At 40.7% G+C, this 66,471-nt stretch overlaps 2 protein-coding genes across 3 annotated transcripts; both read right to left on the reverse strand.

Annotated features, from left to right (window-relative positions):
• Window positions 1-3,367: 3,367 nt before the first annotated feature.
• On the reverse strand, window positions 3,368-27,862 carry LOC133221134 (gamma-aminobutyric acid receptor subunit rho-2). The gene is made up of 9 exons (XM_061369799.1): window positions 27,255-27,862; window positions 23,974-24,080; window positions 16,856-16,923; window positions 14,300-14,523; window positions 11,843-11,925; window positions 10,151-10,291; window positions 9,755-9,907; window positions 8,095-8,291; window positions 3,368-4,480 (listed from the first exon to the last, which is right to left on the reverse strand). The coding sequence occupies exons 1-9, from the start codon at window positions 27,611-27,613 to the stop codon at window positions 4,172-4,174; spliced, it is 1,641 nt and encodes a 546-aa protein (XP_061225783.1). The 5' UTR covers window positions 27,614-27,862; the 3' UTR covers window positions 3,368-4,171.
• Window positions 27,863-29,280: 1,418 nt separating this feature from the next.
• On the reverse strand, window positions 29,281-55,704 carry UBE2J1 (ubiquitin conjugating enzyme E2 J1). Of its 2 annotated transcripts, XM_061369804.1 has the most exons (8): window positions 55,507-55,702; window positions 46,578-46,651; window positions 44,803-44,934; window positions 44,075-44,159; window positions 42,518-42,623; window positions 39,944-40,073; window positions 35,913-36,044; window positions 29,281-30,507 (listed from the first exon to the last, which is right to left on the reverse strand). In XM_061369804.1, exons 1-8 carry the CDS (start codon window positions 55,535-55,537, stop codon window positions 30,238-30,240), a joined length of 960 nt encoding a protein of 319 aa, XP_061225788.1. In that variant the 5' UTR covers window positions 55,538-55,702; the 3' UTR covers window positions 29,281-30,237. The 2 variants fall into 2 exon arrangements, with proteins under 2 accessions (XP_061225788.1, XP_061225789.1); XM_061369805.1 differs by lacking the exon at window positions 35,913-36,044 and having other exon boundaries at window positions 55,507-55,704.
• Between the last annotated feature and the right edge of the window lie 10,767 nt (window positions 55,705-66,471).

Raw genomic sequence — 66,471 nt, forward strand, 5'->3', positions numbered from 1 at the left:
AGGAATTATATGACAAGTTCTCATTTATAGTCAAATGGAGATTGAAATATATACCTGCCGTTTGGGATCTTGAAAATGTGCCCTTAAATGTAATTATTAACATTTCTTCAGTTGTGGGCTGCAGATTGCACAAAAGGTTTCTGAAGCTTATAGCTGTTATTAACAGCTCCATTTCCTCAAGGAGCCTTGCATACTTCAAAGTACTTGTATGCTTCCACTACATTTCTTCCACCTTTTGAGATGCTTTTTATTTCAAATCTATTACAAATGAGGTGTTTATTCAAATCATTTTTCCCTGGGCATTAGCTTGTAGGTAACAGGTCTTCAAACAGAATTAAAACACCATTTTTGAGTTCACACCATGAAATGGAGCCTTCTCCACCCTTTCCATCTGTTATTTTATTACCAGGTTTGATTACAGCCATCAGCACAGTGGATCGTACCCACTGTACAGTAAGTTTAGCATCAGCCTTTCTTGCAAACTTTTCAACACTTCCTTTTCAGAAGGAAAATGAACGTGAGAGAACCCGTAATTTTTGCCAATACCTCCTTTCTTGGCTTTTGGCTAGCAGTGAGAGCCTTCTTTTCCTTACTTCAACATCGTAAGTGTTCTGGGCACAATAAATAGTAATTTGTGTACAATACATTACAATTTCATATATGTACAGTATTTAATATAGGTATATGTGCCAGTGTCTTACTTGGTTATATGCTACCCGCACATATATTACACATGTATGTATATATCTCTATATAGAGTTACTTTCTTTCAAAGACATGATTTGGTTAGAAACAGAAGTACAATGGAGCCAGATGCAGAATGAGCAGGGCTGACATTTTCTCTCTTTATAATTGGAGCAGGTTATTCAGGGCAGTATTCACCAGTGAGCTTTACTCAGAACCCTTGTGCACTTCTGAAAATCCTGTCCTTCAGTAGGTTATTTGTCCAGATGCTTCAAGCTTCACAGAACTGGGCTGTATCCATCAAACAGTGCTCAGAGCCTAGCTTCAGGCACCATTTCTCAAAACATTGGTTGGATCTTGCAACTAGAAGTTAGGCAGTGCTCATAGAGTCTCTTGGAATCCAGGGAAGATGAAAGGTGAAATACATTCTCACCACTATACTTCAAATATTTGTCCTAGCTTCATGCTTAACCACTCTTTTAATAAGCAGAAAACCACAATTCATACGCTGCCTGAAGGAGATGCTTTGGTTTTATTCTTATCTATACTTTCCATCTGTTGTTTTAATGAATAATAAGCTTAAGTGGTGCCTAAGAGAGAGAATATTCTTTTCTCTTTAATAAAAAAATACCTTCCTTGATGGTTTTATAGGCTGTATTTTTGTGTCTGGAAGACACAGACATCAATTTCTGTCAGTTACGCACACATGCATATAAAGTAACAGTAAGGTAGCCTCTCCAAAAGATGTTTATTAGGTAGCATTTAAACGACAGGCAGCACTAGTAACGAGATAATAGGATGTAAAGGACTGTCTTTGTCACTGCATAACTTCTAAGGGAACAGGAGATGTAAAAAACCAAACTGCAAAGTAAACACTAGGATATCTCTTTTTTGTATGCCAGGATGCATTATTTGACAGTGCTCACTTATTGGCTGTTGGGCTACATTTATCTCTAGTTTAATTATGATGTGGGGGAGATACATAGTTTTTTCCAGCTGGACTGATTCAGAGGACACATTGAAGAACTTATTGGTAACTACAAGAAAAACCTTTGAATTCCCACTGGGTGTTCTGCTCAGAAATCATGACTGTGCCACACACACGCTAGTCAAGCAAATTAAGCCCCTCAGCACCTCATGAGGTAGGTAAACATCATTGCTCCCCACTTTCCAGATGGTGGAGAAGAGGCACTGAGAAGTTAAATGGCACGTGCCATGGGTAATGCAGAAACACTGGCAAAACTGCGGACACATGAACCCAGTTTCTCATTCCCCACACCAGCAACTTCACGGTGCAGTTCTACTGCCTTCCCCCAGCCAAGGTCCCTTCCCTGCCCCATCCTACTGCAGCATTGCTTCATTTTATACTGCTAATGCTGAAGAACATACACTGGTTATGTTCAGGCTTTAACCTCTCAAAAGGGAAGTGCTCTGTTTCTTTAGTATTTTTTGTGTGTGTCTTTACTATAGTGATCTCCATCTCTTGATGTGAGAAGTATCCAGGTTTCAGGTAGAAGAAGAATGATGTGTGGTAAATGGACTGGCCTTGTTGATGGCTCAAAAGGACAGAAGTGGCAGTCTGGAATACAGGGCAATGCTTACTTTCAGATGCTGCTCTTCCATGGCTCCTCTTCTTGCCAGCATATTCAGATCTGTATTTTCTTACTTTTATAACCAGACAGACCTCCATTCATGTCAGTTATTATCATGGCCGGTTAAAGGCAACACAGTTGTTAATTTCAGTTTCTCTCATCAATTTTGTTTCCAGTATATCAGTGCAACCACCAGTGTGACTTCAGCAGCAATATTTGAGGCACAAGGGAAAACCTGGTTATTGGTGACAGCCTGGAGCTGACGCCCTCTACCGTCTTCTACATCCATTGAGATACAGAATGTAAGAACCCTTCTATGGTAAGCAGAAAATTCCACATGCCAATAGTCACGGGTTTATTAGTATTTTCATTTGCTTTTCCTTTATTCATGTGATTTATCTGAATCTTCATGGCCCAATCTCAGTCAAATGTACAATTTATCACTGAGTCAGCTTCTAATCTCAGTCCTGGGTCTTCAGGATCTGCCCACCCTTCTGAGTTTCAGCTTGATAACCAAATATTTTGGTTAACATAATCTCTATCACAGCCAAAATGTCACGGTGTTTTCTAAAAACAAGGAGCACACAGACCTGGACATCCTTGTATGTTGCTATCATGTTTCTACATTTGGGTTTTGCTGTCAGTGTTGTCAGCAAAAGAAAGCGAGATACAACAGGAAGAAAAATGGAATGCCAACTACAGAAGATCATTACAATGCTCTCCAGCAGCTTCAAAGCACTTACATCGACGTTGGACCTCACAGTGTTATTCTTGGCCATTTAATCTCTGACATGCCTGTGTTCCTCCAGAGAGAGGTTCTGGCAGACAATTCTTTCTTTATCCAAAATACCCGAACAGAAGGACAGTGTGTTGGTTGGGAGAGGCATATTGGGATATACAGTTTCTCTGTGGGCTGCACTTTCCTCACAAGGATGAGGAAAACTCTTGAAAGCCACCAGTGCTGCCCTCAAAACTGTCTTCAGCTACTGGAAAGAGAAAATCATGGTCCCAGGGATACTGCCTGTTCACCTTGTGCTGACTGTACATGCTTCCAGCTCATTTTAGAGGGCAGCTCTAAAGAGAGACAGCTTCCTGTCTCATTTTAGAGGGCAGATGCTACATACCACATGCTGTGCTCAAGTTATATAGAGAACACCTGTGTAAACCTCCCTGTTTTCATTACCCATGTACCCTAGGAGCCGTCTTCTGTGAATCTGCAGCCTTCTTTGCTCTGCATCATCATCACTCATTACTTCCAATCCAGAATAAACATGACCACGAACTCAAACATACCACCTGCACCGTGTAACCAACCCAGCTGATCCTGGCTAGAAGACTGTCTTAATGGTATTGATTGAGATCCTATCCGGAGAAAGCAGAGTTTGGTCCCTGAAAGGAGGTCTTTAAAAAAAAAAACAATGCCAAAGAAAAATAAAAAAGCAGAGATTTGGAAAGGAAAGGCCACATTTAGGTTCCTTATAGGAGATGCACTCTCCAGACCTTCCCTTGCAAGTTGCATTTGTCTAACCTGTGACAGCCCATGTGAGCACTGTCTCTGGTTGTCCATTGCACAGCAGGCACCACCAGTGTGGCCGTCCCCAAAAGAACATAGAGCACCTTTGGGGTGAATGGTGAGCACATATGTTCAAGTATGAGAAATTACACTTGTCATAAAGCGAACAGGAGCTGGGGTGTGGGCTAGAAAGTAACCAGCACAACAGGTTCCTCCGTGATGTCTGTGCATGGAGTTGCCTGCTGGAGGATGTGTCCTCCCCTTTACCCTCCAAAGAAGCAATAAAATAATCAGTTTTCTGGCTTTTCATCCAGATTAGGCTGAAAAAGAACTAACAAAAGAGAGTTCTGTAAATGCCTTCTGCTTCACTCATTGCAGTGACTTAGCTAAAGACAGACCAATATATCAAATTGAAAAATATATAAGTGCCTGGAAATATTAATCTTGAGTATTTATCAATTGCATGAGTGTTCTGGATGATGCGCAAGCCCACATGGCCCTTCAGGCCTCTCTTCCTTGATGAATTAGATTCATTGCTCATAGTTAAGTGCACAACCATCTTTTCTTGTTTTTCTTCCTCTGGGACCATCTGGTTTCTTGTATATCCTGCCAGGCTGTTGGCATCAGATTCACTGTAGTTTCCATCCAGCATCATAGTTTTTGCATGAGGTATTCCACATGTACATGGAAACTAGAAACATAAACAAGAAATATAGTTGAACTTTGAAAGAACACTTTAGCAACACAAATGATGCCTTTTTATTAACAGACAGCTTGTAAACAGTTGAGCTTGAAATTTTAGTTCAGATACTCTAAGTTTCTCTTTAAACATAAAAGTCACTTGGGTTTTTTTGCTTCTGTTCTGAAAGGAAGAGACGTGGCTTAGCTACACTGCTTGGACAAGAATCTTCACAACACATTAGAAAATGCTTTAGGAGATATAAAAACTAGCCAGGCTTTTTTTTAGCTAGCTCTCTTCAGCCTTGCTGGCTTGAGATGCCTTATTTTGCAGTCTTTGTGTTTATAAACATTCAAGGACAAAATGCATATTTATCCATGGAAATGGCTTATCTAGTACATGTTAGGGGGGGAAAAGGGACAAGTTCTAGTTTTGCAGATACGTGTTTTCTCTGTAAGTCTGATTTTAAACCAAGGAAAGGACCAAATTAAAAGCCTAATGTAAAATCCCTGTCCTGTTGAAGCTAATGTCAAAACTTGCACTGAGTTCAGCAGCACCAGCATGCGTTCTAGAAATTGAAAAAACCCCAGTGAATACAGGTAGAATTTTGAATAGCAAATTCTGTCTTCTACTGATTAAAATCTGCAGGTTTTCCATCCCAGCAATATGGACTATATATTTGTATTAAATGAAAATGGATTCCAAAACCTCCTTCCTGATGGGAGTTTCTGTCTCTGATTCCCCAGAGGCTGCTTTCCTTACCAAAAATTACTTTGTCCTCAATTCTCTTCTCCACCAACTTTGGTGTGTGGGTTTCCCAAGGACTTGTTTTTAAGTTCAGCTAAACTAATTAAACATGTATACACAGAAACGTATATATCCTGGATATACAGATACAGATACAGAAAGTATTTATGCGTGAATACTTAATATTTGGGATGGCACTGAAAAACTCTGCACTCAAGGGTTTTTCTTCAAAGTATTTAACCACCAGAAGAGTTTACTGAAAACCTGGAAATCAACTTAATAATTGGTTTCTGTGTTCTAGTCAAAACAAAATGATATGGTATCAGCAGATTGTGTGCAGGAAAACATTACAAGTTTGCAGCCCATTTGCTCTACTTGTCAGACCCATCAGTCCAGGAATTTCTTGGAGCACTCCGTGGGAACAGCTGAACACCCGTTGGGTTCCAAGACGTATTTTTTAATAAGCAGGTGTACCTCAAATAATACCAAACCAGAACCACAAAAACAACACAGGGAAGAATTACATCAGGCTCTTTATCATCAAATGATGACAATGATGACAGGTCCAGGAGATGGTAGGTGGGTGGGTGGAAGGGAAAGCTGTTAACAGCAATAAGCTCATTGCTGTAGGACCCAACACAGAAAGAAACTCTGCAGATTTCCTCTTAACCCTCAGGTCAAATTACTGTTCCTGTGGCTTCACGTACATGTGGTAACAGTCACCCTTATGGACAAGGGAGCCTAACATACCGGAAGCCCACCTCCACAGAGTCTTAAATCACCCTCATCTTCACATAGGTGTATACATGTAGAAGTATGCTACATAATTTCACCCTGCAGCAATTTCAGTCTATGTCTACACTAATAAGTTAAGCACTGCCAAAGAGCCTCCCTGGGCATGGGAACTCAGCTGACAATCCTATCAGAGTGTCAGAATTGTGCCTGTCCTGAATGTCCAGGAACCAAAAGATTCCCGTGTACAATCTGGAATAAGCACAGACCACAGACTATTTGCCACAGACAATTCACAGCAAGCTCTCTGATATAGACCGAAAGAAGGGTTAGTTTTAGATACTAAGGTTTTAGTTTAAATACTCCTTGGTCCCAGGCACATTTAATTTCTTAACGTAGACATACACAGAGCTTTTCTCTCAGCAGCCTAACATATTCATATTAAGATTTGTGGGGTCTTTGATAGGTGAGCAGCATTGCCTGACAAGATCTACATTTACAGTGAGATATGTCTCGTTTCTTCAAGAGCACTCACCTACATTTTGCTTCAGTCTTTTCAAATAATGCTGCTTATTATCTCTGTTCCCACTACCATCACTGAGGATTAATATTGTCACCCGCTGAAGACTGGATAGAATACTGTATCTTGTGTAGTAAAAACTCATTTTCTGAATACAGAATTCAGTGCCCAAGACTCAATAAAGGGCAGATTTGTGATAAAAATAACACCACTGGATATGGGAAAACATTCCTGAAAACTCTGCAGAAGAGTAACACACTCTCGCAGTTCATCCCAACACAGTTAAAGACGAAGGAGAGGGAGGGTGGCCTATAAAAATAATACAGGTTTATTCTAGGCAAGTCAAACTTAGAAAGGAAGATTTCTGTTATTTCCTGTGTACTGTCAAAACACCATCTTCTTTGGACATGGGAAGTCTGAGCAGGGAGACCACTGCTTACAAGTAAGACACACTTGGCTTCAACTGCTTACATAGGGCATTTCCACCTTGTGCTGCAGAGAACTGCTGGGCCCTGGATGAGGACTAGGATGGGGGGGAATAGACAATCAAGCTACCCAGGACCTGTTCAGGTAGCTTTCCAGAACCACAGTTGTTGAGAAGGCCTTGGAGAGGCCTTAAATGTATTCCAATCACTTTTTAAAGTTTATCTAACTAAATTTTTGCTGAGATGTCAGCTAGGAAAGGTATTGGGCTGATAGGTTGCCTATTCTGTACTTCACCAAAGTCATAGGAAGAAGTGCAAGGGCAAGAGGAATTGCAAAGCCAACAGAGCAGTCCAAAGAGGGAAATGTCAAATCATATTAAAGTGGATGTCTGCATTGGCATTTATGAAAGGCTGATACCAGGAGTCAAAAGCAGTAGGTGACTAATGTTACCTTTGAACTAATGTGGGGTGTTCCTAATTGGAAGAAAGAAGCTGTAAAACATGGTGATGTTCCGGGTCTGTGGGGACATAAAAAATTTGGTCCCAAGCCCTAATGTTAATGCTCAGAAAGTGATGGTGCTTAATTACAAGGAAGTGGGGCTCACAGATCTGTAGGATAATTCAGGCTGGAAAGGACCTCAGGTGATCTCTAGTCCTGTCTCCTGCTTACAGCAGAGCCAGGCTGCTCAGGGCTGCTTGTCAGGTCTTGGAAAACTCCAAGAAGGCAGGACGAGACCAACCATAGCACATTAAAAAGTACAAGCGTAAACTCGGTTGAGTGATGTTTGTGTTTGGTAAAATGGGGTGCAATTCCACTATTACATCCATTGGATTCAGTTTCCAGACTAGAGCTGATGGTAGAGGGAGGAAATTAATTTGCTGTGAATAACAGCTCTAGCTTAAAAATACAGGAATTGTGTCAGCTGCAGTGAAGGGTCAGATTTGATGCTTTCCTCGGCTGTCATCCACACACAGCTCCACACTGCAGTCTTCCCAGTTCAGATCACACCCTTCTCTGAACTTTCTATGAAGACCTATGAGACCACCTCCGTTTTTTCTGATGTTAGCAGTTCAGTTTGAGGTGAAGTGGCCTAAGATCCAATTATATACACACTGATGTCGGTGTTTCCCATTTGTAGATACAAATATAAACACCAGACCAACTGTAAGAAAAAAAAAGTGTGAACAAAAACTCTTCTCACCCTGTCCCGCAGTTTCCTCTCCTTCCGCTCCTGCACCGTAGTCAGGTAATTCACAGCTGCGTATTCCAGCACCGAGAGGAAGACAAACACAAAACTGACCCACAGGTAAATGTCCACTGCTTTGATGTAGGAAACACGAGGCATGGAGGCATTCACCCCAGTGATGATCGTGGACATGGTCAGCACAGTGGTTATCCCTGGAAAGAACAAACAGAAATTAATATTATGGACTGCTGCAGCCCATAAGGCTTTTGTTTCAAGAAAAACATTCTCTAAGAGATGTTAGATATGAAACAAATTTGTTCTGCCGGTTCAGAACTGTTTCACTGCTTTCACTTCTGTGTGCAATGATTGGGTTTAGTTTTGAGGAGCAACAGAGCAGCCATAATTTTGCTAGGAGCTACCTTTAACTCCCTCACTAACATCTTGGGTTTTAGCACAGTGCTTAGGGTCAGGTCTGCTAAGACCAGTGGTGAGGACTCCTGTTTGCTATCTGTACCAATCTGTGTTACAGGCACTGCTAGAAAGCAACCTAGTGTTTTCTGATCACAGCTAAAGAGGACTTGGTCTAAATCACTGATCTGAAAAGGAAAGTGCAGTAATGATGAAATGTTTTGCATGAAACCATGGAAAAGCAAAGCATTATGTTTTTACCTCTAGGAATATTTGTCTACAGTTCAAGCTGTGGGAATCAAAGTTTTGAACAGCTATGGGATTATGCATCCAGATGAGCCTTGGGTGAGGTGGTTTAGTGTGAGTATCTCTGCCCAGGGCAGGGGGGTTGGAACCAGATGATCTTAAGGTCCTTTCTAACCCTAACTATTCTATGATTCTATGTGTCCATGTGTATGTGTTTATTAACATATGTATTTATGCTTATGTACATGTATTTATGCTTATATACATATGTATATGTACATGCATTTATACTTATATACATATTTATGTGTGTGAAGATGTATATACATACACATGTGTATGTGTGTATACATTTAGGCAAATAAAGTCCTGCAAAATAGTATATACTTCGGCTTGCTATGGAGAAAAAAAATTTACAAGTTCCAAAAGACACTTAAATAGAGAAAACAGAGCCAAAAAGCAACCATACCTACTGCAGCCACTTCAGAAGTGAGCACTGTAAACTCAGCTACTGTTGTTGCCCTTGCATCAGGATCTAAGTTATTGATTTTTAATAATATCCACTGAACACATTTCTCTCAGTGGAGCAGACTCCCCACTGCCTCTTCTCATGTGCTTGCTGCAGCGCATAGCTCTCTAAGAGAGCCAAATTTGTGGGCTAAAATACTGTGTTTGCACTTTGAGTATTGGAAGCCTTACATATTAACATTCAGAGATCTTTCCTATTACATTTTTGCCTTTCTCTAACCTATGCATGCAGTGATAAACAAATCAGCTCTTTTATGCTCAGCTGATAGAATTTCCTCCAATCCTGATGTAAGCAAAGCTCCTTCTGATGGGCTTTAGTAGTCTAGATATATCCGGAGAGGCAGATTGGTGTTATATTATATTAACTATCAGATAATGCAAACATATGCTTGCCCAACATCCTTAACCATCAAAATGAACAGTTTCCTTTCCTGCCAAAGCTGCCACATTCAAAGACTTTCACGCAGTCATGTCTTGTTGCAGTTGTTCTCACCCAAAGAGACTCTGGCAGGAACTGCTCGTCGGTCGATCCAGAAGGACACCCAGGACAACATGACCATGAGGGTGGCGGGGAAGTAGGTTTGGAGCAAGAAGAAGAAGATGTGTCGGCGTAAAGTGAAGTTTATATAGAGGCGATTGTACCACCCTTTGAGACAATAGAAAAGCCAGAATTAGTGAGAACAGCCTGGCTGGTAGGCACATAAAGGAAAGATCTTTCCATTGATCTGTTATTTCTAAGGGGTAGTAAAAAGAGAAATTGATCTTTCAAAACACGTATTGTACAGACCATGAAGACTGCATTTCAGTGACATACAATTCCAAGAACTCTCTAGAAGTAGTCAATACAGCATTAGGCTTAGCAATAGCATTAAACAGAAAAAAGCAATACCTGTGCTACTGTAGAAAGCCAGTCTTGATGTAGTGTGGAATTTTTGTATTAGAAACTGAGACAAAGAAATCTTTTCATCAGTTTTCAGAGATTCATTCCCATTTTTCCAATACAGCATCAGATCTTCATCAGTGTAAGCATCTTAGGCAAAGAAGAAACATGATCTGATGTGACTTTAGCTTGGAGGGGGGGAACAAAAGTTACTAGATTCAGTCAAAATTAACAAACACGAACACAGAGAATGGATTCAGAGCAGCCATGAGGAGAAGGCCTTGGATGTGTTGGTGGACAAAAAGCTCAACATGACCAGCAGTGTGTGCTTGCAGCCTAGAAATCCAACCACATGATGGGCTGCATTTGATTTACTGAGGTGAGTAACTCCAGAGAGGATGCCTTCAACAAATGGCAGGGAGGTTGGAACTACATGATCTTCAGGTCCTTTCCAACCCTAACTATTCCATGAAAAGATGTGTGACCAGCAGGTTAACGGAGGTGATTCTCCCCCTCTGCTCTGCTCTTGTGCTCAGATCTGGAGCCCTCAAAACAAGAAGGACATGGACCTGTTGGAGTGAGTCCAGAGGGGGGCCATGAAGATGGTCAGAGAGCTGGAGCACCTCTCCTATGGAGACAGGCTGAGAGAGTTAGGCTTGTTCAGCCTGGGGAGGAGCAGGCTCCAGGGAGACCTTAGAGCAGCTTCTAGTGCCTAAAGGGGCCTACAAGAAAGTTGGACTTTTTACAAGGGCATGTAGTGACAGGGCAAAGGAGAATGACTTTGAACTGACAGAGAGCAGGTTTAGATTAGATATGAGGAAGAAATTCTTCACTATGAGAGTGGTGAGGCACAGGCACAGGTTGCCCAGAGAAGCTGTGGCTGCCCCATCCCTGGCAGTGTTCAAGGCCAGGTTGAATGGAGCTTTGAGTAACCTGGTCTAGTGGAAGGTGTCCCTGGCCATGGCAGGGGGATTGGAACCAGATGACCTTTAAGGTCCCTTCCAACCCAAACCATTCTGTGATTCTGTGCAGAACAAAAGGGCAAGAGGACTGTTTGTAGAGGAAAATTTCAGTGAAATAGCTGGGAGGACCTCAAAACAACCTGATGTTGGTCTTGGCACACGCTGGAGAAAGTTTACAGAACAGCCACAAAAATCTCACCGCTTACATCACTTTCTCCACAGAACAATTCCTTGTCAAAGAAGCTGAGCCCAGGTCACAGTGTTTGCAGTATCAGAATTTTACCATACATAAAGCACATTGGTGATGAAGTTTAGAGGAAAAGCAATGATCATTACAACCACCTGTGACATTTATCTCACTTTCAAGTGTCATTGTGTTACTTGAAAACATCACCTTTCCAGCAGAAACAATGAACAGAGCAAAACTTCTCCCCCAGATTTCCCATCAGGAAGTTGCTGAGAACCAGTATATGTTGAACATTTCTGTTGGTGGGTTTGGAGGTTTTCTTTTAAAAAGTGCCATCTACTAAAATTAATGAAGGATGATTTCGTTGCAAATTCACCTGCCTTGCAGCATAAGGGCTAGATATACAACACAGTAAGTCAATAGGAAGACTGTTAGTAACCCTGATGAACTACTTTTTCAAGCTCTAAAATAGACTGCATTCTGAAATGTGTCATTTGTGTTCGTGCAGCCACCCATGGAGTACATTTAGCTAGAAACACAGGTACCACGTACAGCTTTCCAGCTCCAGAGAACACGTCTGAGAGTCCAAGGGGAAGCGGCTGAAGTCCATGTTGCACATTGCTGTCACTGTGATCCTAGAAGTTAAAAATGAGAGAAGTTGGTTTCCATGAGGAGCAATAAGGGAGAATGTTATCATAAAAAAAATAAAAAATCATTCTGCAGCTTTAAGGCCAGTAATTATGTATAATGTTAGCATAAAACCCCCAGGAAAATGCCCACCAATTCTCCAAGACCAAGCAAGTTGTATTATACAAAGAAACTCCAAAGGAAGCTGTAATTTCAATGTCTATCAAGGAACTAAAGCACTATCTCGGGTATTAAAGTAATACTAATGTCAGTACAGATATTTCCATTGTATTTCATATCCAGCTATTTCCCTACAGGGCAACAACATAAAAATAACATCACCATTTACATTCAAAGGGTTTTTTTATGACCACTTTGATTAAAGTTTCCTGATTTCCGCCATTGCTCAGTTCCCTCTGTAGTCACCCCAACGATGACACAAGCCTGAGGAACACGACCATCCTCACTGCACGCCACAAAATTCCTCCACTACGTACATTATTAAGGCAAAGGCAGTTTCTTTCAGTCCTTGAGCAAATTCTTCTAATCTGGGGGGTGTATTCCTGGGGCAAGGAGTTAAAATGGGTGCAGGTGCCTTTCAAAAGGTGAGATATTTTTTGCCTCTGTTAAATTCACGTCTTAGCTAAAGAGCTGCAGTGTTATTTGCTCCAGTTTGTAAATCACTCCAGTCGTGCACAACATTACATAAGTTTTCCAGTGGGTCAGTGAACTTGCTCTTGTGGACAGATTTGCAGTGGAGCTCCTGATTTAGTAGAGGCAAATCAGCTGTGAGTCATCATTTCAGAGCCCGACATATGTTGGCTGGGACCATTTTTTAGATTCACTGCAGACGTTGATAAAGAAGCTTTCTTTTTTGCACCTTTTTCTGTTCCAGGAATTGTGATCCAAACCCTACTCTGACCCTGCACGCTCATCCCCCCCAGAAGCACACGCTGTTCATTTTGACTATAAAACTACAACAAAATTTTGCCAGATGAATATATCTTAAAGAAGCTCCATCCCTGGCAGTGTTCAAGGCCAGGTTGGACGAGGCCTTGGGTAATATGATTTAGAGCGAGGTGTCTCTGCCCATGGCAGGGGGGTTGGAACTTGATGATCTTAAGGTCCTTTCCAACCCTAACTATTCTATGATTCTATGGTTCTGTGATATGCACAAGAAGGAATTCTGGAGCAATGACCTCTCCCAGTTGTGTAGCATTTCAGCATCATATAACTCAGCCTCATTACAATGTGCTATTTTATTTCCTCAGGGTCACCTAAACTGTGGCATAAGCTGTGGGCATTAACAACTTGTTAGTCAAGGACAGCACAGAAACTCAACTCATCAACAAGATATTCCTCAATTAAAGTAGAGCCAAGGCACAAATGAGGAATTAAAAGTCCCTCAGCCCAGTGCCATCCCCATGAAGAGGTCTCAAGACAGCTGAGGGCATTTTCAGAACCACTGAATACCCATGCTTGGTCAGCTGGATCAGGCTCTGAGTGTCCTAACACACCACCAGGCCCAAATAGCATGCAGATTCTCATTCTGCTTGGATTTTATGTATCAAATTATCCACTTAACTCTTGCGCAGCCAGCTGTGGTTAACTTACATCTTTGAAACTGGAGACTGGCCCACTTCTGGGGTTATATATACACACACTTTATTAATCACAGGTATATTGCTAGCGGTGATTTTGTGGTAGTTTACTTGCTAGTGGTGATCTTTGTGGTATTTTTGGTAATCTGTGATAAGGTAGAGAAGTTCAGGGGATTAACTTCATGTCCTTGTGTATTACAGAGTCCTGCAAGCCCACAGTCACAATCTGTATACACCCGCAGGCCAGGTAACCCTTCAGGTCACGACAGATGTGCCTCAGGATTCTTCCAGCACACGGATCTGCTAGAAAACCAGGGATTGTAGGGTGTCTTTAACAGTCATTTCAGTTTCAGTAAATGTAAACCTTTACATCAACGTGCAAACGCCAAAAAAATAGAAAGGAAAAGGAAAAAAAAAAAGCTTCTAAACAGGAAGCAAAATAAGATAATTATAGAGGTCACCATCTGGTATATCATCAGCTTCCAGTTTAATCACACACTGACCCCGGGACAAACATTCCTGCTCGACTAAGCTCTCCTCTGACTGCAAACAGCTGGGGGGAATGCTTTCCCTGCGAGGAGATTATCCTGTAACTGCCCACAGCATGGTTTCTCGCAGCTTCCCGTGGAGCATTTTGCACTGGACATGCTGGAAACAGGGATTTGCATCAGCAGTGGGAGTAACAGGGCTGGCAGTAGCAGTCCTGGTGATCACCGAAGTCATGCTGGAGCAGAACTGACAATGAAGCCCCAGGGGATGCTCAGGAGGGCTGCACCGTTACCTCATGCTGTAGAGGACATGACCGTCAGGGAACACACGCAGCATGATGTTGTCTGTGGTGGTATCATGGATGAAGGACCTTTTGGAATGCACAAAGAAGACGTCAGGGACCCAGATCTTCTTCACCAGCCTGCCATCGAAGGTCATGCTCTTGTTGGTGGTGCTGGGAAATGAGAGACGCTCATCCTTCCAGTAGTGCCTTAAGTACAGAGTCATAGTGAAATCCTTCGCAAGAAAGGAAGAGAACCAAAGGGAGGTCTGTCAGTGTTGCTCTTTCCATCTAGGAAACACCAAAAGAAAGCTCACTCCTACCAGGTAGATGAAATCCCTCCCCTCTAAACTTCGGTTTGTTCCCTGGTCTTTGTGGATAGATTTTCCTGACAAAATAATTTCAGCTAAAACAAAACATAACCAACCAATGGATGTATTACAGTGCCCAGTAATGTTCAGTCCCAAAAGGAGTATAAATAAGCCCCAAGAGAAGCAGTCCCCTGAGGAAACAATTCTTCAGTCCTGGCAAAATCATCTTGAAGGACTATGTTATCAATAGCATGCTCAGAATTAGCTCAATGGTCAGGCTAAACAGTATGCAATTTACCCCCGAAGGAACTCAACTGTTGCAAAGAGCAACTAAATGAGGGAACTGTTTTTCCTATGATACAAATGTATAAATAAATCTCCTTTTTAAGCTCACTGAGGGAGGAGGAGCTCCAGTCACACAAAGGAAAACATCTGTTAGTTGATCCCAACCTGGCAGCTGCTTGCTTGCAGAGCTGAATCTACTCTCTCATGCTGAGAGGTCAAATACACTTGTTTTCTTTATAGTCCCAATTAAGTGAGCGGTTATGGGAGCCACAGCTGCCAAGTCCAGGCAGGCAGCAATCCCAAGGGCTGGGATCTCTTCCTAAACACACAACAACTGCTTTCTGAAACCACCACCTGATTTTGTTTTGTCAGTGACAAACCTTTGGTTAAGCTGACTCTCTATTTCAAAGGGCTGCCTGGCAACAGTCTTGTGTTGCCAATAGGTTTTCATGGATTTGTCAAAGAAGTTTATTGTCAGCCCTCAGTTTGCTGCCCTGCAAGGGGCAGAGCAGGCCAGACACCTCCCCCTCTGACCATGGCAGAAGGAAAGTAAAATATAATCCTAATAATAAAAGGAAAAAAGAGAGAGGGGAATAAAACCCCAGAAAGATGAATGATGCACAATACAATCGCCCACCACCCAGTGACCGGTACCCAGTACCCAGCACCCAGCCTGACTCGAGCAATGATCAGCCCCTTCTGGGTAACTGCCCCCAGTTCATACATTGGCCATGACACGCTGGGGTACGGAATACCCCTTTGGCTAATTTGGGTCAGGTGTCCTGCCTCTGCTTCCTCCCGGCTTCCTGTGCCCCTCCTCACTGGCAGAGCATGAGACTGAGAAGTCCTTGGTCAGAGTAAGCATTACTGAGCCACAACTGAAACATGGGTGTGCTACCAGCATTGTTCTCAGACTAAAGCCAGAACACAGCACTGCACCAGCTACTAGGAAGAAAATTAACTTTATCCCAGCCAAAACCAGGCCAGCCAGGCAGCTGAAATGCCTCTGGGCAGCTCCATCATCAGAGCACAGTGGGACAAGAACCAATGTGGCATCAGTCAGACATCCCTTAGGAAGCAAGCTTTATAACAAACTGAGGGAATGGCAGTACCTGCTGAAGGCACAGCAAATGAGCATATACAGGTGCCCAGGCACTACTTGGCATGCATCCCCCCACATCCTCTCTTTCAGTATCCAGGCAGGCAAGCTTCCTTGCTTTAATCAAGATGTTCACCACAGTAATAACTCTCATCTAAAGCTCTTCCTTTAGGTCTTCATGTCTTGTGTAGACTAGTCCCTTCCCTTGCTGAGAACACTTTGAAACCTGTTGAGAGTTAGCAACTTCATATGTTTCTTCCTCCTTTTTATTTAATAAAGAAACAAAGATATTAAATCACAACTGAACTTGGTGCAAATTTCCTGCACAGCATCATTGGTGACTGAAAGCCTGCTCCCACACACCAAATTCCACTGTGGCAGAGGCAGTTCAGGCACTCACGCACCCTGGTGAGGTTACTCCCAGCGATGAAGAAGGAGCAGCTCCTCCTCATTGATGTTGCCAGCTTAATCTTCTAGTGTGCCTCCCAGAGCTCTGCATTTTAACCAAATGGACTCAACTGTTCCCTAAGGAAGAAAACTCTTGCAGTGAGCGTGGCTTGTGTGAACTTCACCATGTCCCTTCAAACCTTCTGAGGCAGCCGCTTGGATTTTTGGTTGTGATAGATCCTTCATAGCACTGATTATTCTCCCAGTTAAGGTCCCTTTTTCTATCATACTTTTGATCCTCACCTGAAGATACAGATGAGCCTTTGTGCACCTGGTGTTATCAAGTATTTGGCTCTATCACCCTCTCTGAATTTGCCAAATGCTGCCATTATTTTCACCCAACCAATAGTCTGACACGCACAGATTTCAAGTGGGAGGGACTTTTCATGACTAGAAATAACTGAGACTGAAAAGAGGATTACGCACCATGTCAACCTCAGAAATACTGTCCAAGCTCTCAACTTGCACATCCACCCCAACAGGAATTGCAGGGCCTGTAGAAGAATGAGATTTAGATATGTAAATAGCTGCTCTTTTATGTAATCTGTCTTTAACCAGCACTATGAGGTGGCATGGCAAACGTTTCTGAACTTACATTATTCATTTCTGTCCATGATTCTTCATGTGGGGGCTGGAGGAAGAGTCAGTGAGTAAACACGTAAGGCCCCTTTGAAACACTGCATTATCTTCCCCTTGGCATTTGCTGCAACACTGACGCTCTGCCCAGCTAATCCAGAGCCTGGATGAAATGTTTGCATATGTTTATAAAAACTGAGCCATCCCACCATAAACCTGAGGCCTTTATGAACAAATTTAGCCCAAGAACAGGCGACTGAGAAGAATAAACTGCAAGCAATGAGCTCTTCCTTGGGGGTTTCTCATTTCCTATCAACAAGGCAAGTTACATTAATCCTTGAAGAGCCCACCACCATTTTGATCCATATGCCCTCACTGATATTATTACTTTTACAAAGCTTTGAAATTAGCAACTAGAGAATTCACAAAGATTAAATAAGCATAAAATGACTTGTAATAAATACACACTCCTTTATTACTAGAAACCCTGTATCAAAATTTCATTGTAGACTGCTGCTCAGCACCACCAATTCCAATTTAAATGACTGTTGCCCCCAGCAATGAAGCCAGAACATGGCTAACCCAGCACTCTTAGATGGCTTTCAGAGACCATATAGCAGCCCTCAAGTACACGAAGGGGTCTACAGGAAAGCTGGTGAGGGGCTTTTTACGAAGCCAAGTGGTGACAGCACAAGGAGAAATGGCTTTAAACTGACAGAGGGGAGATTGAGATTAGATATTAGGAAGAAATTCTTCCCTGTGAGGGTGCTGGGGCACTGGCACAGGCTGCCCAGAGAAGCTGTGGCTGCCCCATCCCTGGCAGTGTTCAAGGCCAGGTTGGATGGGGCTTGGAGCAACCTGGTCTGGTGGGAGGTGTCCCTGCCATGGCAGGGGGGCTGGATCTGGATGATCTTTAAGGTCCCTTCCAACCCAAACCATTCTGTGATTCTGTGATTCACTGACTCCTAGATGCTTACAAACACTTATGTATCACATTCAGACACACAGTTCTGCACTTCATGCTTGAAAAAATGCCAGCAAATGTTTGCTCATTCCTATTGGCATCTTGGTGGTGTCTGTCCAAGCTGCAGAGTGTTTGTGAGAAGACTGACTTGGGGAGAAATTCCAATTAATCAGCACTCCAGTGTTTCTCAAGAGCCCAGAGACTTTGGTAAGGTTTTTCACTCCCATTACATGAGCCTATCTTGCTTTCTTTCAGGGGCTGATTTATTACAAGGAATCACTGGAGGCCAAGGAAATTCTCACCCTGGCAGCGTTCAGTTTCCCTTCCTCCAGGTATTCCCTGAAACTCACAAAGCCCCAGTCTGCACCCACTGACGAAATGCAGAACAGGTTGTTACAACCATGTCTAGCAGCAAGGCTGAGAAGTGCTGAAGATTGCTTCCTTCTTACACACAGGGTTTCACAACCCAGGTGTGCTCGTTCAGCAGGTGAGAACAGTCTTCAGACCCCTCCCCAGGTTACACAGAGAATGACTCTGAGCAGAGGGTGAAGCTGCACAGAGGAGCAGACTGAGGTTACTGTGGGACCTGCTGTAAGACTGTTCAGCTCACTGACCCACCAAAAATTAACCCAGCCACAACAAGCAGCAGCAATTGGGCTGTTTACTTCCAAGACAGTGACTTGAATCAGCCCAGGTGGCCTGTCAGGTGGCCAAGTATGGCCATCAGGGCCAGAGGAGACAGGTGGGGAGGGGGTGGCTGGTCAGAGAGCCCTCTGCCTTTGACGGCACCAGCTCAGCTCCTGGGACCGTAACTGCCTGGGGCTCTAGGTGCTTTGCCAAATTCCCCATCAAATTCCACCAGGGATGAGCAAACAAAAACCTCTTTATTGACAGGGAGCAGAGGATGAGGAAGGTTCAAATGGGAAGGGAAACAAACAGCTGAGATAGTATGTGACACACTAATAGGTAGCCTAGATTATATCATTAAATGTAAAAAAGCCCTCATCAGCTACCTTTTCCTTATCATAAACAATATTTTATCAATATTAATTCTTTCCTCAGAGAGAGGAAATAGAGAAGGATCAGCTTGAAGAATTACAAGCAGCGAAAGACCTGAATACTGGACCACTGGAGAACTCTCAAAGCTCAGTGTCTTCTCTAGGATGTTCATTGCTGGGTGGGAAGGTATATGGATCCTTGTGAAAGCTGTGGAGAAGAGGAAGCAGTGCTGCTTTGCTCAAAGACTGGAGCCCAGCAGAGCTTTTCAGCTCATACTTCAAGGTCTCTGAAAAGTGTCAGGCAAATTCATGCGATTATTCAAATTAAATTTGAGCTCAAGTATTTATAGATCAAGGTCTAGAAAAAAACCTATATAACCTTCAAAGGAAGCATTTCTTCCAGAAAACACGTCAACATCCATTATCTCCATCACTGTCACAGCCATATCTTGCAGAACACACATCCTAATTCATCAGGACTCATACAACCAGAAAGCAAACCCCGCACTCCTAAAGAACTTCATAAAAGTCACAGAATTCCACTTGCAGCATGGAGATGAACCCACCAATAAGCTATTTCCCTTGCATCTCAGCACAGTGGCAGCTTATAAGCAAGCAAAAAACACTTGCACAGTCATTAATAAAATTGACGATACAGAAGCTGGAAATAGAAAAGAGGAGACTTTCCTTCTGAAGGAGATACTCATACTTGCAGGTTGAGAGAGGATTTAAGTGACCTGAAGCACAGTCTGGGGCTGATGGGAGCGCTTGTGCTTTCTGTTTTATTGGGCAGTATGCATTAGCCCCTCAATTTCTGCATAAGATTTACCTGTGACATGATGCAGCACCCTTGCATCTTCTTGCTGTAAACTGCATCACCTGCCCAAACTGCATCAGTAAATTCTTGCTTATCAGTGTCCTTGCCTCAATATTTTGAGGCAAGCACAGTAAGACAGAGCCTTATTGCCTTGAGGAAAGGCAGTACTGGATTTGAAAATAGTTTGAATAATTTTGAATAGCTTGATTTAAAAACTGGGGTATCAAAAACATACTCAGGAGCCAGCCTGTCAGAGTGCTTGTGGCTTTGTGGGTCTTTATTTCTTTGCCAAGTTCACAGCCGGCTGTCCTGAGGATCAGCGGCAAGAGTATTCCCTCATTTCTCTTTCCCCTGCAGTAAGCTGCTCTGTTTTGTGACAAACTTTCCAGTGAAAGCCGTTACTTATTCAACTTAGGTGCTGCATGTAGAAAAGGTGAAGTTCAGAATACTTTTAGAGAAGACCCATTCTGCATTCCGTGGTTGTACAAGGAGAACAGACAGTCCCAGCAACTCTCCGTTTTGGGTGGGTTCTGGCACTGACAAGACTTTGTGGCTTGTGGCTTGTTTCTCCTTGCAAAAACTCCAGTTTGAATGCCAAACTCTGCCCCGGGCTAAATGGGACATCTGGTCTGGGGCTGCCCCCTCCAGGGAACACAGGAGGTTTCCACAAGTCCTGCTCAGGAATGACTGAAGATGGTGCCCAGCATCAAAGCCTGTCACATCCCAGTGTGTCTCAGCACCTACACCCACCCACTGAGGAGCAGCAGGAAAGCTGCAAAGAGTGAATCAGGTCCCAGACAGGAACAGGTACTGGACACAAGCATGGGTTTTATTTTTAACAGGCTTTGGAAGATAGGGAAGAGCGTGTACCATGGAAATGCCTGGAGTCAGTTTTCCACTCCAGCTCTGAGACTAAACCTTTGTGACATCTCTATTTTTTCTCTTTGGCAGTGATTTCAAAGGCTCATTGTTTCCTCTGAGACAGCCTCTCTGTCCCCTCATCTGTCTCTGAAGGAGTGAGGCAGATGTAGGCCCTGAGATAAAAATATCTACGTGGGAAACCAGCAGGTTTTGAGACTTCTTTGCTGCCAGATATTTTGTGTGCACTCGGAGAGGCTTGTAAATGTCCATAAGAGATCCATGCCTGCAAGCTGCAAAAGCCTTCAGTGTTTCTGCACGTATGTGTGTGTTTGTGTATACATTTCTTTTTTTAATGTACGCATATACATATGTATATATATGTTTAGGACCTCTTGGGTGTGGGTGGCTTCAAGGCAGCCACCACTGAGATGTGCTCATTAGCTGCAGAGAGCTTCTTTCCTGTCTCTCTCTGACGGCTGGTCATCCAGGGAGAAGCAAGCTTTATCCCAGCCCTTGATATGAACACTAAGTGAACTATATATGATCTGTTCACCCCACTGCTCATCCATCCTGACAAAAACACTGCCCAGAAAGGGCAGCAAGGACCAGCTGATGTTAGGCTATTAGGCTACGAAGAAATATAATAGAAGTGCAGCATTAGGCTGCTCCTCAACAAAGAAGATACAGCTATTTTAAGTATCAACTAAAGCCGCTTATTCACAGGCTCCCTGTAAAATATGAGATGTCATAGATGAAATGCTTAAAATGGATGTTTAAGGAAGACAGCAAAACAAACATTTACATAATCTTTAAATATTAATATTTGTAAATAATACCTGAACATCTGCTAGCTAGAACAAGGTCACTGACATGGAGATAACTCCATAAGGGTCAAAACAACTGCTGTCCATTCTAGCGTATGGAGGCTACTTTGAACGTCAGCAAAGCAAAAAACTTTGTTATTCCCACCGTACCCAATAGCCTGTCTCTAATGGGCTGAAAGCAGGCAAGGCATCCATGCTTACTGGGTTGTTAATAACACAACTTACACAACATTTGCTTGCTCACTTGCAAACATACTTTTTCTTGAAAACCCCTTCACCTTTCTCTAATGTTTTTCCTCTGTTTCAGCTTTCACAACCCCAGCCTGCTCTGTCCAGTGCTCAAAGCTGTGCCGAGCTGGCAGCTTGCTGACTGTCCTCTGCAGACCAGGAAGAGTCACTGTGGCCACCAGAAAGCAGCTACATCCCCTTTTTAGCTTAAAGCTCAGTGGTGGATCTGTGGGCTGGTCCACCAGAAACATTGAAGGTTAAGAGCTGCCCATTATTTTACTAGGCTTGGGAACCATCGTATTTGGAGTACTGGGTTGCTTTGTAATCTAAAGTCACTCACAATTTCCTTATGATATAATTTATGTTTTCCAGAGCTCAGTTACCTTTCCCAACTACACCGTAACATCACAGGCCCAGTGCAACCCCATGGGGCTGGGCTCTCTGTTGGTGTTCCTCAAGCTGCTCTCACAAGGCAGCAACCAGTTAGTCACACACATCCCGCAGGCTCCCCTACTCTGCTTTTGCAGTACAAAAGCCTTTTCATCCTATGCAGGTCAGACCACATCAGTTTGACTGGCACTGCTGCAGCTACAAACTGGAAAGCCTCACAGTGCATAACAAATCACTGTGACTGCCTGACGAATAACATTACTGAAGAGGATCGCCTCCTACCAGACTTTTGTTTCCTTTCCTTTATATATTTTTCCATCTGGCTTATATCTGTCACTAAAAATACACGGCACAGCTCTGAAGTTGTGCAAGACCTGTAGCACCCAAGCTATTGCTGTGACTGTAACTCATGCTTTCCAAGGCTGGAGCCTCAACAAAGCCATAGTGCTCCTTATCACATTCAGCTCCTGCACAGCTTTACTCATACCCCAACTTTGTCTCCTGTAGCTCTGAAGATAAAGAGGTTTTGATCAAAAATTAAAGAAACACTATGTTTTTCCTTTATAAAGAAGGCTGTTAGGATTTTTCTCAATAGTTTTTTGATCAGAGTGGTAACAGCTTCACCAAGGAGGGATCAGCACTTCCAGTCTGTCCATGCTGGGCATTCAGAAGCCATCAACCAAGCCCCCAAACATGAAGCTGGCTTTAAAAAACGATTAAATCTGAAAACCTAACTCAGCATCCTCAACTTTAACAATCCGGGTTTCTCAGGGTTTTGAGCCATTTGCTTTGAAGCTTTCCTCTGCTACCTAGAAGACCAGCAAAGTTCCCTCTCTGACACCAGCACTGATTTTTGCCCCCTGAAGGGAAAGCCTGAAACTTTCCCTATGGGACAAGCAGAGTTTGTCACCGACTTCACTGGCTGGAAAAACCATTTACAGTTAAAACCAACTCTGTTCAACCTAAAGTCACCAAGACAAATAAGGATCCCATGGCGGTGCTCTCTCTTTGGCTATTTTTCTCTGCTTGCTCTATTCCCTCGCATTTTTGTATGACAGAACATAGTGTGGATGGACACCCTCAGTGAGTCGCTCAGTAGTGACTGCCATCTCATCAGCTGGCAAGCGGCAAGTATTTGGGATTCTCCTCCTTCCCACTGCCACAATTTACAAGCTACGCGTGGTCCTGTCCATTCAGTGCCTGCAACTACAGACAATGCATGCTGTATCTACCCTTGGCTCTTCAGCACCAGAAACACCATCTCTCAGAAACACCAGCACCAGCCTTGTATCAAGTAGTGAAAATGGTCAGAAGACAATGTATTTGCAGCAAGATTATTGTATGATAGTGGCTCCTATCTGAGCACAGAAGAATGAAGCCAAGAAAGTTACTGCTTGAAAAGCAGCCACAGGAGCTTCCCAGACTGCTCTCTTTAAAGGCCATAGGGAGAGTAGGACAGAGAATCTACAGGACTGCAAGTAGTTCTTTACTTTGCAGTTTGATCACATCAGCTGAAAAGCCAATTGCAATATCCCGACTACAACATTAAAACCCGCAGCCTGTTCATCTTCTCAACAGACTGAAGCATGGACTGGCACATCCTGAGCTCTGGGGAACACTAGCCAAAGGAAAAGCCAACTTAGCAACAGGAAGGCTTGTAGGAGCTGTACAGAGCATGGAGGGCTGTGAGGTGTGAGGCTGTGAGAATGAAGCCTTTCTGAACTGTCTTGAACATCTAAAACCACCCAAGTCCTTTCTCTTCACACTGGTAAACCTGGCCAGAGGTTTGCGATTGTTTTTTTTTATTAATTAGATGACTTTTATTTAGCTAATTAAGTTGTATTTAATTAATGAGCATGAAATCAAGACAGCTGCTTTATTCTCACCTCCAAAAGCTGGCCGCATGGTGAAGTCGTGGTCATCGACCCTGAGAAGCTGCTCTGTCTTTCCTTTCCAGGTTTTGGTCACGTCATGGTTCCTTTTGTAGATGTGACTGCAAAAGACAGCAATTGTGTTGGTCTGATGCCTCTGTGCCCGAGCAGCACTCTGCAGTCAGCCTCTGCCAGCCCAATCCCAGACCCGCTGGAACAGCTGCTTTGTGGGGCAGCCCCAAAGAGGAAGAGGGGTTGCTTTGGTACAGGTAGTTTCTGTGCTTTGTCTTCTGACTTTAAGCAATGACAAACCCATGCATTTCCCTCCACAGCAGCAGGAAAAGAGGGGTTTTGCCTAAGGAAGGCAGCAAGAGCTGAAACCCTGCACTTTTCTGAATACTAAGGGTGGAAAAACTCTTAACTTTTTATTTGAGAGGTTCAACGATAACGGTACAACAGGGATGACAAGAAGTTTGATCAACCATTCTGTTAGTTGTGAGTCCTGGATTTTGTGTACCCCTTGGCAGCCTGTACATCAGCACGAATGCCCTCAACTTCCTACAGATAGGTGTCACCCATATCCTTCACCCAGTTTTGCAATATAAATGACAGAGAATGACAGATCCCTGGGAAATGTGAAAGACCTCCTATCAAAGTACAAAGCCAGGAGCTGTTATTCCATGAGCACGGTCCAATTACCTGTGCAAAGCCTGGGCTCTCCAGAGCATAGCGTGAAGCTGCACCAGGCAATGACCACAGCAATGAAGCACAGGGCAGTTATTTCTTTAAGTCATACTTCAATTTGCAGAGGAGTTGTTATCAGCGAGGTGGGGGATGCAGGAGTAATGGGAAATTAAACATGACGATTTCTAAGTAAGCAAACCTTATCCATTCAGCATGCAGACTGAGTACCACTTGTACGGAAAACAACACATTGCAGCTCAGTATTAACGTAGAACAAAGGGAGGAATTAAGGATGCACAGACAGCACTTAACCTGGCACTTCTTAACTTGGGTTCCTACTTCCACAGCCCTAACCTGCCTTTTGCCATATTCCTTTCCCATGCAGGCACAGGCTCAACAGTGTACTTCTGTGTACACTTTGCAGATTGCTGTCTCATTGCCTCCACGACCAGGTACCCAGGCCCTCAAAGCTCCATGGCAAAGAACCTCTATGCAGTATTCAAGTAATGAACTGCAGAACCGAAGATGTTCTGCATTTGCACAATCCAAGCTAGCTTCTTGAAATCAATATAAATATCACCAGATCAGGCTGCTGTATCACCTTAAAGGACACAAAATGTCAAACTTACTACATGTAGATTCCCAAACATTGGAATACATTTTCTTGGCTAATATGTTTACTGTAAAATTTACTGTATTTCTTGTGGTAAGGCAGCAAGAGAAATACTAAATAGAAAATGTGATGAAATTATTAAAAAGGACACTCATCTCTTTTACATGATTAAAAAAACAGCACAGGAACTGGTTTTGATTTCCTCTTACTAGAAGAGTCCACTATTCACTGCTGGTTTAGACACAACTACATTCTTTTCATACGTAACTGGGAATTTGAAATATCAATGTCACTACCCCATACAGTTTTTAACATTGCAGAATTTTCTGTATTTAAAATGTCATTCACATTTCACAAAATCGGGTTGGAAAGGACCTTAAGATCACCTAGTTCCAACTCCCCTGACATGGGCAGGGATGCGCTAAAACTTGATTTCATATACTTTCAGAGCATATCACATAGGAAATGGGTATATATGCATATAAATAACATGTGTATATATATATAAGGTATATATTTGCTCAGATTCTATCTAGCTGTTCATGAAAGCCATTATTCCACAGGAGACCAAATAATAGCAGTTATTCTTTACAGCAAATTAATTTATAGAAATTATTTCAGCAGTGCTTTGACTTCCACTTTATCACAGCTTCATAAAAATAACAGCACTGTAGAAATTGTATACCATTTTCACAGTGTTTAAATGATGCATCAAAGATTCAAGCAATTGTAACCCAGAGAATGGCATCACTCTGGGGCAAAGTCATGTTTAAAAGAATGATTTATACTATTTTGTTCCTTCAAAGTAGACGATCTCTACTACATGTGAATGGTTTGCAAGGAAATGCTACTGTTGAATCCCCTGCATTCTCCAGAACAGAGACCTGGAAAAAACTTCAGAGTTAAATGAACGATCTCATTCCGTAACAGCAATTCTGTGGAAATCAGTGGTAAAACTTTGAGTTGGCTTCAGGATTTCAGGATCAGGTCTTAGCTGTTTCAGCTTTATAACATTTACGTCACTAACAGCATATGCTACTGTAGATTCTCAATAAGTAGTATAAACCAGAGCATATTAGGTATTCTTTACTTTCAACTATACCACAACATTTCACTGCAAGATGTTCAAGTAACAACACTCCCTATAAAAGTGTCGAGTGTTAAATCAAAAAAAATGAACGAAAATAAATAAAACCATGAAGGTTTACAGCCTTAGTGAAGCCATTTAATAAGATGGATTAACCCAATTTTATTTTTGAGCCCTTCAAACAATGAGCAGTCTTGTAAGATATAACTGCCACTGGATGACATAACTACAAAAAGGGATAACATACTTTGGATTGTCTGACAGGTTTGGAAGATTATCTTTTCTACTGTAAACCACTGGTCAAATCTCAGCAATAGTAAATCTAATAAACTTTACTAAGACCTTTAACTCTTTCCTGTGCCTTTGCTGGACTTTAAAATGTAGTTCTTAAAAATGTGCTTTTGATTTTATGATCCCAGGGTAGCCTCCAGGGATTTATTTCTTATTAGTGAGTATCATGCATGCTAACCATTATTCCCACCTCAGATTGTTAGAAAATAACAGGCAATTTCAAGCGAAATAAGTGGCACAGATACTCCAGCAAGCAGGGTAAATAACATGCTCCTGAAACAGTGCTGAAACAGTGTGTAGATTTGAACATCCCTATTAATTCCAGCTTCTCTACATTCTCTCAGTAATTCACATATAGGGCTAAGAATATATTGGCCACAGTCCATGCTGAAGCACTCAGCTTCTCTGCAAAAACCTGCCTCACTAAGAGTTAACTAACACTAAATGCATACATTTACAGTTAAAACTGGTTATTCTATCTGAGACTATTACAAAAAACATATATGAAGCTGCTTCCACACACACTGCACACAAAAAGGCACAGACAGGGCAGATCTTAAGGTCTGCGTGGTATTTATAACACTGCAGGAAAAGAAACACAGGTGGTTTAATAACCCTCACCTTGCCCTCTGCACGTCCAGCTGGCTTGTCCACCTCCTCCTCCTGTGTTTTCTGCTTTCCACAAGAAGAACTAAGCAGAAGATTAATAAAAGCAGTTTTGCAAAATAAGGCATCCTGCTGGTAACAGGAACCGAGCACTCTCCACTCCAGTAACCTCCTGCAGCACCAGTCCCCCCGGCTTTAAACATTGAATCAACTCTTAATTCCGCTGTTGCGCGCTCGCCGGCTATCAGCGGCAGAAATGCTGCCTTCCCGAAGTGATGGTTTTGACAGGCTTTCAGGGGCTTCTCACTCCCAGCTCTTCCCTCATCACCACTTAACGATTGGCCATTACTCGTGAAGTTTGCTTCACCAAACATTTCCACTGGGTCCTAAAGGATATTTACTAAAGCTGTTATGTAAAAAACCCGCAATTCTGGACGCTGGCTTTTTGCTCAATCCCCTAATCTCAGGACAGGGCTATCCTCCTGCCAGACTGTAAAACCAGGCTGTCTCTGTGCAGCAGGCTTTACAGATTTTCTGCTTCTTTGCATGGCATCTTTTTCAACTGTAAGGCACCTGTGCCACATTTCAGATGTTCGTATAACTGTAAAACATATATGCTTTGATGGATTTATAGCAGTTGAGATTTTATTTTCTGATTCAGCCTGGCTTTTTATGCCATTGAAGATAAAAAGATGAGTTATTTCCTCTGGAAATGACTTTATTTACCCATTAACTTTCAAAACACATAACCCCAGAGTATCTATAAATGCAATTGACTCTCTACATAAAATTAAGTCACCATTAACATTTATTTTTTCAAATAGGTATTTGCACAATCAGGCATTTGAACTTTCATTAGAGAAGATGGAAATAAAATGAAGCTACAAAGCACTGTTTCTTTAATCGCAAAGAAGAGGTTGTTTTCAAAAACCACATAACACTTATTTCCCTCATAGTCACTTCAAAGGGCAATGCAGACTGCGCCCGTGGATTCTGTGGCTTTACTAACAGCCAGTGCGTGGTACAGGTATGAGAGCAAAAGTTTGTGTGGCACAGCAGTGAGGCTCTAGGAAAAGAAAAGCACGTTCAGAGCAAAGCTTCCGGAGGAGCTAGAGTCAAAAACCAGCACAGCTGCCTTTTGGGTCAGACCTCGTCCAGAGCTCTATCCCATGTTCCCAGGTTTGCAGTACTTTAACAGAACCGATATTCAAACAATGTATCACCTAGGAAACACGGTACTTGCATTTTAGAGGCTACAGACTCTGGAGAGGCATTTTGTGGGGTTTGGTGGGTTGGTTTGGGGGTTTTAATTTCTAATGAGGTGAATATACAAATTAGGTAAAAACATCAATATAAAATACATCAGTATACTGACAACAAATTGTTTTGCAGCACAATGTGCAAGTAACTGCTGAACTGGCTGAACAAACTACATAGTTTTGAAAAGGTCAGACAAGAGTAGTTTTGATTTTTGTTCCATTGTACCTGCAAGCAAGATTATAAACAATGCACCCAAAGAGCTAAAAAAAAAAAAAAAAAAAAGAACTTGGGTATCGTTTGGATTTTGGGTTTTCTTTCCCTCATTTTCACACCAGTCTTGGACACAGTGGGCTTTCCTTATTTTAGAAGTTGTTAACAGCTAATGTTCTAAAACACTAGTACACGCTATATTTAACAAAATAGTTTCTGCTGAGAAACAGGATGTCACTTAAATCAGTGCTGTCATGTTTGACAGCAATGAAATGGAAGTTAGTTAGATTTCACTGCCTTTGAAATAAACACCGTAGAATACATTTAAATCTGAACAGTAATACAAGAAGAAAATTATCCCACTGATTGCCTTCTCTCAAAACCCAAACAACTGTATGTCTATTGCTTGTATATGTGCTTTCACAGCATTCATTAGTATTACCAGTTCTTTTTTTCATGATCTAATAATAAGAAAGCCTTTGGGTCCAATGTTCATTTTAAATTAAAAAAATGAAAACACAAACCACAAACAACAAAACATGGGGGAAAAACCACACACATAAAGGCTATGTGATACTTGAAACGTATCTGAAGAGTGGCTTGAAACTGTTTATTACTACCAGGGTTTTAATAAATATTTCTCTTAAACATGTTCATATATATGGGAGTTTAACAACATTCAAATATTCTTTAGTAAATAAAATCAGGTATGAAACATTCAGTTCAACACTTTACGTATATTTCTGGTATAATTAAAAGACAATAGCTCTGGGTAAATAATTATATTACATATTTATAACTATGGTGAGAATAGACATGTTTTATACAATCTTCAAATTTCATAAAACAAGATATACATTTGAGAATATTAGAAGAGGACATTCCAATCTTGTGGAAGATTATCCAATCTTTCTTCCAAAAAATAAAAACCAAAATAATACAACTCTCTTTCTGGCCCCTTCTTACCTCCCCTACAATCCTTTTCCCCTTTCACACACACAAAGCAGCATCACAACCAATTTGCATGTGTTCCCCCTCTAGAAATGTGTCATGGTAAATAAAAGTGGTTACAAAACTGTCTCCCATCTAAATTAAGAGTTCACTGGACACAAACACATAACTGTGTTTCATTTCATAACTACTTCTCCAATGTCAAATCTTAAAACTTAGACATGAATAATTGCATTTACGTTCCATAAAAAAAGGGAATCAACCACTTCTTTTAAGTTGCCTTTTTCTAGCTGATAAATTACTCAGATTGACTCCTCTTCCATATGCCTTAATGATACTATTCCACTGCACTGTTTCTCCAAGTATCTAGTGGGCACTCAATTAACACTTGTTGTAGTTAAAAGTACAACTTTGCTGTTCTTACAAGTAACGTATCGTAGGTACATTAACATTCGTAATGATTTAAGTGTAAATACAAAATTAATCTTTGTAAACAGTTCTCATATCATACCAAATACCCAATACAGAATGTTCCATGAAGCACTCAGGTCACTGCTATCAGGACAAACCAAATTAGTTACAACTCAAATATATACTCGTTAGCCAAACATATTCTACGAAATATGAGAGCTGCCAATGCAAGAGTCAGAAGGACAATCAGAACAGTTGATCCAGTGTGGTTCATGTTGACTCTTGGTTGCTGTACCCGATTAAAGTCAGTTGAAGATGGAGGCCGTCTCTGACTCTGCTGCTGGGCACGGCGCTGCCGAGGACTCATAGAAGTGTTAGTGGACACTGGAGGGGTATGCTCTTGACTGGCTGCTGCACTGCTGTTCTGGGTTTCAGACTAAAAAGGAAACATGGAGAGTTGTGAAGCAAGACACTGTATAAGATCAGCAAGGAACAAAATCATTAGGACTAAAACTCACTCTTCAGATAATTGTTAATACTTGCAAGCCTGATAATAGATGTCACTAACAACTACAAGCTCGTTACAGACATCATTTTGTACAAACACTGTCTTGAAAAGTCTATTTCAAGCTGCAAATTAGCAGTTTCAAGGACTTTATTCTTTTTAAGGAAGAAAGTCTGTCAAACAGTACTTGAATTCTAGATTGTTTCCAAATCACGAGATTTCAAATATCTCTGTCTACAATTTGCTTGACTCTCTGCAGTTCAATAAATCTTTAATAATCCTCCAGACAGTTTAGTCTCTGAGGATTTCTACTGTCACCTAATACTGAAAGGGAAACAACTTGAAAGAAGTCCGGAGAACTATAACTAAGCAATGCTGCACTGCTTACTGTGGACAGCTGGGTCCAAAACTCTCTCCTCATCACCACCAACACCGCTGGAAAAAGAAACAAAATAAAAATCCTGAATACAAAACACCTACGTGATTCCAGCATGAACTCCTGAGCACTGTACTTGTGCATGCACATACCTATTGCCCTCTACTGGTCAAACATTGGTCTGCCATTATATGTAGTGAACAAAATAAACATTAGCAACTGATGTTCAGCTCAGGAGAGTATAATTTAAAGAAAACAATTTTCCAGTTTGCAAGGTTGGAACTATGCGCTCCAATATTCCACTGTCTTAATCCTCCCTGCAATACTAAAAGGCTCATACTTCTGACATTTTAGTATTAAAAATAGTGACATAGCATAGTTGTTGGAAAGAAAACATTTTGCCAAAGTTTGTTTCCAAGTGTTTAAAAACAGTACCTCTGACACAAAGTTATTAACCTGAAGTCATCCTTTGACTTCTCAGAATAGTCCGCAGGTATTCCCTGCATCTGTTCTCCAGAGTTAGCTTTCTCCCCCCCCTCCCTTCTCCTAAAAGGTTATCATTACAGCAGGTAAAACTAGAATTCCAGACATTCCCTATTTACTTCCAAGCAAAAGCCAGACACAATATCCACAACCCTAAGCTCTGCACTGGCCAGCTACTATATCCACAAAAGATATCCTTTGGACATGGCCAGACAGGGAATGTCCTCAACTATGTACCAGACTTGTTGATCCACAAGACATGGTGCTATTGTGACTCTTTGACCACATATTCTGCATGTAGGAGAAGAAATCCGAATTTTCATCTAGTTAGTATTTGACTAGCCCAGGGAAGAGATGTTCCTTTCCTACCTCCTCATCATTAGTATTATCCAGTATTTATCATCAACATAGAAGCACTGATGTAATTATACATTTGACAACTTGCCTGTTTACACAGGTTTCTTGCCTAAGCAAACAGGCAGCTTGGTAGCTTCAAAGAAAAATGTTATTTTATCAGCAGAGACAGCCAAGAACAACGCCATGAGCAGCTTGCCATGATTTCCATTACAATGCAGGGGAAAGTCATCCTGCTTCGTAGACAACCCACTTGGAAGCTTCTCATGCCAAGGGAAATAGAAGAATCGGAGAAATAGAGCATTTGATAAATGAAGTTCCTAGATTCATCTACACTCCCATCTTTCAGAAGAGGAGAGAGAGGAAAATTCATTCAGGAAGCAAAACCAGCAAAATTCAGCAGGCAAAGTGTTGTTAAAGCAGCTTTAGAAAAACGAGTAAAAAAAAAAGGAGTCTAGAAATATTCCTGACCCTTTACACTTACTAACAAAAATAAGCACCTCTGGCTATCACACACCCGAGTTTCTTCCCAAAATTTTAAATCTAAAAATAAATCAGAAAGGTCCTGTTCTGAATGAAACACAGTGCCATACACTGACATGAACGGAACTGTGATTCAAGAGAAACCTCACTGACAATTGCAAGGTTTGAAATTATTTTTTGGAGGCAACTATATATATGCATCAGGACTGCAGAAGGCTGCCTCCCTCACGCAAAACTGAGCTAACCCACTGCCTTGGGATTCCCAGCATAATCAATGACAAAGTATCAGCAGACATGCAGAAGCAAGATAGATAAGGAAGGAACGATTATTAGCTGGTATAAATTTGGGACCAGACACTAATGTATCTTAATTATTCAGAATCACAGAACTGTTGAGGTTGGAAGGGACCACCACAGGTCATCTAGCCCAACCTCCCTGCTCAAGCAAGGTCACCTAAAGCACATTACTTGTGTCCAGATGGCTTCTGCAACCTCTCTGGGCAACCTATTCCAATGCTCAGTCACCCTCACAGTAAAGAAGTTCTTCCTCATGTTCAGGTGCAACTTTGTGTTTTAGTTTATGTGCTAATGCTATGTTCTTGTCCTAACACCTGGCACCACTGACAAGAGTCTGGCCTCATCCCCATAATATAAAGATTTTTTGCTTGAAGACTTAATTGCTAAGAATCACAAAATGTTAAGAATCCCCAAAAATGGCAGATGAGTTGCATTACATGTTAAAGAAAAATAAATAAATAAATCAATAAATCAATGCTCTTGTCTTCACTTTCGCAAGTTTTTAAATTCTCCTTAAGCAAAAATGTTGAGATTTGAGATTTTTAGACTAACAAAACCTCACATGAGAACTTCCATTTGATTCTAAGTCATTTTCTGCCAAACTATACTGGAAATGTTGGTGATGAAGGCTTAACAGTCTAAAAACGTTTAGTAAGAGCTACGCAGTAGCCACCTTTAGCATCTGATCTTTACAGTCACTGAATAGGCACTTAATGTATCACAGTATTTCTGAAGCTTCTGAAACTGTTAGGACAGGTAGAAAACTTTGCTTCAGGGAAATTGCAGTTTGATGAGTAAGGCTAGTTCAACAAAATGAACATACAATAGATTTAACAAGAAGTTTTATTCTATAACGAAACACAAGCAAGGAATTTATGTTCAGCCTACTGAAGAATGGTAGCATTCACTGCATCATTTATGTGTGCAGGCTGTTATTTTAAAAAAATTTATCAGAATGCTGGAAGAATTAAATAATCACTTTAGAATGGATGTTTTAAAAATATAAAACCTCTAGGAACTCAGAAGTATATAAATCCTCTGGGTTACTGAAGCCTCTCTCAGTTATGATCTCAGAGATACCAAAATAAGACAGAAGGACCAGTGAAATACTTATTTGCCCATGTAACTCTCAAATGAAGAACAGCTGAAGTTTGGCACAGCATGGCTTAACAGCTAACAAGAAAAATGTCTCGTTTTTAATCAATCAAAGTTGGGCCAAGTATTCCTGACTGTCATTTAAAATTGTTGCTGCAGTATTAGGAAACTTAAGATACGGCTTAATAGTGATAAAAGGAAATAACTTTTTCACAACATATCATTCAGAACACATGATTAAAAATAAGGGCTTCTATAAATCCTGTGTATCAGAACATAGCTTCACTTTCTTACAGAAAGGTCCCTCATCAGTTCAAGATCAGCTGACTTCAGTTACACTGTTTATTTCATCACTCCTCATTATTACACTTCAGCCAGCCAGTACATTAGTGCAGGACACTGCTACAGTATATTGCTTAATAACAAGTGTTTTGAGGTTTACTGTATTTCCAGGTTATCAGAAAAAAAGTCTAACCACAGTCTTTAACTCATAACTTTATAATTCTTACCAACTATCAGCTTTAATCATCAACTATAGGCACCAAGGTGGAACATCATTCCACACCAATACACCTACCAAATGTAGGTTGTGAGAGGGTGGTAGGATTCAATATTGGGTCTACCTCTGCCCTTTCTGTTCTCAAAGGAAATAAATTTCAAGTTCACAAGAGCAAATTTTCTGCAGTAGCTTTTAATTAAAACACACATTTGTAGAGCAAGCGGTAAACACTTTATCCAAGAAACAGAACAAATAGTTTTGATGTTGCCCTCATTCAAGGCTGAAAACTTAGTAAGGTAGAATTAGGTCTTACACAAGAACTAATCCAACAAACTGATTTTACACATGCAAGAAGCCAAGCTGAGTAGAAAGAATCTGAGGTTTGCACAGATACTCTTCTTTCATGCGTCTGGCCCCTACTTTGAGAAGAGTTCTTTTTACTTTCACATGAATAAGAACACAGATAGATAGCTCAAATTCTTTAAAGCAGTCTTTCCTGTTACACAATTCTTCATTCCACAGTGTGGCTTTAACTTTTCACTTCCTAATGGCTCCAGAAAATACCTAACACTCAAAATGTGGCAGCTCAGAAACACAGGTATTGCTTCAACTCAAATAAACAATTATGAGCGTAACAGTCTGACCCCTTAAAACATGAATCCACTTTTCATCATTTATAGTTTACCACATTTAAATATCTTTATATAAATTTACATGTTTAAATATCTCATTTCACTTGGGACTGTTTTGCTGAAAATGAAGTTAATCTTTAATTATTAAATCTGCATAAATGATTAAAAGACATGTCTTAGAAATTGAAAAAAAAAAGAAATTAAAAAATCAGCCTCTTTCCTGAAGCAGATGCCAGCAATGCCTCAGTATTTTGGTTAGTCCTACTATATTAGCCAGGATTTGTAATAAGAATAAAATAAAATGGTTTATTAAATCCTAAAAAATCTGGAAAAAATCGTTATTGTAAGAAAAAAGTACGCTATTAGCATGTTTATATTTCTACATAGCTAGAAAATATGCTGCCAACATGCAACAGATGGTCTGACGTTATTTGACGTGGTTTATGTTTTTTAACCGATCTGCAGCCCCATCCTCTCTAAAAAAGCCAGCTTAGCTGGGATTTGCCTGCAATTTAGCAGTGAATTTAGATTGCAGTTGCCACAGTCATAACAGCAGCTGCCTTGGCCCACTACCAGACCTCGGTCACTTCCAAAACCTTATGTAAGCCATACACCTAGCAGTATTAAACCAGAAGTGTTATACTTCAAACAGTAAGAATATTTTAGATTCACTTAAGAGGTTATAAAAAACCAGGAAGATATTCTTAATTAATATTTAAGTGCTACAAATTATCACTGAAACTTTTTTTTTGCCTCTGGCTAAGAATTCTACTCCAAAATCTTGTATTATGCAGATGGTAAATTGTAGTACTTCAGACACCATAATATTTTAATGAACTGTTAACACATACATTAAAGGAACTAGTGGGAACAAGAACTGCTAAAAGAGTATTATTTGTTTTAATTTAAGAGAAGGAAGTAAACAGATCATTATTTCTAAAAGTGATTCAGCATGCTATTTGCTAAAGTTTACACATATAAAAGTATGCAGAAATTCTAAAAGAAAGAAGTACAAAGTACATACTCTTAATGAAGCCTCCAATCAGTTTAATAGTACAGACTGCATGTTCAAACTACGGCTGAACTTGCAATGATAAAGCTCAAAGACAGACCATACCGTTGCATTTGTTGGATCCTGGAGTGCTCTAGCTGCACCACCCTGCTGTGGCTCATGTGCAGCGGCAGAGTGGTTCAACCCTGATGTGTTTGAGGGTCCAGCATCAGACTTCCTGGATGAATTGACTTCTGCCTACAAGGAGTACATATGTAGGCTTCAGAAACAAGATCAAAATTGCTTCAGAAAGGTTTGGCTCATTTTGGAATGTGTATTTTAATGTACACAGAATATAAGACTTACTGAAATGCAATAATCAAGTACGCCAACTGCATTTCAATTACACATCAACAGGCTTATGAAATTCTCTCCAGAAATAAACTTATGCTTGTGCATCTGTAGTCTCAAGTAACAATTCTGTTTTCATGTATCAGGCATAACATTGAAAAAATGCACAGAGTAAAAAAAGAAAACTCTTTAGATCTCTTTAGAACTCTTTGGACGAAGCCTTGGGTGAGATGGTTTAGTATGAGGTGCCCCTGACCATGGCAGGGGGGTTGGAACTTGATGATCTTAAGGTCCTTTCCAACCCTAACTATTCTATGATTCTAAGATCCAGGATATTACACCAGAAGTAACACCATTTTTTAAACCTTCTGTTTCTCATGTCCTTAAATGAATGCTGACGACTACTGTTACAAGTGAACGAATATATAGCCTGTTTCCCAGCAGGACTAACTAGTCCCTGGTAAGTGCTAACTTAATGTGGCTATACTGGTTCCAGTACTGCAGTTGCCTCACAGCCAGAGTGGGCATACATGCAGGGCACTACACTATGTCAGGCACGTATGCCTTAATTTCCAGTATTTAAATTTCAGCAAAAGCAGAGCAAAACAAACAAACAAACCAACACAAACCCAAGTCTTGTAACAGTGCTTCTGTACATATTTATAAAATGTCTAATGAGCATCAATTCCCAGAATTTACGTTTTATGCTTTTGGAAACTTAAGACAATCAGCAGTGACATGTAGAAGATCACGAATAAACCTCTTGTTAAAACAATATATATGCCTGCAATAATCTCTTGGGAATAGAAAAAGACATAGCATCATAGTCCTCCACTGAAACACTTTTAAATTTATACATAAAAAAATCATGACCAGATCAATTTTTATCAGCAAAGTCACTTTCCAAGTCATATATCTGGATCTCAATTTGTTATAAAGTTGACAATTCCTGATCTAACACTTGTCTTCAAATGCAGATATAAATAGTGGTAGTAGCAGTAAGAAATACAAACAATGTATTAGAAACCAACCAGTTATGGTGATAACAAGCTGATAAGATCACAAAATAAAAATATTCTTTCATGATTCTATTTTTTTGTGAAATTAATACACTCCAAGAAGAAGGGAATTTATCTCAGGAGAAGCCAAAAAATACGTCACTGAAACAACCTGGAGATTAAGTTTTAAAACCACAGTCTGATGACACTGCTATTCTTTTGCACTTGAATATTCTAACATTGGATAAGACAAGTTATGACTCGAATATGGACCAGCAATGAAACAACACAGGATTATGAATAATTTAAGCTGGAATGGATCTCTAGATGTCACCTGGTCCAGTTCCCTCCTCAAATAGAGTCAGGTTCAGCCATCTCCAAAGCTGGAGATTCCACATCTTCTGACAGGCATCTGAAAAGCCACAAGGTGAATTTTCCTTTCTCATATCCAGTGTATGTTCCCTCCCCAGAACCTGTGACCACTGCTTTTCATACTTCTGCTTTTTCTAAGAGTTCAATATTTATAAAGCACATACACTAAAAAATGTTCATTTGATTTGCTTCCATTTATGAAAGTACTAAGTCTAGTGTGCCAGGCTGAATTTGGACTAAAATTCAAGAAAATAGAGCACTTGGAAGTTCCTAAAACTGAAATATCTTTTTTTGTCACCCAGTCTCTATTTTCTCCAGCCTTTACTTGTGCTTCCAGAAAACTGAGACAACACTGTCATCAAGGGTAAAAAAAAAAAGAAAAATCAATATCTTTTAATGTAATCATGAAGGTAAGTGGAGAATTATTTTCATGGCAAGATATGCCTTGTGATGGCAACATGTAGGTAAACCATGTTGGTTTACAGTAATGCATATGCTATTAATCATCTACCTTCCTTTTTTTTGCTTTTAAGTAGAGTGGAGCTCTCAAAGTGCAGAAAACAATTTACAAGTCAATGTAAAGCTGATTTTAAAGAAGTAATTTTCTATTCAAACGGTCGGGAACAAAGGTGAAGGCTCACAGAAGCAGGAAAACTATAATGAGGAAGTGTGCTTCGTTATTTTTTCTTCCTGAATTTCATATTCCTTCCTCAATAACACAGATGGGTATTTTCTTAAAAGTTACCATTTTGCTTAAACATGAAATGACTTCTCACAATCCAGGATCATCTAGAAAAGGTTAGGAAATCTCTTTTTCACCAACAGCCACTGCTAGTATGTTCGCTAGTAGAAAGGTGCTCTCAATCAGCTATCTGATGTTAAATCTTACCCCATAAATTGGCATGGAATATATCCAAATGATTCCTACCTTTTGTACTCCCTGCTAGTAATTCATATGATTAGTTTACTACAAACACATGAATGGAACGCCTTAGCGTAACACCAAACAAACAGTAAAGTCAAGCAAAGCAGAGAAGCAGGAAGCTTAAAAGAACTCAATCCCTAAAAATTAATTTGAGAAAGGGAGGGAAGGCGCAACTAGAAGACAGAACCGTTTACCTTGTAAAAACCCACTATGGATTGTAAAAGACTGTAGAAACCCAAGCCTTTTGTTCATTTTTCCTTTGCTTAGTGCTCGTAATTAGGATGTAGAATTAAATACATGGATACATGGAACACACCAATATTCTTTAGAGATTAATGTCTCTGTCATTTTAAAACTGAAAAAGGTATGAAATGTAACAGTTCTTCCTAAAAAAAGAGATAGATATATATACTCTGATATTTCTAGAACTTCTATGATATTAACAGTTCTTAAATAAAAATGCAGGTTTTAACCCTTGTGAAAAAAAACAGGAGCAGGCAGTCCATTGCTTTTCCAAGTAGCTTAACTTCAAAACTGTTTCCTCATCCTTTCATAGATTTTTGAGACATTTTTCATGAGCATTATTATACACAGACCCAACCACATCAGCATGTCTAGATGTGAGACTGCACAGAAATATGCAGGTCCTGCTCAGTAGGAGGCAATCTTTACTCTCATGGCACACAAGAAAAAAAAGTAGTCTTTAGGACATTTTAAGGAGAACATTGGTGATAAAAGGGGACATATTAGCACCCCTGACCTTAGTATCTATCCATCACCAGTGCCACATTGTGATACTATATTCCACTGTAGTTTCTTGCCCTCATGCACAGCAGTCTTCCTTAGTGGCTGATTTAAGAGTTTAGTGGAAAACCCAGTGAAAAACAACCCTGTGCATGCAAGACATGCAATTTTCTAAGGCACGTATATGACTGAGCAAACCTTACTTTCAGTGAAACACAAGCTACAGAACACATTTTTGGGTAACAGCAACTTCCATACCAGAGTTCAACTTTCAGTATCTTCAGCTGCAGAGTAGTTCAAAAGAATTTGCAATCATTTTTCAGTAGGAATATGTTTTATTCCTTCCATAAGCCAAAAGAAGAAAAAAAAAAATCACAAAGGAAAAAAAAAATTAGGTTAGCTTTGCCCAAAGTTTCCTAATACTTTTATGATAACACTAGTTCTGGAGAATTTAATCAAGCTCTCAGTGACTGAAAACAAGGAAGTAAAAGTGACGTAGTTAAGCAGTTGTTACCACAGTGCTCACCACTGAAATTAAAACTAATCAATCAGTGCTTGAGATGCACAATTTATTAATTGGTACATTGCAAAAGATCCACTTCTATTTTTCCCTTTCAGACTGTCCTAAAAAACAGATTTCCACAGAGTAACTGATGAAGGTTTATGAAATGATGAATGTTTCTGAAATTTATAAAGCTTTTCCTCCTTTTTTTTTTTTTTTTTTAATTCTACAAAACAAAGATGAAAGTTTAAAATGGTGACTTCACCTTGAAGCTAATTTGTCTGGCAAGTTCTTTAGCCTCCTTGTCCGCCTGGCTTGACACTCTTCCAGATGTTAGTGGTAAGAGGGCTGTCTTCATAGATGTGCCACACATTTCACAACAGAAGTCTTGTGACCTGGCCACAAATGACATAACTCAGAATAGAGTGTTCTCATAATGTTCTTGGCTGCTTGTTTGAACAAACTATTTGTAAAATAACCCACGGAAAGACAAGTGGTGTCAAGAGTAATAGCTTAAAAGCACTTCCCTCCACCCCAAATCACATTACCTTGGAAAAATAGATTGAGACTGTATCTATACATATCCCCTCATGTCATTTAAAAAAATATTTCCAATTTACTCATATATTGTCATTACTTATACTTTATTAATAATTTGTTACCGTTTTTAAACTTTATATCTACAGCAAATTAAAAAAGTCAATTATCAAGATCTAACTATTATCAGAAATATTAAATTTGACCCAGGAGCTTGCACTTCAAAACCAGGAATTTCAGCTTCTGCAAGAGCATTCCGTGTCCTCTCTAGCACACATAATTTGTCTATAGGGCACATCACAGACACCTCTCCAAGCCAGTAAGAAACCACACAGCCTTGATAATACAGTATCAAAACCAACCCACTAAACTCTACAGCTAAGCAGGGTTTATTAGCTTCGACTCAGTGCAATGCTAACTTGGAAGCAGATTTTGATTTGCCCAGAGTGCAGGCAGAATAAACTCACATATGCCTGCAAAATAAGGTACTGGTTGCAACTTGGAATATAGTAACTTCAGTTATAAGACTGGGATATGGTCTCTCAAATACTTTCTCCTCCCCAGGCAGGAAAAGGAGAAAGATGAAATATCCCACAGGTCTAAGATTTAATTTAAGGATAATCACAGAATATTTGAGGTAGGGAGTGATCTCTGGAGAGCATTCAGTCCAATTTACTTGCCCAAAGTGGGGTCAAGCAAAACACATTGCTCAGGTCTGTTTCCAGTTATATTTTTGATACCCCCAAGGACAGAGACTCCACCACCTCTCTGGGCAACCTGTGCTTTGACCATCCGGGCTAGTGCTTTGACCATCTCCACAGGTAAAAAAAAAAAAAAAAAAAAGAAAATAATATAAATTGTTTCCTTGAGCTGATTGAATTTTGCAGTTTCAGTTTGTGACCACTGCCTCTTGTCCTGCCACTGGATGCCACTCAGAAGAGCCTGGCTCTGCCTTCTTTACATGTTCCTTTCAGGTATTTGTACAGATGGATGAGATCCCCTGAGCCCTCTTCTCCGAGCTGAACACTCCCAGCCCTCCTAGCCTTTTCTTGTACGAGACATGTTCCAGCTCCTCAATTATCTTCATGTACCTGCACTGGATTAGCTCCAGTAAATCCATACCTTCCTTGTACCCTGGCCTGGACACAGCCCCAGCCTGGATCCAGCACTCAAGATGTCTTACCAGTGCTGAATACAGAGAAAAGATCACATCCCTCTGCCTGCTGGCAATGCTCATCCTAATGCAGCCCAGGACACCATTCAGCAAGGGCACATTGCTGTCTCACAACCAGCTTGGTAACCACCAGGACCCCCAGATCCTCCCCTTCCAATCTCCTTTCCATCTTGCTGGTTGGTGTTCCTCCTCCCTAAGGGCAGAACTTTGCTCTTCTCTTTGTTGAGGCTGAGATTCCTCCAGCCTGTCGAAATTCCTCTGGATGGCAGCACAACCTTATGGTGCATCAACCACTCCTCCCAGATTTGTATCATCTGCAAACTTGCTGAGGGTGCACTCTATCCAATCATCCAGGTCATTAATGACATTGAATAGCACTGGCCCAGTACTGACCCCTAGAGTACACCAGCAGCGACTAGCTTGCAGCTGAATTTTGTGCTGCTTACTACAATCCTTTGAGCTAGGCAGTTCAGCCAGTTCTTAATCCACTTTACTGTCCTCACTGACCTAGGCTTTACTTCATGAGTTTCTTCTCTAAGAACATGATAAAGAAGGCAACACCAAAAGTCCTTGTACACTAAGTTAATGATTTCATCACAGTCATAAATCTAATTTTAAGTTAATTTCTTAAAAATCATTCAGAAGCAGCTGCTCCAGATATTTTTATCGTTGTAGTATTATTATTGCCTTAAGGGACATGATGCATAATTTTCTTGGTTTGTTTCTCCCCTACCTACATTTAGCATCAATTTCAACATGCTCATTTTCCCCCCATGCTGCAATTACCACTGTATCGCAGTGTTAATTACATCTCTATGCCTGAATTTCAGATGAAGCTCTAACTTTGGCTACACAATGCTGAAAGGAACACAGCCCTCTGAAAGTATTTTGTTTGACAGTAAGTTCAGAGTCTGCACAATGCTCAGAAAGAAAAATCCCAAACTTATATATATACATACACATATATATACACATATAAAATATACAAACACACAAGGCAGAAAACTTTTTTTTATATTTGGAATAAATGCAAGAGAACAGACTGAAGTGACTTTACTGTCTACTCAATGCTTAACCCTAAAAGAAAGTACATATATATGTACCTACATTAACGAACTCAGTACTTACTTCTTTGCAAGAGCTCTTCTTTCTTCTGGAGTATAATCCAGAGATCCTATTGCTCCTTCACCTTTGGTTGGCATAAATCCAATAATGGCTAGTAAAGCTGTTCTTACTACAATGGGAAAACAGAGATACAAACAAGATTGGAGAAACAACTATTATGTCATCTCACATTACACTCAATGTAGAAAAGTTGCAATTCTGCCTGCAAAACTTCATTTTGTCCAAGGGTGTAATCTAAATTTCATACAAGCACCACTAGGGGTTTTTGGTACATAGCAAGGCTTTGGTCATTTTTCAGACTTCTTATTATAAATGAAATGCCTTATTCTTTCATCAACTAACACAGAAAAGAAAAATTGTCACAGAAATCTTGCATCAATATAAAGATTAGAATTCCAGACTTTAAAAATGAGCTCTGAAGAAAAAATGGTAAGACAGAATTAACACAGAAATTGTGGGGGAGGAGGGAAGAATGAAGATGGGGACTGATTTTTTTGTTTGTGTGTGTGTGTTCACACACATGCATTTTCTTCTATTAGACATGAATTCTGCAACTTAGGACTCACAAGCTCAGTGGTTTTTTCCTATGCAATGTACCGCAGAATTTGTTCCTTTTATGTCATCATGGCAGGAAGGAGCTTACTCAGACACTAGTAACAGCTCATCCAAACTGAACTGTCATCCAAAACATCTCTGACAACATCTGTCCTTTAATTTTGTTTTACATAGTTATGATATTTAAGAATTCAAGACACCTTGCAACCAGATTTAGTAAGTGACACATGAAGATTAAGTACCACAAAATAGAGATAGGAGGTTTACACCCCTTATTTAGAAGACAGTATTTTGTACTCTTTAAAAAGACCATAAGAGACTTCACGAAAGTTGAAGAGCAGTCTGATAGAAAATTTCCAAGACTCTATCAACATATTTTAAACATGCAACTGATATCCAAGGAAGTAATTGATGTACTGTACTTGGCAAAACTAAAATTATAAACACAAAAATACTGCCTTGGATGAACTGTACCAACTCTCCGTTTCTATAACAATGAAACATTAAAAAAAAAAAAAAAAAGCCAAATGTAGAAACATTCAGTTACTCTGAACTCAGACCAGGTGTCTGTCTTCCTGAGTGTCCAGAAGTACAACATCAGAATTAAAAGCTGACCACACTCCCCTCTATTCAGCTGGTTTTAGTAATTATTCAAAAAGAGGGTAATTAGGATGTAAAGGATTTTCATAAGAACAACTGAAAAAACCCATAACAAAACAAAACCAAATAATATTTTAAGTAGTCTGAGCATTCTTAATGCTTGGGCATCCAAATAAAAGCTTACCATTTCCCCTTAGTTTCTTAGCCCTTTCACCCCTTAATTATTTAATACCATTCCCAAATCCTCCCTATCCTTCATGACTTTACATTTCCTGAATACTCCCATATTTTCACTCTCTCAAAATTCTTGTCCCTTTCCACTATAAATACCCTTTGTGAGATTTTTTCAGTTTAAAAATCTAGTTGTTTGTTGGGGTTAACATTTTCCAAATAAATGTTACTTACTACTCCATGATGGTTGCCACGTTTCAGGATGATGCCCTGAAATGCTTAAACAAATTTTCTTCCCCACTTCAAACCTGCCATTGGCCTTCAAAGGAAGAAGAAGAATACAATAAAACACGCTGGAAGTTAGCTCTTGGGTTTTGGTACATGCTGTAAAAATCCTGATCAAACAAATCTATATGCAAACAACACTTGAAAATGACATTACTGTCAACCTCACAAAACTGTCATTCAGCCTTCTGAACAAATCCTGCCATCTGCCTCTATGCATGAAGAAACCCTGATACCTCACATGTCCCAACGTAACATGGTGGCTTGCCTGTTGCTCTTGTAACCCACAAACAACATGCGGACAGCCTGAAAAGCTACAGTTCTATGAAACCAGGCACAACTGCAGGCCTTTGTCCCAAACTATAGCTCTGCCTTCCTACATGTGACAAACGTTCTCCAACAGAGACCAAGCAGGCCCATAGAGAGCATAGAAGATTAGACAATCACATCAGCAATGTCACTACTCCTGAAGAAAGCTTACATTTATTAGCCTCAAAGTTACATGCAATTACAGAATACCAAAGTCACTTTGAAAGACTTCTGGTCTTAAATTGGCAGCATTAACTGTACTATGCCACCTTTCTTACAAAAACTACCTTAAATTCCAAGAATCTCCCACTCAGACACCTACAGTTAAACTGATGATGTAAAAAGAAGAAACTAGTAAACATGCTTACCGTCAGCAAAATAATGCTGGGTGGTTTCATGGGATATTCAGGTGGTAGTACTATTCGCCCGTGATAAATCCCTCCATCAAAATCTGAATCTGGAGGGCCTCTAACAGTAAAGTGCCATTCAAAAAGATTATCCTAAAACACCCCCAACAAAGGGAGAAGACCAAAAAACAGAGAGTGTTAACAAAGTAGACAACTAAACACCATTTTTTTGAATAAGGACATGTTAAAGAAACAGTCCACAGTGTAAGTTTTAAGAAACCAAAATCAAATGAAGAGTAAGACAACCAGCACCGTACTAAGATTCTGGTTAAGAGGATAAAATATTGTCGATTTCTGGTAATTTTCTTACACAATGGCTTTGTTGAACCCCCCCAATTCATTATTCAAGCTCTTCATTCTAGTTGCGTTAATTATGACAAGAGTTTTATTACCCAACAGATGGAAAACAGAGTCAACTAAGGGAAAACTAGGTCTTTGCCCCAGTGAGTAATAATTTCTGGTCAACTGATGGAGACCCACTCAAGAAAGAACATTAGCAAGTCTCTCCAAAGCTCCTTCCATGGCCAACTCGGCACTGGGACTTGACTAACACTCCAGAGAATTCCCATCCTCTTGCTTGTCCATAAACAATTTTGAAACAGCTATTGTGCCTTACTGCACAACAGGTACACTTTGAAATTTTGAATATCATTTTCATCGAACATGTAACTAACTTCTCTTCGAGCACTTTTTCTTTGGAGTTCTGTGTTTTGCTTTGTGTATCAGATCTCATGCTGCCCACACTGAATACTTAACAAGCAGAACAACTCCTACTGTTAGGACAGGAGTGCAAATGAGGCTTGTTGTCAGTAAACAAGAGCTCTCAACTAACACTGAACACTGTTATCACAGGGCTGTGGCTGCCAAGCTAGTTACAACTTTTTCAGGGATAGGAGTCCTCAACATTTCCAGCATTTCCTTTCATTTGCGCCTGTTCTCTTCCCAGCAAGTCACTGCTCTAACTCAGAAATAAGACCTTCATGTAAGTTACAAGCAGTAGCATGAATTAAACCTCACACTTCTCCACAGGAAGGTGCAGTCAAAAACTAGTCAATAATAAAGTACATCCTGTAGCACCTATTTTCTGTATGTATACTAAGTGTGCTATGCATTTCTACGAACAGTTAAATCAAACCCTGAACTGAATACCACAGAACAGTGTTTTTTTTTATTATTCCAGGGAAATTAGAAGGGGTTTCTGCTTAGCTTTTAGCCACCAGAACTTCGCTATCCTCTCAGCCCAGAAACTTAACTGGGTGTTCAGAAGACTCCAAGAAACTACTGTTTAAGTGGAATATAAGCAGTCTCTCTTATAATGCATCCAGAGATGCTTTTTCACAGGTGTTTTCGTATGCAAAATCCTCATAGATCACCTAGGCCCAAGTGTTTTGTTAAGTAAATCAGCAACTGAGCCAGATGTCAGGTCTGGGTATAAAAAGCTTAATTTAAACATAATGCATTTATGCAGTCTCAGGAAGGAGAAAGTGGAACAAACATAACTGTGCAATAAAATTACTCAGATGCAGTGTAAAACTGATATTACGTACTTTCAGCAACAACCTGGAACTACAATGCCATTAAAGTGGAATTCTGCTGCTAGTTTTCATCATGGGTAAAAAATAGATGACCCATGGTTAAAAGGTCTGCTAGTACTTAAATATGTACATTTTAAATACGTATGCATACAGAGAACTTAGCCTAATTACAAGCTCTTGCAAACACATAGAGAAGCAAACCTCCAAAGGCTGTGCATGATAATGATCTGTAGGATCCTTCAGCTCTGCAGCCTCCTTCATCAAACGCTTGACAGCTGAAAAAGAGAAAGTTTAAGACATGAAAATAAAGAAAAATTTACATGTTTTGCATACAAAAATACATAAACAGTTCTTGAAGAGCTCCTTTCAGCTAACTAATCTTTTCTAGCACATACCAGCTTCTGCACTGGAGTTATGATCCAAGACACAATACAAACTACTCACACTGAATAAATCCTAAGTGAGTTACATAAGCACAAAGTTATGAAAAATATGTTGCATGGCCACAGAGTTTCTCAACAATGAACACTGGAGCTAAAGTAGCTTTTCATTTACTGACACTCGGAGAAAGGGTTCGTACCCAGCCTACCAGCATGAAAGTGCACAAGGGATCTTTTGCAGCACACATCGGATTTGTCTAGAAAAAAACAGCCTTTTGATTGCATAGCTCCAAGGCTGTACCCTGGATGTGAGCGCCAGTGGCTGGCAGGCAGAAACAGAATCAAGGGTTTGCACTGAGAAGTAACAGCAGCCAGGTGGGGACAACCAGCAAGTGGGATCCTGTCAAGTAGAATTTTAAATGGAAGAAGTTTAAAGTATACATTTTTGTCACATATTTTTGTATTTAATTGACAGTGATATTGTATGTATTTTTTTCCACAGCATTAAGTTTATTATCAAGAAGCCAGACTATAGATATCGTAAGCCAGCATAAAATGCTGAAAGAATATGAAAATTATTCCACTCTCAGAGTATGAAATACAGCAAAATATATGATGTAGCTTTAGTGTAATAGAAATAACTTGCTTGTAAGAAGTTTTCAGTATTAAGCAACCTAGGGTATCTTAAAAAGCACAAGTCTATGAAGAAAGGCTGAGAGGTAGAGTTGTTCAGCCTAAATAGAAGGCTCTGGAGAGCCTTTACTGAGTCTTTCAGTACTTAAGAGGGACTTCTTAAGTAAGACTTTTTACCACAGCCTGTACAGACAGGTCATGGGGAAATGGCTTTAAACAGGAAGAGGGCCGGTTTAGACTGGACATTAGGAAGAAATTTGTCACTATGAGGGTGGTGAGGCACTGGCACAGGTTGCCCAGAGAAGCTGTGGCTGTCCCACCTCTGGCAGTGTTCAAAGCCAAGATCGACAGGGCTTTGAGCAACCTGGTCTAGTGTGAGGTGTCCCTGGTCACGGCAGAAGTGTTGGAACTGGAAGAGCTTTAAGGTCCCTTCCAACCCAAACCATTCTATGATTCTGTTTCCATGCCCCAGAATGTTAACTGACAGGACGCAAAGAACAGTCTGAACCAATAAAAGTTCATTCTGAGAATGTGTGATCCAGTGAAGAGATCGTTAAACTGCTCCTTCTTTAAGTATAGCTGCAGCATTCATTAACACAGCTCCTTCTCTGGCTAGTCAAAGCTGCAACAGATTAAAAAAAAAAGCCAAACCCACCATAATTCACAAAGTCTGCCTTGCAACAAGTACATAACATTCTTTTCTAAACTTCATTAGAAAGAACCTTGATGCAAAATATGGTATTTCAACCCACTTAAAATCACATTGAGTCATCTGACCAAACATTTAGCAATGGCAATTCTGAGAAATAAGACTGGTTTCGGTCTATTCAAAATGAAGAATTACGAATTGTCAATAATCAGAAAGTATCACTAATTCAGAAAAACCAGATTTCAAATCAAGACATTCTATTTTTTAAAGCCAGGCTTTAGAGACAAAATAATCGAGGTACTTTTTTACGTGGCATAAGAGTCAGCATGAAAAATAACCATGCTTTCACAGGTACACTCACAGGCAACAATTTATCATAATGATCACTGAAATTATATGCTGATGAAATTAAGCTTCTGGGCTGACTCCTGAGAGTAATGTTTCTGCCCTGGGAGGAGGTGAAGGATCTTTCCGCTGCTCTGGGGAACAAAAGGAAGAACGGGTGCTATGGGTCAGAGGCTCTGCCTGACAATCTGGCTCTTACATTACACAAAACTGACCGAATTCTTCTGAAAAGCAAAATGCTATGTTAAAATTCTGAGAATCAGTTTGAAAGCCACCAGCTTCCCTAAGGATTAAGCGGTGGTGGCATAAAAATTAATGAGCAAAATTTGTGTAATATCTGTATGGGTGATTTTTTGGATTTATTTCTTTCAAAAATTGTTCCCTGGTCAAATCCTACTTCTTATTAAAGTTTACTTTAAGCTCTCCTGAAATTTCTGTTTAACACAATTGCTTCTCTTGGATAACACGGGTAGAGGTGAGGTGGGTGACACTAATCAAACCCATGTTAGGAGGTATCAGTTCAGCAAGGCTCAGCCCCTAGTACATCACACGAAGATGACTGAAGTGAAACAAATTCATATTTCAGTGATATGGGTTGTATGTGACAACATTTTCCTCAAATGGATACCAACCATTCCACTCTACCAATTTGTAGTTCTTCTGTTTGAAAAAAGACATAATAAACAAAGGAGCCCAAACCAGCTGGCATAAAGCTGGAGATCTCTTAACCTTTCAAGCTGGCTTATCTGATCTGTGAAAAAAAAAAAAAGAATAAAACAACCTGACAACTTGTACTGCTTCAGCGAATGCTTTCTATTTTTTTATTTTTTTAATGGCTTCTATTTTTTTTTCTTCATTTTAAGTAAGATTTAGAGGTCTACTCAGGAGAAATATAGAAAAAGAGTAATTTTGTCCCCATGGCTGACCAAAACAGTATAGGTAAGGATACAATTTACTTATCAAATCCAGGTTTTCCAACGAATTAGTGAACCTCTTGCAAAGCTTCTCTGGGATAAAGGGGTTTATAACTACTCTGCCCACTTAAGCTATTAGTAAAATACAAGTCAAATTCATTATGTGCTTGTCTATTAATAATGCTACTATGTACAACTTGGAAAAATATTAGATAATAATGTTAGAAAAATTAAAAGTTTGAAACCACAGAATCAATTTGAATTGAGTATCAAGGCCCTTCAATTAGATGACACATGCATCATGGATGACACTTTGGGAAAGTCTTTTTTAAATCCATCTGGCCTTGAGATTTCCCCCTCTGCTCAGTACCCGACCAATTGAGCCAAGAGTCTCTGATCCATGGTGGGTGTAACCCACTGAGCTCACAGTGTCACCTGCTGAACCACCACCACAACCAGCCCTTGCAGCAGCCCAAAGCACCTGGGAACTAATTCAAAGTGCCTGTATTTGCATTCAAAATAAAATCCCTAAATTTCACATAACAGTAAATCACAGGCAGTCAGCAGTTCAACTTCGCAAAGACTGGATCTGCAATTTAAGTCAGGATTCACTTACATGTAAAGTACATATGATTTCTTGTAAGACAACACTGATGAGGAGTTTGACATTTTAAGTAAAAAAAAAAAAAAAAAAATCCCTTTAAGTGATGTGGTGACTAAAGCATGCAAGAAAATACTTAAAGCAAAGAACCATAGGAGAGGCTTCAGCCAAAAGTACCCTGAAATATAAATTAGAATTCTTTAGCAGAACAGAGTATTGAATGGTACCTACTCTAGAAATAAAACCACATTACCAAACTTTCAAGTGAGGTCCACATTACTAATGATCTTCTCTGCCTCTGCATTCTTCACGATTATTCATTTTGCCCTGCCTTTCTTAACCTAAGTTCACATCTGTCTTTAGATAGATTTTTGAGTTCCCGTATATATTTTTGTATGCCATTTCACAAAAATACAGAATCATAGAACAGTTACAGTTGGAAAGGACCTTAAGATTATCCAGTTCCAACACCCTGTACTTTCATAAGATTTTGCACAGCAGTTTACAGTCACTTAGTCTTTAATCATGACCACATTTAAAGTTTCATTATGCAATGATACCTGATCCTTCAGAACAGCATGTCCTAGTCACATCCATCCAAAACAAAATCCCTCAAGAGAAATTAAACTGCCAGTTGGGCAAGCCCTTAAAACACTGATGAGGAAAACATGCTTCATATTCTGTTTCTTTAAAGCTCTTTTACAAAGCATTCCTTACTGCTCAGTCTATGATGGGACAATGCTCTGACAACTCAGTAACAGAGGTATGTAGAAACAGGCAACCTTTTAACAGACCATGCAGAGATTTCCAGATTTTTCAGTCTTTTGGAACAAGGAAGCCAGCAGTGGAAAAAACCCGTAATACTATTGATCCTTCCCATACCACTAGTGACCACCTTATCAAACCTACATCCTCCAGCACTAGAGGAATGGGCAAAATAAAGAGTTAAAACTTCAGTTCTGGGTGATCCGCATCACCATTTTAAAGTCACCTCTATCAAAATCTACCATAGTTTCATTATTCCAAATACCATAATCTGTAGAACACCATTTCTCCATACTAGGTAATTACTTTTCTAACTAAATGCAAGTGGAAACAATGAAGTTCCTCATCACTCGCTGCTTCTGTGGTGTTTTCCACTAGTCAAGTTCCCATTTTATGCTGATCACATGTAACAAGACAAAACGCTTGCTTCTACAAAACTGAAGTGTATGATGACAGAACTGCACAACTGCCTGGGCCAACCATGGGTTCCAAAATTGCTTTTATTTTAAAATTTGGTTTGATAGTTCCTTTGACATGGCCAATGGCCTTTCCAAAGACCCAGAAGCCTCCTGAAGAGCTGCTTTACATCTTATCAGCCTCATGCTATCCTTTGGCAAGACCCACAAGCCTCCTGTACTTACATAAAGTGTTCACGACTGTGAACAACAAAACAAATCTTTGTTAGTCCATTCTCTTTCAGAAATGACAGGCCTTTAGTCCTCACTTCCCTCAGAGTCGCAGTAAGTACAGTACTCTTCTGTAATCACAATTCAAAACAACTGTTCAGTCAACACAAAGGGAGATAAAACAAACGTAAGGTGCTTGTTGAATGCACCAACATGTAACAATGTCTTCATCCTTAATCAATTTTTAACATCCACTCAACTTTTTATTTTTACAAAATCTATCTTTATTTCATACCTGGAAAGTACTAAGCAGCACAGTACTTACTGGCTATTTCCTACTAACCATTTTTTAACAACAAGGAACCGATGAATGCTTGTTGACAAGGAACACTTCTTACTTGGATGGAGCGGAGAAGGAAGTACAGTTCGTAAGAAAGGCAGTAAATGTGCTGAAGACGACAGGTAAGAGGGTCACAGTCTCAGCACATCATCAGTCAGAAACCAAAAGCCCTGTTCCTGGGCAGCAAATGGAGGGCACGCACACCATGCCTCTCTCCACATGCTCTCCCCATACCTCCAGTGCCCTCAGGAGTCTAATTCTAGGCGAGGAGGTCAGCTGAAAACAAAATAAAAACCCTGTCAAAACGAAAATAAAACAGCACGGTTGTTCATAGTCTCTACATGAGTCACTCTAGGTGGCTGTTCACAGTTTTTCAGTAACCGAAATGCCCTACCTGAAAGGGAGAGATTGTTACTACAAAACACTGACTACGAGATATGGTGGCTGATCTTGCAGGCAGGCTAAGGGTCACAACTCTTAGGAAAAAAGTAAAGAGATTATTCCAAATATCTCTCTCATAAAATTTCAGAAAATAGGGATGTTCCTGAAGCATGAAGAGGATGAAGTCTGTGCTTCAGTGAGTCAAGCTTTAATATTGACGGGAGAGGTTTATCGTCCATACGGTAGCAGGCTGATATACATTGACTAATCCATTTTGAAATCCTAAGACAGAAAATAGCTTGCCCTTTTACAAGTGCCAAAAATACAAATAAAAATATGAAGCAACAGCTTAAAAGGCTTTGCCTTATTGAAGCAATACAAAGAAGCATGAAGCGTAGAGTTTGAAAATTTCTTCCCTTCCAAAATTAATGGTCTTTTGGATAAGAAATAAAGACATATTGACAGATGGTGTGAGGAGACAGCTTGAGGCAAATGCCACTATACCTTTTTGCTCTCACAGAGGGTAACTGATAGAGCCAAAGAGCAGCTTAGCACACCACCCTCACCAAGCCCAGACCTGCAGTGGTGAGGACGTGTACCTACAGTAAACTGAGACCTGCTAAGGACACCAGCTGTGTTGCTTCTCATCAACAGAGACACAGTGTGCACAGGAACACTTGTTTCGCATTGTGGAGAGTTTCCATCTTTCAGATATGTTTGTTTGAACTAACATTAGCTGAATAAAATGGAACAAGGAAGATGATGAATAAATTGACCAGGAGCTATTAGAGCAGAATAAAGCTGTGTAGCAACACTGTTCTTTATGTGGTCTATTTGAAAGCACACAGAAAGAAAGGCACTAGAGAGCTTAACTGATCCTCATCAATCTGGCATAACACACCTACTCACATAAGAGGGATCCATGCAGCCATGTGTAACCACAGAAAAACTTCAGCTCCTGTCATTGCTCTACAACAGAATCTGGCTTGAAAGGAAGATCAATAAAACCACAGGTTTCTTTTAACAAGATTTTCCAATTTAAGATGTGTTTTCCTCTATGGTAAAGACTAGTATAATCATTAAAATACCTTATACTAAAACTGAAATAGTATTTGCTCTTTCTGCTGAGCAGGCAAAAAGTCACCATCTGCGAACAGTTTGCTCAAGTCCAAAAGCAGATCTGAACAGGAGAAGCTTCTTGTGCAGGTACGAAACAATTACTTTTTTTACTCTGTCTCAAGATAGCACATTCCAAATCCCTAAAGCTAACCAGGATCTAAAGGTTAGCAGCTTGATTCTTCCTCTAGTCAAGTCAGAGCAACAAGACCAGGCACAAGGGACAGCTACCAGTTCTAAAGCCTTTAGGCAGCTCAGTCACCAAAATAATCCCTTCCATTTGCAGACAACACAATCATCTGAAATAGGAAACATGATATGGGTTTGGCTTTATGCATTTCAGTGCATTTACATCAATTAAGACCACCTTAATATCAGAATGATCTACATTTCCAATGCATGCCTTCAGTTGAGTGGCAAGTGTAAGATAGATACCATCATTAAACTGCACATGTAACATGTAGGATAAGAATTTGTAGAACAGACACAAAAATATTAAGTAATTGCATATGCTTATCTACCTGGGTAGCAAGAAAAGTGCTTTACTAAAAGCAATGGCTATACATAATTACAGCCAATTTATTTCAGTGGACAACTGCTGAAAAAACTGTTTACTTTAAATCTTTTTTGATATTTATTCAACACCTCCCTGCCCATCTTTCTTTTATGGAAAATTTCATGCATATTGAGAATTGAAATGAGTGCTTTAAATCACATTATAGAGACTTTAAAAGTGATTTAAATAATTTATAGATTTTCAGCATCTATATGGAAAGAAATAATTCAATACATTAATATGTTATAGAGCATGTTTAATTTGGGGAAACAATATTGACCCACTGCATGAATCATTCGCCTCTGCCAAATAAGGTTCACTTTGCTATAGAACAGCAGAGGTGCTGACAACCAATTCCAGTAAAGGTAATTTTCTCTTTAAAACAAGGGGAACTAGGAAGAACAGAGGGGCAGAACATTTCTAAATTAAACCACAACTATTTACCCTCTCCAATCAGAAAGCATGTCATACAGCACACCACCACTATCCACCACCCACACTTTCCAATAACATGGCAAACCACACTTAGAGAACATGCTCCTGGCCTTGTGAATTCACACGTGCAACACACCCAGCAGCCCTCCCTAAAACAAAAGCAACCCAACAAAACAAAAAAAGCTTCCTTTCTAATACATTAAGCTATAACAAGTACATCATTTGCTTTGTGATCCTTCTTATCGTTCAGTTATGCAACATGGGTGTGAGGGCAAAGGACATAATTTAGCAATAGATACATCATCCAGGAGGCACATTTTGTAAATAAGCCTGTAATTTACATTTATAAGGTACAAGTCATCTTAACACTCAGTTTCTCCCCACCACCCATACAAGCAATAGCACTAGTAATAGAATAAAGCCACTACTCAAAATAGTAATATGAAGGAGTTAATACCTAATTCCCAAAACTGGACTGGGGGAAAGCAGGGGCAGGTCAAGAGCCACCATGCAAACCCGACTAGCCCTTACTAAGGAAGAGGGTTTTCCTTCAGCAGTGACAGCATGCAGCTCGAAGAGGTGAAGCCCTGAACAGCTGGTGAGGGGAAATGGCTCCAACACAGCTGTATGGGACAAACCCAACCCATCCTCAGTTTCTCTTCCCAGGAAGCAAACCCTTCCCTTCCAGCACTGTTTCTCAAGACGTATGCCACATTCTGAAGCATTCTTCTCACTTCAAGGATTCAACAGAAAGTCTAGGAGTTATTTTAACACTTAATCCCATATACACACATACATGTAAATACAGTGTGTACAGTAACACTGACGTAAAGCAAATTTACGCAGCACAGACTAAGCTGTCATTGGCAATCTGTCCCCTCACAAGCACCTACTTAGAAATGAGGCAATACCCAGGAGAACAGAGTACAAGTTCAAAGGTTCTGCTTCCACGAACCAGCAGGAAAGAGTGACCACACGTACACACACACACACACACACACACACACACACGTACACACACAGAGCGGGTAGCCTGAGCATTCTAAACCGAATTACAGCGCAGAGGGACTTTCCACTGCCATCACACTGCGAAGCAGAAGCGACCCAGCCGCCTGAGCGCCTCCACCTCCCCACGGCCATCCCCGGGGCCCAGGGCCCCATCCTTCCTCCGCACCGCCGCCTCGGCCCGGGTTGAGGCACCTGTCCCCCCGCGCCCCGGGAGGCGACTGCCAGCTCCGGGAGACGACTGCCGGCCCCCGCGAGCAGCAGCGGCCCCGGGGCGGGCACACCGCCCGCCGCGAATGGCGGAGGCCTCGACAGCCTGCAGCCGCGCAGCCCCGCCCGGCCGCGGCCTCCTTAGCACCCGCCGGGGCCTGCCGCGTCTCCTACCCGGACTCTTGAGGTTGTACCGGGCCTCCATGGCAGCAGGCACCGCCGCTCGCTCGCTTCCTCCTCAGCGTCTCCACCAGCGGGGGCCGGGGATGGAGGAGGAGAGAGACCGGGCCCTGCCCAGCCCGCCTCGCCTCGGGAAACTCCCCTGACGTGGCAGCGGCGCCGGCGGCCCCGCCGTGACCGCGGAGGGAGGCACCTGCCGCGCCGGCACCGCCCCTGGGCCTCGTTGTCCCGCCCCGTCAGCCGGGGCTGGGAGCAGGCAGAGCAGCCGGGCGCGGGCGCTCCGCCGCCCCAAAAGGGCAGGTGGCGGTGGGCGGTGAAGGTCCGTATGGTTGTGTCGCAGAGGTTAAGATGCACAGCGCGCCCGTCGTCTGTAGTAGCGTGGGAGAAGCAGCCAGTTTCCAGCAGCAGTAGGTACAACTCGGGCCCCACAGCAGAACAGCGGCTCCGGGGGCAGCCTTATCCGTGCCACAGTGGTAGAGGAATGTAGCTACAGCTTTGGTTTCTTTGCCACCTGGTTACAGCCACACCACGCTTGGGATAGCGCTTTTAAGAATTCGTACTTAAGGAAATACGTCAATTATAGTGGTCATAATCTCCACGGTCTCTGATTCCTTTTGATTCAGTACAAGCTGTAAATAAGAATCAGTGAGCTTTTATGTTGTCTTCAACAACATAAACTTGAAATTCCTGTCTCTACCTCACTAATTCTTGTCTAGATTCTTAATTTCATCTAAGTTACTTTTACATTGTTCCTGTTCATCTTTAAGAAACAATGTTTTACATGCTTTGCTATCTCTATTTCTCTTTTCCTTCTTTGACTGAAAAGCAATGGAGAACAGCTGTAAACAAAAACAGTCAATTTTTTCACCTCTTTGTGTTACCAGAATTGCAGAACAAGGCATTACTCTTCCCTTTCGTGTTCTTTTGCACAGTGATGTTGTGGTAGCAGCAATAAATAAAGCAACTTTACTTCACCTTAATGAGGAGCTGAATTTTCAAAGAGATCTTCCTCTTTACAGGACACAGCACTACAAATAATGTAAAGCATAAGTAATGGGTATAGTAGAAGGGAAGGGATGGCATCAGACATTAGGGTTCCCTCTTACACCAAAAGCACCTCAGGGTACATTTAATGGCCAACAATTCTTGATGGTGTTCCAGCATGTCTGGCTAACAAGGGCTTATCTGACAGCTGGAGATGATGAGGTACAGGCAATAAGGGTCATGTTTGCAAGGATGTTGGGCATTCTTAGGAACTATGTCCCATCTTCCCTTGTTTGCCAGAGCCATTGTGCTGTACAGCAGGAGAAGGCCTCTGGGACCAACTGTGACTAGACCTTGCCCTGGCCCAAAGTGGGAGAGCAGTATTTTGCATCTGGAAATCTGGGCTTCCATGTAAAAAGTTCTGGGATCTATTTCGATAGAAGATAGTTTTTTTAAGTGTTATTTTAAAAAAAATTAAAATTAAAAATATTTTTAAAGTGTTGTGTTTTTTTTAAGTGTTATTATAATGTGGTATGAATTGAGAAGTGATAGTTATTGTGAACTAGTTAAGAGTAATGTGGAGTTCAGCTTTCCCTTCTGGGCTCTGGCCTTTGACCCTGGCTGCACTTACAGTGTCATTTTGTGTATTGCAAGGAGGAAGCACCTGCAGCTAACATGAAACTTGGGCTTTTTGTTAAAAAAAAAAGAAATAACTCAGTCACTGCACCCACAGGACAGCTAAGTATTATTGAAAATAAGCTGAATAGACTTAAGCTGTAAGTAACAGAAATTAAGTGGTAGGACAGAGGTACACATTTTCTCCATTTGAGTAAGCTACCTTGTGGCCTGGCTGTGTGCTGGGGCCATCGCCTGGTGGAATTGTGCAGAGCTAGCAGTACAAGACCGCTTTCATTACCAGCTGTATTGTTAGTTCAAAGCTAGGGTGCCAGGTGAACCATCAGTTCCTGTGAGGTAGCCAGTACACAGGCAGAAATCAGGATTAATTCCCAGCCCCGCATGTTAGCAGACAAGGAGCAGGGACTGCAGAGCTCTTGCACAGTCAGTGTTGCTAGTCCGGAGCAGCAGCCTGCCTCATCTTCCTGCCTGTGATCAGAAATACCCTATGGATTTGTGTTTTCATATGCCTTTTGTTTAGGATTTTGCATGAAGAAGCCATTTTGTGCTAGACCGTGGGTTTTTTTAAAACCAAATGCCAAATAAAGTAGCAAAATTGCAGTCAAATCATGCATGCTGGCAGTACTTCATGTAGCTTGTGTATCCTGTCATATGATCTAACTTGGTGAAAAAATAAACATGCTCAGCTGAAGCATACAGAAACTGAAAGTCTGCCTGAACACTGCTGCAACAAAGATTTACTCATTTAACACCACGCTGAATCCTTCCAGAAAGAGCTTGTATAACTTCATCAACTTGGCTGCAGGACAACAAAGAATCACTAGTTTTGACGACTCAAAATATTAAAACTTGTGTGGCTTTTTAAAGCCACAAAACATTTAATTTTTTAAAAGTTTTACATTGAAGTAAGTTTGGCAAAAAAAATTACTAATAATTTCTAACAAATTTTTTTTTTATGTCTATTTTCCTAGAGGATGTTTTTGGTCATGTTTCTACATCTTTTTTGCAGATGTGGTATACTGACCTTTTTTTTCTTTTGGATGAAAACAGAGACTCTGATACAGCCACTTAGCTTCAGAGCAAGGGAACATATAGGCCCCTCTGCTGCAAATAATGTTACAAGATTAATTTCAATCGTAAGGTTTGATAAAATGCATAATTCTTCAATTGCGGACATTTCTACTGTGAAAGAAAAGCCAAATGAGAGTAAACATATGGGCAGAATTCCATAGACCATTGTAGACTATGGATATACATTTCTGAGCTGATTACGAGAGGCTCACTTTATAGCTAATGGAGAGGACCAGGAGCTTTTACAGCAGAGTTCATCTTACCTGGAATAGATGTTAGCTGTAGATCCAACAAATCATGTTTCAAAAGTTCCTGAATTTCTCCGTTAGTTGCAAAGGGGGATTAGTCTCAGTCATCTGTGTTCTACACTGTCCTAGTTAGATATTTTCATATGCATGTGTGGCTGAATTTGATATATATAGCTCTCTCTATCTGATACAAATGCATCATGAATTTCCCCTCAGTTTAAAGCAAAAGTTTCAGTTGATAGAGCCTCTTATTTTTACAGAAAGACTCTGGATGAACTAACTTTAAAGGTCCAAGAGGGGAGCTCAGCAGGTAGGAATTGGAATGGGAGTTCAAGCAGAGCTGGGGGCATGGACACCAAGAGGCTTCCAGCAGGAGCCTCCAAAGAGGGGGTTACTGCAGAAACCTCCAGTTTCAATTAGAGGCAGGACAACTGTGGCACATGGGTTCAGGTTTTGCGCTTGGGTCTGACATATCAGTGTGTATATTCTTGCAGATCTCAAGGAATTAAATTGGTAATGTGACATTGAACTATTGTGTATTTATCTGTGCAGGGCATATTAATTGTGTGAGCGATTTCCTAGTCATTTCAGAGTGGGGTTTGTGTGCTTTATAAGCTGTCTCATAAACTCAGCTACAAATAATTTCTTCTAGAGAAGGCCTGAGATCACAAAAGCTCGTGAAAATACGATAGTTCTTTGTACAAAGCATTTACACCCTGCTTTCACCAATTCACAAAATGTAGAGCGGTTTGCTTCATTTACAATGCTACCCTTTCAATAGAGACAGTTTGGCTGCAGAATTAAACTCTTGGAATTAAAGGATCTAATATTAATATGCCTATATTGTCAGTGGAAACAGCTATGACTCACTTGGAAGAGAAATCATTATTGTGCTCATTGGTGACTAACACAGTCTCAGCTTTTTAAATCCTTTATGTGAATTCAGACCTGGTAGATCTGGATTCAACAAGCACACCTCCTCCTCACCGATAAAAACAAGCGTGGCATTGTGTAACCAATGCCCTACAGCAATTGCACAGATGCATGGTGCTTCTCAGGAAAGCAATTACTGTCTTTTCTTCAAGCTTAGTTCTAAAGCTGCCGTCTCACAAAACGGGTGGCTTTACCAGCTGACTATTAATTAGTGCTATTTCAGAAATGGAAGAAAGAGAATGAGGGAAGAAGTTTCCTGACTGCCGTAGCTGCCCAAGAGGGTGCCTGATCTGGACCATCAGTGCAGAGTGTGGGACATCTTGCAGCACTCCACATTATGTGAAGCCAAAATGAAGGTACTTATTTTTAACCTTTTTTATACCCCTGAAGAATGCGAAGACTCACGCCAGTCACTTGACTCACATCCCTCTGGCATCATTGTTGTAATGGTTCAGATGGTTCCTGGTTCAGAAGAAACGTGCAAAGGCGCAAGTCAGAGCTGACGCAGCTGTCCTAGTGACAGCTGTTTGTGACTGGACTTCCCTGATCTAGTTACTCTATCTTTAGGAGCTACACATAATGGCATGCTTTTTCTCTGGTGCATATTCTTTACCACACAAATTGCAAAGAGCAGTGGATAGTTGGAGAATGGTTGTGAACTATTCTGATTAAAACTTGCTTTGCTGCTGCCACTATTTAGGGAGAAAATGCCAGGCATGGCCTTCGACTCATGCAGCCACTTTTTCATACTCCTCCCTCTTCGGGCCCCAGATTTTCTTTTCAGCATGTTTTGCTTACGTGAGTTGCTCCCCATGCTCCTGCATTTCAACTTACTCCCATAAGCTTCCTTCTGGGATGGGAGCACCTGCCTTTACAATTACAAGAAAACCAGAGAGAAAGGAGTCTGTTGGACTGCCATCAAGCAGTATTTCCACCCCATGCATTCCAAAAATGTTACTCACAACTCTAATGTGAACTTGCATGTACCTGCTTGCATACAGCTGACTGCATATATCTCATACTGACTCAGCAATGGGAATAAAGGATTTATGAGCAGGCTCTTAATTTAAAGCTCCTCAAAAAGTTTTTTACAACTGGTGTGAGGATGATTAAAGCTTACTGGGTCATTAACCAAGATATATACTTGTCTCTGCCAGTCCCCTGTGGGTATCTGGGACACCCAGGAGTTTCTCAAGATGGTTAGTGGAAATCTAGGGCTTGATTCACGTGCACACACATAAACATCTGATGCTATATGAGGTATCCTAAGGTAAGCCACACATCCATGTGGAGCAGAATGATACAGAATCATAGAATGGTTAGGGTTGGAAACAACCTTAAGTTCGAATACTGGTGCTGTTGTGAACAAAGCAGTAGCTGAAAGCCAAGTGGAGTGCCTATAGCACCTTCGGCGATATGAGGGACCCATGTGGGCAATTGGACTAAACCCGTAATCACAGCACTTTGAGAGAGCCCTGCAAGTGGCTCTGCTGACCCAACATGTCTACCCTATGGCAAACTTCATTGCTGTCTGGGCTTCAGCTGACTGTATTGGCCAGACTCCACTGTCTGCTAGCAAGTCACGTCCCTCTGCATTTTCAGCTGCTTGGGCTCCACAGACTGGCCCTGATAGTGTCCAGCCCTGTAGCCTTGGTTAAGCACACTCAGGGCATCACTACACCATGAGAAAGGGCTGCACAGCAGAGCCAGGCAAGGTATACCAGAACCAGAGATGGAGGTAAGGTTGTTGAGATGAGGCCCAGGAGAAAAACACTAATGTGAAAAGGTACAAAATGCTGAAATGAAAAACCAGAGTCAGAAGATGGCAGTTTGGTGCCACCGGCCAGTGAAAACTCACCTGATGTTTTGCAGGTGAAGGTGAACACGTTGATGCTTAGTCTAGTAGCTTGTTAGTCATAGCTACCTCTATTAACCAATAAATCATTACTTTACACTCTTAAATTGTGTGTATCTTTTTGCAGGGTATTTTTGCAGATCATGAACTGTATTGAGCAAAGTGACTCACGGGGTACAGACTGGCAAGAGATGCAGGCTACAGAGAATTTTTGTTCATTCTGAAAGAGAAGTTACAAAAGCTGAAAACAATTGTGCAGTCTGGTGTTGTCACAACTATTCATATTACAGATTTATAGCTTGGATTTTATGGGGACTATTTTAGTGTCAGCAATATAAAGATGGGAGAGAAGAAACGAATCAACTTCTCCCACCCTGAGGAACTTTTAAGGATGCACTGAGTTCATGGGAGCAGGAAGGTTTCATGGGAGAAGGTGCACTGAGGAAAGCAGGAATGGAATTTGTGATCTGTCAAGAGAAAACTAAAGCCAACACTCAAGTTTCTGCACGAAAAGGCTTTATGAAGAATTGCAGAATTTGGAATGACGGCTCCTACTTTATAGAGAGAAAATGTGGAACTGAACTATGAAATGAAATTGCTAAAGGAACAGGACTGGAAACAGTGCTGAGCAAGCGGAACAGGACTGGTGGGGTGAGCTGATTTGTGTGTGTCTGCTGCAGAGCTTGTATTCAGCACTTGGGATGTGAGACCAGACAGCATAATGAATGGCATACTGGCAGTCAAAAGAAGTTCAAGCAGCTGCGAAGGGAGTATTGAAAGAGAAGCAATTTGTGAATCAGACCATTGGCTTGCCAGAAGATGATTCAGTCTTTTAAAAGGGCACTGCAGAACAGCAGAGTATGGTTTCACCTCTCAATGCAGGGCCTAGAGACAAAGATACTGGCCCCTGGGACCTTTTGATTTGGCTCTGCAGGGCTTCCCAGAAGTCACACCCGTTCTCTCTGTATACTGCTTTGAAAAAGGAGTTGAAACAGATTGTGTTTCCTACAGTTCAGATGGCTCTGGCTGTTATCAAAGTAGTCCCCAAAACCAGTGGGGATGTGCAAGAACAGGGAAAATGCAATCAATAGCTGACTTAATGTCAGAACAAGTAGGAATTGTATCACAGGTACCAGGTCCCTTGAAGAGTACCCCTGCAAAGTGGGTGGTGGGGCTTCTAGTGTGTGTAGGAGTGCTGGTTAAAGGTTTTAACTTTATTGCAGACACCCTTCACTCCATCCAATCAGGCAGCTTTATAAGTAGCATTTGAGGAACTCCATCTGCAGCACTGGGTATAAAGGAGTCTGAAAGTGTTACCAGCTCCCAAATTGCTGGATGGTTGTCTGGAATAATAGAAAGCTGGGAAATGACATGGTTCAGTGTACATACAAGCATCCTGTTGTGATAAACCCATCATATTCTATTGGCCTGCATTTTGTGAAAGAAAGCAGCTTGGAATACACTATGAAATGTTCTGGCCTGCACACTAGGCCACTGTTTATTGTGTCTCTCACATTTGCACTCATCTGTGAGGTGATTAATCCCAACCCTTCTCAATTTAGGCTAATGCATGTTTAGTTGTTGGGTTTGTATTGTTTCTCTGTGGGTTTTTTGTTTTGTTTTTTAAAGCAAGGGCATCAGTGTTTTTTTCTGTACCTTCTAGTACTCATCAGTTCTGAAATAAACCAACCTTCCTGCTCGTAACAGCTCCTGGTATTATTAAGGAAATCATTCAGCAAAGTATCTCCTCGGACTAGTCCCCTGAAAATCTTACACCTTATCAAAAATATGTTAGTTTGGTCCATGGTTAGCCATGGTGACAGACTGCTGCATGAAATCAGTTCTTTTTCCTCTGGATGTATTTATATACATGAATCTCTTATTTTAAAAAACGTTCTGGAGATGATGAACTGTTTAAAATCTGACTGTCAGTGTGAATTGTAACTTGAATAGGAACACGCATTTTATGGTGCGTGTACGTACCAAGATTACATAAACACGTTCCACCTTTTTAAGGATGTTAGATGCATGTAAGGGATTTTATGCAAGTTAGCTATTTTTGTACTCAGTATTTTTTCAGTACCTTTTTGCTGAAGACCATAGCTCACAATGCTTAAAAGCGAAAGAGAACAGGCTGACAGGAACAAAGGAGACTGGATATCTGACCTGTTTACAACAAAACATGTATACAGAGATAGCAAAATGAGAAAGGTAACACAGAAAATATCAGAGAGGAAACAAATGAAAAGAAAGTCTGTTAGAGTCTTTTTTAAACGTAGCCATTTGAAGATTGTGCATGAGCTAATTAGCAAATATTAATACAGTGGGAAATCGAGTGGGATGTCAACCATATGCCACCGTTATCAGAAGAACCCAAAGAATTACCCAACCAAACTTATTTCTCATTTTACACACAGCTGAAATGGGTGAAGTTGATATGTTTGTTTGTATTGGAGCAAATTAATATGTGGCCACAGGTAAGTATTTAGAATGTGAACAAGAAATTTTGGTGTTCATGATCTGATTTCCCCACCAAACAGGACATAGGTAAAGCTGCAGCACCAAAATCGCTATGTAATAATGTCATGCACATCATGCAGTACAAAAATGGAAAAACCTCAATTTAAGAAAAAAATATTCTGCAATGACTATTGCAACTGACAGGGACAGTAAGTAAGTCATTAAAGCAAACAGCCGCTACTGTATATGATGACCTGTTAAGGGTGACTTTCTTTAATTCTTAAACTTATTCTGATCATCATATAAAAATGGAGTTTATAGGTTCTTTAAAATTTGTTTTAAAAATCTCTACAGTTCTTTCACAGAATGAACCCCCGTAGTATAAAGCTTTATCACAGGAATGCAATTTCACATGCAAGAAAACCCAGAAGTTTTGTTTTAATGAGGAGAAAAAAAAGTGTTCCATTAGAAAACATGAGATCTCAAATAATCCATTTGAATTATGTTTTATCAGAGTAGTTTGCTCCTGTTGATTATACTTCCATGCACAGAATTTCAGAAAGACATTCCAGCACTAACGTTTTCAATAGCCACGTTCCAGTGCATGCTCAAGGATGTATTTTAGCTCTTCAAAGAGCCCATTATGTACTCTGGGTTGCTGCCTACTGAATTACTTACAGAGATTTCCTCAACTGCAAGTTGTTGGAACTAATATTTTATAGTTATTCAGCACCTGACTTTAAAGAATCTATGGGATACTAAATTAGGCTGGGTTTATTCCAAACCAGTGTTTTCAGGAGACATGGGTAGCTCAATAATGGGGCCTACCATGTCTAGGAAACTCTGATGATAAATAAAAATGGAAACTCAACAGGTCAGGTATTTTGGAAATACTGCACTGTTTGGGAATTGACTACAATTTCTAATTTTAAAAAAGGTAGCTCAACACTGCCTTGTCAGAATTGGCCTTGTAGCATAGGTGGTATTTCATCCCTTTAAAATAAAAACTAGAATCTCAATAAAATTTAAAAGAAAAAGCAATAGATTTGAAAGAATAGATTCTTTAAAAAAACCCCAGCCTTGCATGCCTCACTCAGTGCTCAGTCACTTCAGATAGAATATGAAAATCTGAGGCTCCAATTAGAAAAGGATTACTCAAAAGTGAAGCATGCGAGTCATCACCTAAACTGAAAATATCAAAGTTAAACAGTAAAACTAATGCATTCTTAATGTCCTTTCAGTGTTATAATTAAACACATTTGAAACTAAGTGATCTGACATAAATTATGCTTACTCCGATAAATTTTATATGTTGTCAAAAGTTACCTTCACTAAATTATGTAACATAGTCTCTGCCAAATTCTGAAGGGGACTACAAGAGCTAACTTCATTGTGTTAAGTTAATAGTCTCCAAATACAAGGGCATGCACAACTACGTAGAACTCAGGCCAAATATATGCAAACTACATTCTTTAGTTATAATTCATATCATAGCCAGTATGATGAGACACTTTATTTAAAAAATAGTAATTAAAAAAAAAAACCCAAAGAAGTGTCTGGTCTAGCCTGGTAGGTGCTCTTTGTCTCGCAGTCACCTATACCTGAAGGAGTAAAAGCAGAAGGACAGGGATTGTGACCTGACAGTGGGACTCAATAAGAATTTAAATGTGGAGCCAGGAATTATGGCAGTCCTTCAGTGAAGTCCTGTGGACCACAGAGCTATCAGAAGGTGGCTTACCCACCACTGCTTTGGTGAACTCTGAAGACTGCTTTCTGATACTTTAACTGAGGGTTCAGTCAGAAGAGCTGTCCTCACCCAAGATGACAGGTGGTGACAGTGTGAAAGGAATTTGAACTCTGTATTTTTGAAGCATTCTGCTTTGATTACAGCTGCTATCATTACGTTTCACATTGACACAAGAACTGGTACTTCCTGCTATTCTCAGCGTTTCTCACCTTCCTGAGCACCTAGAACTGCATTACTTATTGAGTGAGTCTTGGTGGAGCTGAGCTCCATCTAATGACTAGCACCTTTTTCTAAGAACTGCACAGGTATTCAATAGACTCATGCCAAAAGAGACTATCTGTTAAAAAAATATAGTCATTGCGTCAGGCAGCAGTAAAGGGTTTGGAAACTACTGGTCTCCCTTTTGGCAGGTATCTGTATAGAGAGCCTTTAGCACTCATGCCAACTGGCTCTACCAGCTCCCGTATTCAGTATATTTCTACAGCTTCAAGATGTGCCAATATACAGCATACAGAAACTCTGCATTTGCATTCAGACCACAACAGAATTTAGACTTGCTTACCACAAGTTTAGCCCCTCGTTCCACAGAAACAAGCAGACATTGGGAGTCTTAACTCACTGACAGACATGCAGCATTATACCTTACCTTGGCTAAGGGAAAACTTTCAAATTCCATCCACCCGTCTTTCTCCAGAGCTATCTTAGTTAGGAGCACATCAGTTATGACTGAGTGAGGTACACCTCCCCTTACCCGTTTCTGGTGTATGGCAAGCTGCCTCCCATTTAGGTCATCTCTTCCCACACCCAAGAGCTGCCAACACCACTGGACTGCACATGCAGTTGGTCTGTGGAAGGACTGGGAAAAAAAAAAAAAAGAGCTGCTCTTCTGATGAGAAACTGTAATTCTGTATCATTAATTAAACAAAACCAGTGAATACAGAACTCGGAAAGCAAGCTTTACTTCTTTTTTAGGTTTGAGAGTGCTCTGCTGTCCTGGCTGATCCTGTGGTAAGTCTGCCCATGTT

Source organism: Neopsephotus bourkii, unplaced genomic scaffold (genome assembly GCF_033783945.1).
Source record: "Neopsephotus bourkii isolate Nb327-2 ecotype Australia unplaced genomic scaffold, CSIRO-AGI_Nbou_v1 NB_1511, whole genome shotgun sequence".
Taxonomy (NCBI): domain Eukaryota; kingdom Metazoa; phylum Chordata; class Aves; order Psittaciformes; family Psittacidae; genus Neopsephotus; species Neopsephotus bourkii.

Coding starts and splice junctions, on each gene's coding strand:
- LOC133221134 (XM_061369799.1), bottom strand. CDS start 27,613: ATGTTTGGTGAAGCAAACTTCACGAGTAATGGCCAATCGTTAAGTGGT. Junction 16,924..23,973: donor CATGCGGCCAGCTTTTGGAG/GTGAGAATAAAG, acceptor ATTCTTCTACAG/GCCCTGCAATTCCTGTTGGG. Junction 10,292..11,842: donor TTCTCTGGAGCTGGAAAGCT/GTACGTGGTACC, acceptor TCTTTGCCTAAG/ATGCTTACACTGATGAAGAT.
- UBE2J1 (XM_061369804.1), bottom strand. CDS start 55,537: ATGGAGGCCCGGTACAACCTCAAGAGTCCGG. Junction 44,935..46,577: donor ATCATGCACAGCCTTTGGAG/GTTTGCTTCTCT, acceptor GGGGTGTTTTAG/GATAATCTTTTTGAATGGCA. Junction 30,508..35,912: donor AGGATCCAACAAATGCAACG/GTATGGTCTGTC, acceptor TTTCCTTTTTAG/TCTGAAACCCAGAACAGCAG.